This window comes from Cervus elaphus, chromosome 1 (genome assembly GCF_910594005.1).
Source record: "Cervus elaphus chromosome 1, mCerEla1.1, whole genome shotgun sequence".
NCBI lineage: Eukaryota > Metazoa > Chordata > Mammalia > Artiodactyla > Cervidae > Cervus > Cervus elaphus.
Genome location: NC_057815.1, coordinates 57949922 through 58010869, shown reverse-complemented (window position 1 = coordinate 58010869; position 60948 = coordinate 57949922). Strand labels below are relative to the sequence as shown.

Here is a 60948-nt window from a genome sequence, read left to right as displayed (position 1 = left end):
TCTAATTTTATTATTTCTTCTGTGTTTCTCAACCAGAACTATTTTGTAAAGATTTTTTTTTCATCAACTATCTAAGTACTTCACAGAATATTGGATATAGGAAAGTTAAGAGAAATACTTGTTTCTTTTTCTTTATCAGTCATTTTGAAGAATAATGAGTCATTTTCTGGCATCCTCTAAAGATGATCAACTAATATTTCTAATATCATTGTGAAGTAATGTAACATAGTACAATCTAAATAATCCTTGTAGCATATTATCCCACTAGATAATCAAGAAAATTCCAATCTGGTTTTATCCATATTTTACAAATATGGAATATAAGATTCAAATAGACTTTCCTAGACTTTCCCAAGGTTAGACAATTAGTAAATGCTGAAGTGTTGATTTCAATTCATGTCTTTTGATTCCTGGTCCTCATACTGTAATCATACTATTATGTCAACCAAGTCCATGAAAGTTTCCTTAGGTACCTTTTCTGTTTTTCTCTGGTAGACCAGGAGGATTTACCTGGTCTCCTTTCTATTTTCCTTCCTTCCTCCCTCTCTCACTTTCTTTTCTTTCTTTCTCTCTCTTCTTTCTTACTTTTTATTTCTTTTTTTGGCTTTCATTAATCACTTGTCTCCAAATTTGCACAAAATAAAGATGCATTTGCACAATTTCTCTCTTTAACCAGATTTCTATGGAAAAGAATACAATCTCCTTTCTCATTTTATGCTTGGGAGAATTTTTTTTTTATTATTCTAAACTACTCTTTCTCTGGCTTTCTCACTAACCTCCATATTTCTTGATCCTCTTCCTCTATTGCACCACCAAAGTTTGGTGTTCATAAACACTAGTACCTAGGAGAAAGCTCTCTGAGTTAGAAGCATAATGCATAAAGTCTTCATCTTGAATTTTGGAGCTAGTTGTGTCTTTTCTACTTGCAAACACAATCTCTGTCCAAGTTCCTTTCCTCTACCTTCTTCTTTCCAGTGTGTGAAATTTTGCTTTGCAGCCTTGCCTTGGGCAAATCCATATGCCATTTCCCCTTTTCTTCTCATACTTCTGACTTCCTCACTTTTGCCCAAGTTTGTTTCTCTGCTATACATCCCCTATGTCTACTACTTCTAGGAACACCCGTCCCACTCTTCCTTTCCCCAATTATCCTGAAATTCATGGACATAATTAAACCTCTCTCCTCCCTGGAATCCTCTTATTTGTATTTTAAAACTCACAGTGTGAAGAGAGGGAAGCACATCTTCCTTTTTACAGTTTCTCTCCATTAACACCTTTTATTTCCAAATCATCTCTTCCTTTTTAGATTGGATGTTTTGAATTAATAGCCTCATTGTTTTTGATTGCTCTCATTGCATTCTCTGCTTGCCCTTAATTATCTTACAATTTGTCTCACAATCTCCCTTTTTCACTTACCTTCAGGGTCAAGTGTGCTTTCTCCTGTCCAACAGGTATTAACAAGACATCTATAGAGACAGAGTCCATGACTCTCACCTAGAGATTGGATTAAAGTGACAACCCGAGAGCATATTGTAACTTCTTGTTTCTGATCCAAATTCATGATAAGAAATGTATGTGAAATAAGTGAACTAACAGCAATTCTAGAAAGCCAGAAAAGGATATTTAATGGGTCCAAATTACTAGTATTCCTAGAAAGATAAAAAGAAGATGAAACTGAGTTGAAGCAAAGTTGAAGGAGAAAACTACTGAAAAAGTTCTAGAGTGATAGAGCTTTGGAGGCAGTAGCAAAGGTGAGAAGAAGAAATCTACTGGACAATAAATAGGTCATTTTCTGAGATATCCCAATAGAAAAATTAGGCATTTTAATCTGTTTCACTCTTAACTTACTTCAAACAGGAATCTGTTTCAGTCTTTTCCCCTGGGAGGGAGAAGCAAAGGATTATTTGGGTCCAAGTAGCAAAGGTAGCATTCCAAGCATCTGGCAGCATCCAGAGAGAATAAAAACATGAAAAAATTCAGAAGTCCAGCCCCTTGGACTTCCTATCTGATAGTACCTCTTGTCTCAGAGGCACTGAGGTAGCTTCGGTAAATGTTTATGGCATCCACATAAATGCTAATAGATAATTGAAAACATAAAGTTGACCAAATAACAAGAAAGAGTTAATCATCAAGAAAAAAATAAAACAAAACCCAGTGCTATGAAAGAAAACACTAAATGTAATCATCAGAAGATCCAATGCCTAAGGGAAGGAGTTAATAAAGTAACTAGAATGAAGACTTTAAAATAAGTATAATTAATATACTCAGAGGAAAATAAGAATATATTACATGCATAAAAACAACTTGAGATGTTGGAGAAGTTTATTGTTGAAGTAAAAAAAACAAACAAACCCTCAACAGATGAGTTAAACAAAATGGACATAGGGAGGGAGGACTCTATTAGTGAGATGAAAAACTATACTGAAGAATATTCCCAAGATGTAGCACAAAAGGTCAAAGAGGTGAAGAATAAAAGAAAAGGTAAAAGCTGTGGAAGACAGATCAAGAAGCTTCAACATTTATCTACTGGGAGTCACAGAAGACAGAGTGAAAATGGAGAAGTGAGAGATGAGAAGTAATACATAATGATGTAACTAAAGAAAACATTTCAGTGCTGCCAGACAAGAGTCTGCAGTGAGAAAGATCTCCTTCAGTACCAAGTATGAGGAGTGACACAGAAGTGCTATCTTCAAAACTGTGTGATTAAAAATAGAAAACACCCTGAAAGTTTCCAAAAGTAGCAATGTCTGTCTCCAGAAGGACAAAATATTGATATCAGACTTTTCATCAGCAATGTAGGAGGCAAGAAGATAGGAAGCAACTCTAAGTTGTGAGGTGGGGAATTCCTATCTATACAAAATTCTATATTTTAAAACTATATGATTCAAGCAAGAGGGAATCTAAAGACATTTTCATATCATGGAAACACGCCAACATTTTTATTTCTCACAAGCCATATATTTCTGGATGAAGAGAGAGAGAGAAACTAAGGAGACACAAAAACACAAGAAGATGGAATGAGCAAACAAAATTATACAAACAAAATAATTCCAGACATTGGTAGACAATGTAAACAAAGCGTTAAAATTTGAGATGTGAAAGAACAGAAATAGGACGCATAAATCCTGTATCATAGACAAATTTGATGATACTAATGGTTAATTAAGAAGTGAAGGAATGTATATGCTCAGATACTGCAGATGAAAAACAAACCAACACAGATATTTTTAAAGGGTTTATAAAAACAAAAGGTGCAATTTGCATGGAAGTTAGAGTAGTGTTAAACATTTATATACCTGATAATACAGTGTCTAAATATTTAAAGCAAAATCTGATAAGAATATGAAACACTGAAAAATCGACAGTCATAATGCAAGACTTTTAGAACTTAGTAGATCAAACAACTAAAAAGTTTAATCTAATAGATTATTAATGTAAAACATTATTCTCAAATGATACAATTTTTTAAAAGTTTAATCTGGCAGTATCTATTGGAATTTAAACTGTATAAACCTTTTGACCCAGTAATTCTACGTCTTAGAATACATCCAGGTAGGAGGGGCAAAATTGTGTTTAGAAACAAACCCCATACCTGCCTGAGACACTCAGAATGCTCAAACAAACCTTGTGCACCAGGACCCAGAGACCCCACAGAGACCGAGTCAGAACTGCATTTGAGTATCTCCTGTGGAGGTACAGGTCAGCAGTGGACAACTGCAGGGGCAGGAGCTCTGGGTGCAGCAGACCTGGGTATGGCATAAGCCCTCTTGGAGGAGGTTGCCATTAACCCCACCATAGAGCCATCAGAACTTACACACAAGTGGGGAAACAGACTCTTGGAGGGCACAAACAAAAGCTTGTGCACACTAGGACCCAGGAGAAGGGAGCAGTGACCCCACAAGAGACTGACCCAGCCTTGCCTGTGAGTGTCCAGGAGCCTCTGGCACAAGAGAAGACTCTACTCATGGACATCACCAGATGGTCAATACTGAAATCAAATTGATTATTTTCTTTGCAGCCAAAGATGAAGAAGATCTATACAGTCAGCAAAAACAAGACCAGGAGCTGACTGTGGCTCAAATCATGAACTCCTTACTGCCAAATTGAGACTTAAATTGAAGAAAGTAGGGAAATCCACTGGACCATTCAGGTATGACCTAAATCAAATCCCTTATGATTATATGGTGGAATTGACAAATAGATTCAAGGGATAGATCTGACAGAGTGCCTGAAGAACTATAGGTGGAAGTTTGTGACATGGTACAAGAGGCAGTGATCAAGACCATCCCCAAGAAAAAGAAATGCAAAAAGGCAAAATGGTTGTCTGAGGAGGCCTTACAAATAGCTGTGAAAACAAGAGAAGTGAAAGGCAAAGGAGAAAAGGAAAGATATACCCATCTGAATGCAGAGTTCCAAAAATAGCAAGGAGAGATAAGAAAGCCTTCCTCAGTGATCAGTGCAAAGAAACAGAGGAAAACAATAGAAAAACAAAGAAATAGAGGAAAGACTAGCAACTCTTCAAGAAAATTAGAGATACCAAGGAACATTTCATGCAAAGACGGGCACAATAAAGGACAGAAATGGTATGGACAGAAGCAGAAGATATTAAGAAGAGGTGTCAAGAACACACAGAAGAACTGTACAAAAAAGATCTTCATGACCCAGATAATCACGATGGTGTGATCACTCACCTAGAACCAGACATCCTGGAATGTGAGGTCAAGTGGGCCTTAGGAAGCATCACTATGAACAAAGCTAGTGGAGATGATGGAATTCCAGTTGAGCTATTTCAAATCATAAAAGACGATGCTATGAAAGTGCTACGCTCAATATACCAGCAAATTTGAAAAACTCAGCAGTGGCCACGGGACTGGAAAAGGTGAGTTTTCACTCCAATTCCAAAGAAAGCCAATACCAAAGAATGTTCAAACTACCACATAATTGCACTCATCTCACATGCTAGCAAAGTAATGCTCAAAATTCTCCAAGCCAGGCTTCAGCAATACGTGAACTGTGAACTTCCAGATGTTCAAACTGGAGTTAGAAAAGGCAGAGGAACCAGAGATCAAATTGCCAACATCCATTGGATCATCGAAAAAGCAAGAGAGTTCCAGAAAAACATCTACTTTTGCTTTATTGACTACACCAAAGTCTTTGACTGTGTAGATCACAACAAACTGGAAAATTCTGAAAGAGATGGGAATACCAGACCACCTGACGTGCATCCTGAGAAATCTGTATGCAGGTCAGGAAGCAACAGTTAGAACCGGACATGGAACACCAGACTGGTTCCAAATCAGGAAAGAAATATGTCAAGGTTGTATATTGTCACCTGTTTATTTAACTTATATGCAGAGTACATCATGAGAAATGCTGGGCTGGAGGAAGCACAAGCTAGAATCAAGATTGCCGGGAGAAATATCAATAACCTCAGATATGCAGTTGGCAGGAACCAAAGAAGAACTAAAAAACCTCTTGATGAAAGTGAAAGAGGAGAACGAATAAGTTGGCTTAAAACTCAACATTCAGAAAACTAAGTCATGGCCTCTGGTCCCATCACTTCATGGCAAATAGATGAGGAAACAATGCAAACAGTGAGAGACTTTATATTTGGGGGGAGGCTCCAAAATCACTGCAGATGGTGACTGCAGCCATGAAATTAAAAGACACTTGTACCTTGGAAGAAAAGCGATGACCAACCTAGACAGCATATTAAAAAGCAGAGATATTACTTTGCCAACAGAAGTCCATTTAGTCAAACCTATGGTTTTTCCAGTAGTCATGTATGGATGTAAGAGTTGGACTATAAAGAAAGCTGAGCGCCAAAGAATTGATGCTTTTGAACTGTGGTGTTGGTGTTCAAACTGTGATTTGAACTGAGAATCCCTTGGACTGCAAGGAGATCCAACCAGTCAATCCTAAAGTCCCGAATATTCATTGCAAGGACTGATGCTGAAGCTGAAACTCCAATACTTTGGCCACCTGATGCAAAGAACTGACTCAATGGAAAAGACCCTGATGCTGGGAAATATTGAAGGTGGGAGAAGGGGATGACAGAGGATGAGATGGTTGGATGGCATCACTGACTCAATGGACGTGAATTTGAATAAGCTCTAGGAGTTTCGGATAGACCGGGAAACCTGGTGTGCCTCAGTCCATGGGATTGCAAAGAGTCTGACGCGACTGAGCTGAGCTGAATTGAGTACATCCAAGAGAACTACTGGTAGTGGTGGCTCAGATGGTAAAGAATTGCCTGCAGTGTTGGAGTCTTGGTTTCAATCCTTGGGTTGGGAAGATGCCCTGGAGAAGGGAACTGCAACCCACTTCATTACTCTTGCCTAGAGTGTCCCATGGACAGAGGAGCCTGATGGGCCACAGTCCATGGGGTCAGACACGACTGAGCGACTAAGATTTTCACTTTCATTTTCAGTGAAGCACTAACAGGTGCATTGTTAAAAAAAAATACTCATTAGATACTCTGGAATATTGTGAATCATTACAAAGAATGAAGGCAATTGATACACACTCACATGGAACTGTCTAAAATTTTTCTTTAGTAAAGAAAAGTAATTTCAAAGCACTACAAATAATAACTAACAATAGGCCACATGGAAGTCAGAAACAAGGAAGAGATTCTTGGCTTATCCAGAAAAGGAAGATTGGGATGGACATGAATATGGGCAGGGAAAGAAAGAAGTATTTTTTTTTAATTGAAGTATAGTTTCTGCACAATATCATATACAGGGGTATAATATAGTAATTCACATTTTTAAAGGTTATATTCCATTTACAGTTATAAAATATTGGCTATATTCCCTGTGTTGTGCAATATATCCTTGTAGCTTATTTTATACCTAATAGTTTTTACCTTTATTATTCCTTGACCCATGTATTGCCCCTCTCTGCTTCCCTCTCTCCACTGGTAATCACTAGTTTCTTCTTTATGGGTCTGCTTCCTTTTTACTATGGGGAATAAATATCTTTGATAATTTGATATCTATCTCAAGAATTCAGGATTTGAGGAAACACTATGATAAGTGGGAAATGCCAAGTCTGAATTAAATTGTGGGTCATTTTGACACAGAGGAAAGCATCTGACTCTTCCTGCAGTTTCCCAGGTGTACCTAAACAGGAACCACAGGACAGAGTTCAAGAAAATAGTTCTAGGTACCTTGTCACGATTGCTTCTCAGAAATGTCACAGATGATCACAGCATATCCTATGTTAATTATATTGGTCCAAATCAAGTTTGAAACCTAATTAGATCCTTGTAGTTATAATATGTATGTAAATAATGAAGAGAATAAATGAAGCCCTTGAGACCTTAATAAATATCTTAGCAAGCATAATCACGTAGGAACATGAAAACACATCTAATTTTCTCAATCTCATTAGATTTTCTCCCATTGGATTTTCAAAGGATGTTAACAAACCTGTGTATGTCTGATGCTGAGACATTTATGGTTTTTCTTGTACTCTAATGGTCCTAAATCCTGCAAAAATAAGCCCTGCTATACACAAGTGATCCCTGGAGTCTGTCTCCATCATAATACTAGACAAGCAGGTAACATTCATTCATTGTTGTTGATTTATAAATGTCCTTTTGCACTTGCAGTGGAAGCTTATATTTGCTTACTTGATGTGATTCTCATTTATGGATTATTCATTCATTGTCATCCATTGCTAGGTGTGCTAACATATACCGTTTAACACGGTACCATGTGAAGTAAGTATTATTATTATCTCAATTTTTAAAATAAGGAAATTGCATCTTAGAAAGATTTTGTAACTTTTACAAGATCACCTAGTTAGTAAGTGGCAGACTTGGATTTTATCCCTAGATCTTTTGGCTGTGAAATCTTCTCTTTTCATTGCAGCCCTGTATGTCATGCTTTCTATATCATACCAGCATTCATATCATATTTTGAATTCATCTGAGTTTTTCATGTACATATTTTCTTACACAAATATAAGATTTATTCTAGATTTGTGTCTTTTGGGCCCCTGACACAATCCTGAGACTAATTAATGAAACCAGAGGTTTAGCCTGTGTCCTTAGTCACTCATTCACGTCCAACTCTTTGTGACCTGTCAGACTAACCTGCCAGGCTCCTCTGTCCAAGCAATAATACTGGGGTGGGTTGCTTTTGCCTACTCTAGGGGATCTTCCAGACCCAGGGATCAAACCTGAGTCCCCTGTGTCTCCTACATTACAGGTGGATTCTTTACCCATTGAGCCATAAGGGAAGCCCAGAGATATAGCTGCTGCTGCTAAGTCGCTTCAGTCGTGTCAGACTCTGTGCGACCCCATAGACGGCAGTCCACCAGGCTCCCCCGTCCCTGGGATTCTCCAGGCAAGAACACTGGAGTGGGTTGCCATTTCCTTCTCCAATGCAGGAAAGTGAAAAGTGAAAGTGAAGTCGCTCAGTCGTTTCCGACTCTTAGCGACCCCATGGACTGCAGCCCACCAGGCTCCTCCGTCCATGGGATTTTCCAGGCAAGAGTACTGGAATGGGGTGCCATTGCCTTCTCCGAGAGATAAAGCATTCTTACATTATTATTATGAAGTTAATTTATATAAATATTTGATCAAATGCATTGATTTTAATCATCGCTTCATAGAGTATGAGGTTTTCATAGCTGACTAAGAATTAGGTAAAAATAAAGTACTGGTAGTTATTTATCTGTGTATTTAATGAAAGATTTCAATGTTGAGGTGTTTTTTTTTTTAAAGTAGCAAATGTTCCAATTGGCAATTCAGGAGTCTACACATGGTCAACTCTGTTCCTTTCAAAATTGATGACATTTCTTGTCCCCCAAGTAGCAGGTTTTGGTATTTGATAGCAGTGCTTCTGAAGTACTATTTGATATTTAATAGTACTTGCTGATTTTTTTCATTGTTTTGTATTTGCTTTTTCAAGTGGTCTGGCTTGTTTCTTACTGGGATGCTGGAACAACCTCAAAACTATAGGTAGCTGCAGCTTAATTGAGCTTCTTCTCTTTTTAAAAAATTCTTATATTGGCATTGTCTTCACATTTCTCTTGACCCAACAACAAATTACTCTTTAACACATCAAATATTTCCCTAATCTGCCCACTGTTCTCATTCCTTGTTACTGGCACCCAAGCCAGCATTATACTGCACTTGTATTACTATTGATAAAACATTCTAGCAAGGTTTTCTGCTAATTCTCTACTCCTCTACAGTTTAGCCCCCCTAGATTTGATGGAATTATCTTATTATTAAGTAAATTAGAGTATGACTTCCTGTTTAAAACTTTTTATTGTTCCCATTGCACTTAGAATGTTCAAACTTCATCTTCATTTGTCTCATTTATGCTTTACTTTAAATGTTCCCTCTACACAGAGGTTTCTCCTGTTATTTTATTTTTATTATTTATTTACTTTTGACCAAATCAGGTCTTATTTGTGGTGTGTGATCTTTTGTTGCAGTGTATGGGCTCTTTGCTGTGGCACGGGGCTCTTTAGTTGAGGTGTGCGGGCTCAGTCGTTGTGGCGTTTGAGCTTAGTTGCCCTGCAACATATAGGATCTTAGTTCCCCAACCAGAGATGGAACTGGAGTCCCCTGAATTGGAAGGTGGATTCTCAGCCACTGGACAACCTGGGAAGTCCCTTGACCAATTTAAAATAAGCCAAAAATTCATTATCAAATCACCATATTTTAATTCTCTGCATAGCACTTCAGTTCAATTCAGTTCAGTCGCTCAGTTGCGTCCGACTCTTTGTGACCCCATGAATCACAGCACGCCAGGCCTCCCTGTCCATCATCAACTCCTGGAGCTGACTCAAACTCGTGTCCAGACAGTCGGTGATGCCATCCAGCCATCTCATCCTCTGTCATCTCCTCTCATCCTGCCCCCAGTCCCTCCCAGCATCAGGGTCTTTTCCAATGAGTCAACTCTTCTCATGAGGTGGCCAAAGTATTGGAGTTTCAGCTTCAGCATCAGTTCTTCAAATGAACAACCAGGACTTATCTCCTTTAGGATGGACTGGTTGGATCTCCTTGCCATCCAAGGGGCTCTCAAGAGTCTTCTCCAACACCACAGTTCAAAAGCATCAATTCTTTGGAACTCAGCTTTCTTCACAGTCCAACTCTCACATCCATACATGACCACTGGAAAAACCATAGCCTTGACCAGATGGACCTTTGTTGGCAAAGTAATGTCTCTGCTTTTTAATATGCTGCCTAGGTTGGTCATAACTTTCCTTCCAAGGAGTAAGCGTCTTAATTTCATGGCTGCAGTCACCATCTGCAGTGATTTTGGAGCCCCCAAAAATCCAGTCAGACACTGTTTCCCCATCTATTTCCTATAAAGTGATGGGACCAGATACCATGATGTTAGTTTTCTGAGTGTTGAGCTTTAAGCCAACTTTTTCACTCTCCTCTTTCACTTTCATCAAGAGGCTTTTTAGTTCCTCTTCACTTTCTGCCATAAGGGTGGTGTCACCTGCATATCTGAGGTTATTGATATTTCTCCCAGCAATCTTGATTCCAGCTTGTGCTTCTTTCAGCCCAGCGTTTCTCATGATGTACTCTGCATACAAGTTAAATAAGCAGGGTGACAAGATACAGCCTTGACATACTCCTTTTCCTATTTGGAACCAGTCTGTTTTTCCATGGCCAGTTCTAACTGTTGCTTCCTGACCTGCATACAGGTTTCTCAAGAGGCAGGTCAGGTGGTCTGGTATGTCCATCTCTTTCAGAATTTTCCAGTTATTGTGATCCACAGAGTCAAAGGCTTCAGCACAGTCAATAAAGCTGAAATAGATGTTTTTCTAGAACTCTCTTGCTTTTTCTATGATTCAGTGGATGTTGGCAATTTGATTTCTGGTTCCTCTGTGTTTTCTAAAACCAGCTTGAACATCTGGAGGTTCACAGTTCACGTATTGCTGAAGCCTGGCTTAGAATATTTTGAGCATTACTTTACTAGCATGTGAGATGAGTGCAATTATGCGGTAGTTTGAGCATTCTTTGGCATTGCCTTTCTTAGGGATTGGAATGAAAACTGGCCTTTTCCAGTCCTGTGGCCACTGCTGAGTTTTCCAAATTTGCTGGCATATTGAGTGCAGCACTTTCATAGCATCATCTTTCAGGATTTGAAATAGCTCAACTGGCATTCCATCATCTCCATTAGCTTTGTAGTGATGTTTTCTAAGGCCCACTTGACTTCACATTCCAGGATGTCTAGCTTTAGCTGAGTGATCACACCATTGTGATTATCTGGGTAGTGAAGATCTTTTTTGTACAGTTCTTCTGTGTATTCTTGCCACCTCTTCTTAATATCTTCTGCTTCTGTTAGGTCCATACCATTTGTGTCCTTTATCGAGCTCATCTTTGCATGAAATGTTCCCTTGGTATTTCTAATTTTCTTGAGAATATTTCCCATTCTGTTGTTTTCCTCTATTTCTTTGCATTGATCGCTGAGGAAGGCTTTCTTATCTCTCCTTGCTATCCTTTGGAATTCTACATTCAAATGGGAATATCTTTCCTTTTCTTATTTGCGTTTCGCTTCTCTTCTTTTCATAGCTATTTGTAAGGCCTCCTCAGACAGCCATTTTCCTTTTTTGCATTTCTTTTCCATGGCGATGGTCTTGACCCTTGTCTCCTGTACAATGTTATGAACCTCTATCCATAGTTCATCAGGCACTTTGTCTATTAGATCTAGTCCCTTAAATCTATTTCTCCCTTCCACTATATAATCATAAGGGATTTGATTTAGGTCATACCTGAATGGTCTAGTGGTTTTCCCTACTATCTTCAGTTTAAGTCTGAATTTGACAATAAGGAGTTCATGATCTGAGCCACAGTCAGCTCCCAGTCTTGTTTTTGCTGACTGTATAGAGTTTCTTCTTGATTCAGAAGAGAAACAGGGCATTTCCTTTCATCATGTATTGGCATGTACTGTTCATAGTCTCACCTGTGAGTGGGCTGAGAGTGGCCAATGTGACCAAGAAACAGATATTGTTTAAACAATATTACATTAGTTATATTATAATTGTAATAAAAATATGGATATTGTTAAATACTAGCAAAGTGATTGTGTTTCACCTCTGGTTCTCATCAAATTTCCAAACATCATTGCTTTGATCAAATGATCCAAATGTGAGTGCTCACTGTGTTCCGATCTGAGCCATTGATCTTTTGTGAGTATCTTTGGACTTAAGATAATGTACATCAATATTCTCAAATCATGCATAATGTAAATACATTTGGGAATATTTTGTAAAGTATAAGCATTAGGCTAAATTGAGATCAATGTTCTGATTTTTTTGATAGGTTGGCTGGCAAAGTAATTACATAAATTATGAGATCATTCCATTTAATTTAATATCCACTGGTTTTCATTTCAAAAGGCATCATTCCAAGTAAGATGGAGATTGGAAACCACACAATGGTAACAGAATTCATTCTTTTGGGGTTAACAGAGCATCCTACACTTTGCTCCGTCTTCTTTGTGGTTTTTCTAGGAATCTATGTTGCTACCATATTGGGCAATCTCAGCATAATCACATTAATTCAGAGAAGCCCTCAACTTCACACCCCAATGTATCTATTCCTCAGCCATCTGGCCTTTGTGGACATTGGTTACTCCTCATCAGTCACACCTATTATGATTGTGAGCTTCCTAGAAGTAAGAACTACCATCCCAGTTGCTGGCTGTATAGCTCAGCTTGGATCTGATGTTATCTTTGGAACAGCTGAGTGCTTCCTGTTGGCTGCCATGGCCTATGATCGCTACGTGGCCATCTGTTCCCCACTTCTATACTCTACACACATGTCTCCCAGGGTCTGCATCATCTTACTGATTGCTTCCTACCTGGGAGGATGTGTGAATGCTTCGTCATTTATTGGATGTTTACTGAGCCTGACTTTCTGTGGACCAAATAAAATCAACCATTTCTTCTGTGACCTCCCACCACTAGTGAAGCTCTCTTGTTCCCATGTTTATGTTGCTGAAATATCTCCTGCCATCTCAGCTGGGTCAATCATTGTAATCACACTGTTTACCATAATTGTTTCATATCTATACATCCTCCACTCAATCCTGAAGATGCACTCTACAGAGGGAAGGTCCAAGGCCTTCTCTACTTGCACTTCCCACCTCACAGCAGTCACTTTGTTTTATGGGACAGTCACATTTGTTTATGTCATACCAAAGTCAAGCTACTCACCTGACCATATTAAAGTGGTATCTGTCTTCTACACAGTGGTGATCCCCATGTTGAACCCTCTGATCTACAGTCTGAGGAACAAAGAGGTGAAAGAGGCCATGAGAAAACTGATGACTAGAATGCATCAGTCATTTTGAAACAAATGCAACATGAATCCAGAAATGGCAAAAAAATAATTTCAAGAACTTTTGATGGGGTCTTCCATGGTGATTCAGTGGCTAAGACTCTACACTCCCAATGCAGGAGGACCTGGTTAGGGAATGACCCCACATGCTGCATCTTAGAGTTCACATGCTGCAACCAAAGATCCTGCATGCCGCCAACTAATGACACTGCATGCTGCAATTAAGATCAAAGATCCCGTGTGCTGCAATTAAGACCCAGCCAAATAAATAAATAAATATTAAAAAACATATGTGATAAGTATTTATGTTGTCCATTAGTCTTATCATTTTATGTGAAAACCTATCTTAAACATAAAATGCCCAAACACTGATTAATGCCAACTTTACTTATAATTTTCTAGAGTCACAGAGTACAGCATTTTCATGAAAATCAGCTAGGTTCAAATGAAATGTGTATATTTCAGGATGAGGATATCTAGAGAATATGTTTTTACTTCTTCTCTTCTCTGTTCATTATTTATAGAGTCTGATTAGAGGATGTTCCTTTTTCTTCTGTTAAATTATACAGTTTAAAAAGTCATCTTATAAATTAACATCTCAAAAGACATCATGTACTCAACTAGGAATGCAACTGATGGTGGTGTTGACAGTGCAGGTTACTTTCTATGGAAGACTTGGTTTCTTTTATACAGGGTTATCATTTTCTTTGGGAATAGTGATGCTGAAAGTCTTGAAAAGCTTCATTCCCATCTAATCTAAGCCAGACCAAAAGAATTTGTTCTACACTTTCATCACCAGAAGACTCAATCAGATAATAAAGAAATCCTGAAGGTTTAGCCTTTGAGAGTTCCCTTAAGTTTTTCCTACTTCTCAAAGGTTGGTTCGCAAAGCTTGTTTTGCAAAGTTTGGCTTGAACCTTTGCAGACAAGCCTTTGAATATTAGGAAAAACTACTGGGGACTAATGGGCAGGAATGAGGGTTAAGGCATAGTGGAGCTTTCTTTTAGCAAGCTAGTTGGCATTTTCCGAGCATAAAATTATAGATTAAGACCCTCGGCTGATGCAGACATAGAATATACCTGCCATCCCTCTTTGTAATATGTCTCAAGAAGGTGTTTATTGACACTGCTTCTGTTACCATTTTTACATTTGGGTTTCTTCTAAATTTCTATTTGTCCAAACAATTTATACTGTCATCAAGAATTGGCTAATGCCTTTTCTTCCCTTCAAAGTGTCTCTGTAAGGCAGATGAGACTATGCACTTGTCCTTAGGTGTGAAATTTGCTCACCTATATGGATGTAATTTCATCAAGGCTTTCTTGAATCCTCTGCTCCTAGTTCATCAAATACATAAATATGATCTTCATTTCTTCGAGGTTTTTCTTGTTACCATATGATCAAATGTTTTTCATATCCTTGTACGTTCTAATTCAGATATGAAAGTACCACTTTGACTTATGAATATTAAAGCAATCTAGAATTGCTGAAATAAGCACAACTTTGGTTGAACTTTTATTCATCTTATTATCATTGGCTTTGATATCCTAATATTTGGTTTAGGATGTTTGCATCTCTTTTCATGAGAGAAATTGGCATATCATTTTCCATTCTTGAAGTGAAATTTATAAGTGGAGATATCAAAATATAAAAATGATTTGGAAAGGGTTTCTTTGTTGTCTTTTCTCAGAAGAACTTTTTATAGGATCAGTGATATTTATACCTATAATATTTGTAAGACATCAATGGTGAAGCCATTTGGGCTTTCCATTTCTATAGAAAAATTTTTACTATAAGACTCATTTTCATTAATGAATAAAGAAATATCTAGTTCCTCAATTTATTTCTTTGTCATTTTTGATAACATATTCTTCAAAATAATTTTCCAATTTCTTTATATTTCAAAATTATGTTTTATTTTTATATTCCATAAGATATGTAATGTTCTGTTTTCATTTCAATATTGTATTTTCTATATATATTATTAATAAATCTTGCTAGTGTTTTATCAATTTTATCAGCATTTTCAAAGGATAAAATTTTGATTCATGCTTTTTTGCACTGTACATTAATTTTCTATTTCATAATTTATATTTAACTTTTACTACTTTCTTCTTTATTTCTTTGGGTTTGTGTAATTTAAAGTTTTTTATTTAAATTCTTGAGAAGCCTTGAGAAAGACACTTTGATAACAGTTTTCCACCTTTTCTGCAATATACCATGTAAAAAATCAAGAAATTCACTTTAGTGGCTCTGCTAACATCAAAGAAGACTTTAAAAAGACTTTTGTCTCTAGAAACAAAGAAGGTCATTACACAGTGATAAAAAGATAAATTCAACAGGAAAATATAACAACTGTAAATATATTTGCACTCAACAGGGGCTTCCCTGGTGGCTCAGGTGGTAAAAGAGTCTGCCTGCAATGCGGGAGACCCAGGTTTGATCCCTGGGTCAGGAAGATCCCCTGGAGAAAGGAATGGCTACCCACTGCAGTATGCTTGTGTGGAGAATTCCAAGGACAGAGGAGACTGGCAGGCTATAGTCCATGGGGTCACAAAGAGCCAGACATGACTAAGCAACTAACTCTTTCACTTTTTATGCACTCAATATCAAAACACCTAAATGAAACAAATATTGATAAACCTGAAAGGATAAATTGACAATACAATCATAGTATTTTTAAATACTCCAGTTTCAATAGATAATGGATAGAACACCTGGACAGAAAATTAGTAAAGAAATAACAGATTTGAACATTATAGACCAAAGAGGGGCTTCCTTGGTGGCTCAGTCAGTAAAGAATCCACCTACAATTCAGGAGACCTCTTGCAATTCAGGAGACCTGGGTTCATCCCTGGGTCAGGAAGATCCCCTGGAGAAGGAAATGACAACCCACTCCAATATTCTTGGCTGGGAAATCCCATGGACAGAGGAGCCTGGCAGGCAACAGTCCAAGGGGTCCAAAGAGTCAGACATGACTTAGCAACTAAACCAATCAACAAAACAGACCAAGTGAGCCTAACAGACATACACAGGACTTTTCACCCAATGGCAGAAGGAAACACATTCTTCTCAAGCACACACTTCAGGACTGACCACTTATGAGACCACAAAATAGTTCTTAACAAAATTAAAAAAAACTGAAATTGTACTAGCTATATATAAGTATCTTTTCCAACCACAATGGAATGAAACTTGAAATCAATGACATCGAGAAAAGGAAAAAACTCACAAATACTTGGAAGCTAAATAACACACTCTTGAGCAAGCACTGAGTCAGAGAATATCAAAGGAAAATGTATAAAAATCTTGAGATAAATGAAGAGGGAAATGCAACTAATAAAACATATGATATGCAGCTAATGTAGTACCAAAAGGGAAGTTTATAGTGATAAATGTCTATATTTAAAAGGAAAAAAATTTAAAATAAAGAACTGAATTTTATATCTCAAGGGGCTAGAAAAAGAGAAAAAAACCCAGCATTAGCAGAAGGAAGGAAATAGTAAAGATTACACCAGAAACAAATCAAATAGAAAATAGAAAAATAATTTTAAAAATCTATAAAGTTAAGTTTGAATTTTAAAAAATAAGCCAAATAGACAAATCTATAGCTAGACTAAGGAAAAGAGAGGGCTCAATAAATAAAATCATAAGTGAAAGAAGAAACATTAAATGATGCCTCCGAAATAAAAAATATCATAAGGGATTATATAAATGTGTGCGAACAAATTGGATAACCTAGAAACATGCATAAATCCTAGAAGCAAACAACTATTAAGATTGAATCAAGAATAAATAGAAAGTTAAAACAGAATTATCATATGATTCAACAATACCACTTCTGGATATATATCTGAAGGAAGTGAAAACATTATCTCAAAGGAGATACATGTGTTCCCATGCTACTGCAGCCTTATTCACCATATCCAAGATATAGAAATAACCTAAAGTGTCCATCAACATAAATGGATAAAGAAAATGTAATATATACACTACAGTGCACACATCCAGTGTAAGACAATTGACAATTGTATTGGTCTATACAAAAGAATCAACTCAAAATGGGTTAAAGACTTAAATGTAAGACCTAAAACTGTAAGAATAAAACCCCTAGAAGAAAACATAGGGGAAAAAAGATTCATGTCATTGGCTTTGGCAGTGATTTCTTTAATACCAAATGGAAAGCACAGGCAATAAAAATAAAAATGGACACATGAGACTGCATCAAACCAAAAAGCTTCTGCACAGCATGGAAATAACAGAGTGAAAAGCCAACTATAGAATAGGAGAAAGCATCTGCAAACTATACATCTGGTAAGGAGTTGATTTCCAAAATATGTAAGGAATTATTACAACTCTACAGCATAAAAACTAATAACTCAATTTAAAAATGGGCTAAAGACTTGAGTAGACTTCTCCAAAGAATACATAGAGGTAGCTACCAGGTATATGAAAAGGTCACTAATCATCAAATAAATACAAATCAAAACCAGAATGAGATATCATCTCACAAATATCAGGATAGCTGTTACAAAGTAAAACAAAACCAAGACAAGAAGTATCGGCAAGGATATGGAGGAGGAGGAAACTCTTGTGCAATTTTGTGGGAAATGAAAAATGATGCAGTTGGTATGGTAAACAGTGGGAAGGTCCCTCAAATAATTAAAAATAGAACTACCATATAATCTACTAATCCCACCTCTAGATTTTTACCTAAAACAAAACTGAAATCCGTATCTCAAAGAGATATTAGCACTCTCGTGTTCACTGGGCACTATTAACAGCAGCCAAAAATATGGAAGCAATGTGAATATCCATCAACAGAGAAATAGATAAAGAAATTTTGGTAGACATGGAATAATAATAGACATGGAATAATAATGGAATATTATTGTGTTAAAAAGAAAGACATTCTGTAGTATGTGATAACATAGATGAACCTGGAGAACATTATGCTAAGTGAAATAAGCCAGTCATAGGACGGGACTGCATGATTCTAATTTATAAGGTTTCTAAAGGAGTCAAGTTCACAGAAGCTGCAACAAGATGGAAGGATGGTTCTCAGGGGCTGAGGTTCAAGTGAAATGAGGAGACATAAACCAATAGACATAAAGTTTCAGTTAAGCAACATGAGTAAGTTGTAGAGATCCACTGTAAAATATTGTACCTGTACAATATTATACTGTATACTTTAAAACCTATTAAGAGAATAAGTCTCATGCTAACTGTTCTTATCACTATAAAATGAACCTTAAAAATAGATTATTTATTCACTCATTCATTCATTCATTTAGTACTGCTATATACCATGTACTGTGTAATATTCTAAAACTAAAGTGTTGACCAAGGTAGATAGGACCCCTTCCTCATGGAAGTTGTAGGACAGTAGGTAAAAAAGACATTGTGCAATTATTCACTCCAGTACCTATATAATTAAAAGTGTGCAAGTGCAAAACATATTTCAGAAATCTATGAAATTTCTTGCCAGGAGAATATGACTTAGTCTAAGGTATCAGGAGAGGTTTCAGTAGTGAAATAAATTTATTTAAACCTGAGATCTAAGGTGACTAGAAGTTAGTCTTTCACTGGAAGGGGTTGAGTGATGGATACAATTATAAAATGGTTTGTAGTTGGCTAAAGATAGAGATGTGGGAGTATTTATCTTTAGGTCATAGCACAGTGTATGATGCACAGAAAGACTTTTTAAAAAAATTGTTGAACACTAAATTAATAAATATCTATATACTGCCACCTATATTCCCAAATCAAATCCAAGATGGTGGAGTAGAAGGATACACACTCATCTTCTCCTGGGAGAACTCCAAAATTGCAATGAACTGCTGAACAACTATTGACAGGAGAATGTTGAAACCCACCAAAAAAAGATACCCCATGACCAAGGGCAAAGAAGAAGCTGCAGCAAGATGGTAGGAGGGGGGTTTAAAATGAAACCTCATAGCCACCAGAGATCCTTGGAGGGTACAAACAAAACCATGTGCACATCAGGGTCAAGGGAAAGGAGCAGTGACCCCTAAAGAGACTGAACCAGACCTGCTTTTGAGTGTTTTAGGGTCTCCTGCAGAGGCATGACTGAGCAATAGCCTGCTGCAGAGACAGAGGCTCCAGCAATAGCAGTCCTGGGAGATGTAGTGTGTAGCATAAGTCCTTTTAAAGGAGGTGGCCATTAGTTCTACCATAGAGCCGCTGGGTGGGCGACTGACAAACTGAAGAACAATCATACCAAAGAAGTTCTCACACTGCTGCTAAAGTTCTAGGCCACACAAGAGTCTTCCCAATCTGGGAATCTGGTAAAGGAACTGAGTATAGCCAGGGAATTTGACTTTGATGGTCAGCAGGATTGATTACAGAACTTCTACTGGACTGGAGAAACACAGACTCTTGGAGGACACAAAACCTTGTGTGCACCAGGACCCAGGAGAAAGGAGCAGTGACCCCACAAGAGACTGAGCCAGACTTGCCTGTGTGTGCTTGGGAGTCTGTGGCGGAGGCATGAGTCAACAGTGGCCTGCCGCAGGGTCAGGGGCACTGACTACACCAGTCTTGGGAGGCCCGGCCTGCTGGCATAAGTCCTTTTTGAGTAGGTCACCATTACCACCAATTCCCCTACCAAAGTTTGGCCTCAGGCCAATCTACAGGCAGGGAACACAGCCCCACCCATCAGCAGAAAATTGGATTAAAGACTTAGTGAGAATGGCCTTGCCCACCAGAACAAGACCCAGTTTTCCCCACAGCCAGTTCCTCCCATCAGGAAGTTTGCACAAACCTCTTATTCTAATCCATCAGAGGGAAGACACAATGAAAACCACAATCACAGAAAACTAACCAAACTGATCACATGGACCACAACCTTGCCTAACTCAATGAAACTATGAGCCATGCCATGTAGAGCCACCCAAAATGGACAGGTCATGATGGAGAGTTCTGACAAAATGTGCTCCACTGGAGAAGGGAATGGCAAACCACTTAAGCATGCTGCTGAACAGTATGAAAGGACAAAAAGATATGACACTGAAAGATGATGTTTCCAGGTCAGTACGTGTCCAATATGCTACAGGAAAAGAGGAGAAAAATAGCTGCAGAAGGAAAGAAGAGGCTGAGACAAAGCAGAAATATGCCCAGTTGGGAATGGGTCTGGTGGTAAAAGTAAAGTCTGATGCTGTAAAGAACAACAATGCATAGGAACCTGGAGTATTAGGTCCATGAATCAAGGTAAATTGGAAGTGGTCAAACAGGAGACGGCCAGAGTGAACATTGACATTGTAGCAATCAATGAACTAAACTGGACAGGAATGGAGTAGCCCTCACAGTCAACAAGAGTCTGAAATGCAGTACTTAGGTGCAATCTCAAAAACAACAGAATGATCTCTGTTTGTTTCCAAGGCAAACTATTCCATATCATAGTGATCCAAGTCTATGGCCCAATCACCAATGTTGAAGAAGTTGAAGTTGAATGGTTATATGAAGACCCACAAGACCTTCTAGACTAACATCCAAAAAGATGTCCTTTTCATCATAGGGGACTAGAATGCAAAAGTAGGAAGTGAAGAGATATCTGGAGTAACAGGCAAGTTTGGCCTTGGAGTAAAAAATGAAGCAGGACAAAGCCTAGCAAAGTTTGCCAAGAGAACACACTGGTCATAGCAAACACCCTCTTCCAACAACACAAGAGACACACATGGACATCACCAGATGGTCAATACTGAAATCAGATTGAATATATTCTTTGCAGCAAAGATGGAGAAGCTCTATACTGTCAGAAAAAAGACCAGGAGCTGACTGTAGCTCAGATCATGAACTCCTTATTGCCAAGTTCAGTCTTAAATTGAAGAATGTAGGGAAAACCACTAGACCATTCAGGTATGACCTAAATCAAATCCCTTATGATTATGCAGTGAAAGTGACAAATAGATTCAAGGGATTAGATCTGATAGCCAGAGTGCCTAAAGGCCTATGAACAGAGGTTCATAACTTTGTATAGGAAGTGGTGATCAAAACCATTCCCAAGAAAAAGAAATGCAAAAAGGCAAAATGGTTGTCTGAGGAGGCCTTAACAATAGCTGAAAAAAGAAGAGAAGGCAAAGGGAAAAAGGAACGATATAGCCATCTGAATGCAGATTCCAGAAAATAGCAAGGAGAGACAAGAAAGCTTTCCTCAGTGATCAATGCAAAGAAATAGAGGAAAACAACAGAATGGGTGAGAATAGAGATCTCTTCAAGAAAATTAGAGATATCAAGGAATATTTCATGCAAAGATGGGCACAATAAAGGACAGAAATGGTATGGACCTAACAGAAGCAGAAGACATTAAGAAGAGGTGATAAGAATACACAGAAGGACTATACAAAAAATATCTTCATGACCCAGATAACCATGATGGTGAGATCACTCACCTAGAGCCAGACGTCCTGGAATGCAAAGTGAAGTGGGCCTTAGGAAGCTTCACTATGAACAAAGCTAGTGGAGGTGATGAAACACTGGTTGAGCTATTTCAAATCCTAAAAGATGATGTTGTGAAAGTGCTGCACTCAATATGCCAGCAAATTTGGAAAACTCAACAATGGCCATAGGGCTGGAAAAGGTCAGTTTTCATTCCAATCCCAAAGAAGTTCAATGCCAAAGAATGTTCAAACTACTGAACAATTGCACTCATTTCACTTCCTAGCAAAGTAATGCTCAAAATTCTCCAAGCCAGACTTCAACAGTATGTGAACTGAGAACTTCCAGATGTTCAAACTGGCTTTAGAAAAGGCAGAGAAACCAGAGATCAAATTGCCAACATCCACTGGGTCATCGAAAAAGCTAGAGAATTCCAGAAAAACATCTACTTCTGTTTCATTGACTATGCGAAAACCTTTGACTGTGTTCAGTTCATTCGCTCAGTCGTGTCCGACTCTTTGCAACCCCAGGAACTGCAGCACGCCAGGCCTCACTGTCCATCACCAACTCCCAGAGTTTGCTCAAACTCCTGTCCATCGAGTCAGTGATGCCATTCAGCCATCTCATCCTCTGTCATCCCCTTCTCCTCCTGCCCCCAGTCCCTCCCAGCATCAGGGTCTTTTCCAATGAGTCAACTCTGCATGAGGTGGCCAAAGTATTGGAGTTTCAGCTTCAGCATCAGTCCTTCCAATGAACACCCAGTAGATCACAGCAAACTGTGGAAAATTCTTCAAGAGATTGGACTACCAGACTACCATATCTGCCTCCTGAGAAATCTATGCAGGCTGAGAGGCAACAGTTAGAACTGGACACGGAACAACAGGCTGATTCAAAATTGGGAAAGGAGTATGTCAAGGCTGTATATTGTCACCCTGCTTATTTAACTTATATGCAGAGTACATCATGTGAAATGTCAGGCTAGATGAATCACTAGCTGGAATCAAGATTGCCGGGAGAAATATCAATAACCTCAGATATGCAGATGACACCACCATTATGGCAGAAAGGAAAGTGGAATTAAAAAGTCTCTTGATGAGGGTGAAAGAGGAGAGTGAAAAAACTGGCTTAAAACTCAACATTCAAAAAACTAAGATCATGGCATCCAGTTCCATCACCACATGGCAAATAGATGGCGAAACAATGGAAACAGTGACAGATTTTATTTTCTTGGGCTCCAGAATCACTGCAGATGATGACTGCAGCCATGAAATTAAAAGATGCTCCTTGGAAAAAAAGCTATGACCAACCTAGACAGCATTAAAAAAAAGACACATTACTCCAACAAAGGTCCATATCATCAAATTTATGGTTTTTCCAGTAGTCATATACAGATGTGAGAGCTAGACAATAAAAAGGCTGAATGCTAAGGAATTGGTGCCTTTGAACTCTGGTGCTGGAGAAGATTCTTGAGATTCAGTTGGTCAGCAAGGAGATCAAACCAGTCAATCCTAAAACAAATCAACCCTGAATATTCACTGAAAGGGCTTAAGCTAAAGCTGAAGCTCCAGTACTTTGGCCACCTGGTGTGAACAGCTGACTCATTGGAAAATACTCTGATGCTGGGAAAGATTAAAGGCAGAAGGAGAAGGGGATGACAGAGGATGAGATGGTTGGATGGCATCACCAACTCAATGGACATGAGTTTGAGCAAACTCCAGGAGATGGTGAAGGACATGGAAGCCTGGTGTGCTGCAGTCCATGGGGTTGCAAAGAGCAGGACATGACTGAGTGACTGAACAAGAACAACAATATCCCCAACACTGCATCATTAAAGAGGGATACAAAAATAATTAGCCATAGACATTGCATTGTCACTTTAGGGACAGAGTAAGGTTTTAAACTATAATGGATATTAATCAAGTGATATGAACAAAATATTAGGAGAAGGGCAGGGGTGAAGGGAATTTAATTCTTCCAGATGTCATCCAGAAGGTTTTTGTATCTCTTTTCAGCCACAGTTGGGCTTTCTTAATGCCTAATGGAGGTATGTCTTTCTAAGACAGATGGAACCTTGCAGTATGTCCATTTCTCAACTTGTTGGAGTAGAGGTGGAGTAGAGCCTCCTTGTGTGGATTATCAGGATTACCTTTGTTCTGAAGGTTATTGATCTATAGGTTCCTTTAAGCCCAAAGTCAAAGGAACCTGATCTTCAAGCTAGAGAATGTTCAGCTATATGGCCATGATCTAAGAACACAACTAGAATCAACTGTGGCCATGTATACCGGACAACCTGCTAGTCAATGTGGCAGCTGTGATAAGAAAATGTGTCAGAGTGATGAGAAAAATGTTAGTGTGAACTTCATTGTTCTATTAGAAAGCACACGTATTGGTAGGTCAATGGGGAGAGAGAAGACTTTGCATGTGAGCAATGTCTACTGCCATAGGGTTGCACAGAGTCGGACACAACTGAAGCAACTCAGTATGCATGAATGCATTGGAAAAGGAAATCACAACCCATTCCAGTATTCATGCCTGAAGAATCCCAAGGACAGAGGAGCCTGGTAGGCTGCTGTCTGTGGGGTCACAAAGACTCGAACATGACTGAAGCGACTTAGCAGCAGCAGCAGCAATGTCTACTGCCAATAAGCCTGGTGTGTATCTCAAGTGCCCTAGTATAAACCTATGATACATATGGAAAGCTCATACGATTTTTAAAAATGTGTGTCACCGCCAGTCAGAATGGCTGCTATCCAAAAGTCTACAAGCAATAAAAGCTGGAGAGGGTGTGGAGAAAAGGGAACCCTCTTACACTGTTGGTGGGAATGCAAACTAGTACAGCCACTACGGAAAACAGTGTGGAGATTCCTTAAGAAACTGGAAATAGAACTGCCATATGACCCAGCAATCCCACTCCTGGGCATACACACTGAGGAAACCAGATCTGAAAGAGATATGTGTACCCCAATGTTCATCACAGCACTGTTTATAATAGCCAGGACATGGAAGCAACCTAGATGCCCATCAGCAAATGAATGGATAAGAAAGCTGTGGTACATATACACAATGGAATATTACTCAGCCATTAAAAAGAATTTGTTTGAATCAGTTCTAATGAGATGGATGAAACTGGAGCCCATTATACAGAGTGAAGTAAGCCAGAAAGAAAAACACCAATCAGTATACTAATGCATATATATGGAATTTAGAAAGATGGTAACAATACCCCTATATGCAAGACAGAAAAAGAGACACAGATGTATAGAACAGACTTTTGGACTCTATGGGAGAAGGCGAGGGTGGGATGATCTGAGAGAACAGCATTGAAACATGTATATTATCAAGTGTGAAACAGATCGCCAGTCCAGGTTGGATGCATGAGACAAGTGCTCGGGGCTGGTGCACTGGGATGACCCAGAGGGATGGGATGGGATGGGGAGAGAGGTGGGAGGGGGGTTCAGGATGGGGAACACATGTAAATCATGGCAGATTCATGTCAATGTATGGCAAAAACCACTACAATATTGTAAAGTAATTAGCCTCCAACTAATAAAAATAGTGGGGAAAAAATAAAATAAAAATGTGTGTCACTTTTTATGTTGATAACAATACTTCAATTCCATTAGATGTATGTTTGTAAACTATATTGTACTAACAAACCCAAATTATCTCTAAATACAGGTGATATGAAAACCTGGACCACTGAATATAGCTGCATTTCAGAACCACAAATTGTCACAACATTATTAGTCATGTTGATCTAATAATCAACTTCAAGGATAGTAAAATGTTATGTTTTTCAATTTAATGAAATAAAAATTTTCATTTTTTCCATTTAACCAAAAAATAAATAGAACCTGAAGTTATTGAGAAAATATTTTATTCATACATTTTTATGTAATTATGTTTACACATTATTTCTCTGTCCCAGTAGATGTATACCTATAATTTCTCTATCCCAATGGATTCTCAAAGTAGATTTCCAAAACAAATAATTAATTAGTAATTACAGGTGACATAGATGATTTGGGCCTTATCCCAAATGACACCAACCTCACTTAAATATCCTTGCTATACAGCAACAAATCCTTGAACACTAGTGTTGTGGTGGATATATCACTAGTGCGTACTTGTTCTTTTGTAAGAACACAGAAATATTTGATTCTCTTCTATGTATCAGAAATTACAAGTTATTTATTTCAGGCCAATTATTAGTAACTGAGCATTCATTTGTTGTATAAACAGTGCTATGTGTAATCACCAATATCATGTGGTTTAACCTAAGAATCTCATGAGGTATGTATTATTTTCTCATTTTCACAGGTAAGGAAACAGAAGAGCAAACATTTCTTATAACTTGCCTATGATTTAATAGATAGAGGAAGAGCTAGAAACTAATCCTAGGCCTGCATGGCTCCAGAGTCCATGGTGTTCTGCATGTCACTGTGCCTTCCACACTGGCACTCATATTTAACTTTCAAAACTTTTGTGTCTTTCATACATCTATTTTCTTTAAACATATACAATTCATTTCAGGTTTAGGTGTTTGTCTACTTAAATGGCCAGAATTTGATCATTCATTTACATAATCCTTCCCTGGCAGTTCAGACAGTCAAGAATCTGCCTGCAATGTGGGAGACCCAGATTTGCCTCCTGGATTGGGAAGATCCCCTGGAGAAGGGAATGGCTACCCACTCCAGTATTCTTGTCTAGAAAATTCCATGGACAGAGGAGCCTGGCGGGCTATAGTTAATGGAGTGGCAGAGTCAGACACAACTGAGCAATCAACACTTCACGTGTACATAATCTTGGTACTACTCTTACTGTAGGATGCCATTGTCATGATCCACACGTAAGACTGAGTAAAATGTGTGTGGTTGCTGATTGTATGTATATATGTTTTCTTATTTTTGTTCAATTGTTAAGTAGTCTGACTCTTTGCGACCCTATGGACCACAGCATGCCAGGTTTCCCTGTCCTTCACTATCTCCCAGAATTTGCTCAAACTCAAGTCCATTAAGTTGGTGCTGCCATCCAACCATCTCATCCTCTGTTACGCCCTTCTCCTCCTGCCTTCAATCTTTCCCAGCATCATGGTCTTTTCCAATGAGCCAGCTCTTTACATCAGGTGGGCAAAATATTGAAGCTGGAGCTTCAGCATCAGTCCTTCCAATGAATATTCAGGGTTGATTTACTTTAAGATTGACTGGTTTGATCTCCTTTCAGTCCAAGGGACTCTCAGTCTTCTCCAGCACCACAGTTTGAAAGCATCCATTCTTTGGCTCTCAGCCTTCTTTATGGTCCAACTCTCACACCCATAGATGACTACTGGAAAAACCATAGCTTTGACTATATGGACCTTTGTCAGCAAATTTATGTCTCTGCTTTTTAATACACTGTCTAGGTTTATCATAGCTTATATGTTTTCTTAATCCTTAAGATAGAGGTTCTTTAAAAAACAAATTATTAATAAGAATATGTTTATCATTAAATTAGAGGAGTCACGGAAATGACTGAAGGGATTTAGTACATTCTCACCTGCCCTTGAGTTGTGTGATCTGTTTTGAAGTAAGGGAGCAATATTATGAAGTGCTAATCTTTCAGTCCAGTTTCCTAGCTTTCTTCACTTTGTCTCTGCCTCCCTAACTACCCATTCCTCTCATCCTCATTTTATGCCCCTGCTTCTTTGTAGTTGCTTAATAGAACTGAAGAAACCAAAACATAACTAACCCAAGTTCCCAAATCTTCCAGTTTTCTTGCATTTAATCCTTGCCCATAAAAATATCTAGACTCTTCGTATTGCTTCATACAATCCCATAAGTATAAAAAGGTATGGTATAGAAGTTAAGCCCTGGAAGATTTTGAAAAACATCCAGGAGGTTTTGCTCACAACAGTAAAAGTTCTACTTCCATTTTTCATCTTGAACATGGACACCTTTTAGCTCTTGCTATCAAATATTTTTTTTTTTTATTCCAGGAAAAAGATCAAGGAAGAAAGAGATGTCAAAGTTAACATCACATTTTTTGGCCTGATCAGTTGGATAAATGGAGATAGCATTTATTAAGACAGAGATTACTGACTAGAGGCATATTTGGGATGGGGCTGGAATATCAAGAGCTGCTCTTTCTATGAACATTCATGTTATTTACAGTTCATGTTATTGCAATCAATATTGCTATAAACATTCCTTTGCATATCTCCCTTGCACACAGGTAAGACTTATTCCTTGGTATACACATAGGAATAAAATAGCTGACTCCTAAGGTAACTGGGGCTTCAATTTTAATATTTTCATGGAAACTGAAAAGAAAGCTTATGTGCACAAAGTATTCTGTAAATAAGGCAAGTTTACCATTTGAAATATGTATAAGATTATATTTAGGTTATGCTTAGGTATGCATATAAAATGTGAGGTCATTCCAGTTAATTTAATCTCCTCTGGTTCTGATTTCAATAGGCACTGTTAAATGAATAGATGGAGGCTGCAAACCGTACAACAGTGACAGAGTTCATTATTTTGGGATTAACGGATAATGTGACACTATGTGCCATCTTCTTTGTGATTTTTCTAGGAGTTTATGTAGTTACCATAGTGGGAAACATCAGCATAATCATCTTAATCCGAAGTAGCCCACAGCTTCACATGCCTATGTACCTTTTCCTTAGCCATTTGGCCTTTGTGGACATTGGGTATTCCACATCAGTTACACCAATCATGCTGATGAGTTTCTTAAAAGAGAGAACTGCCATCCCAATCACTGGTTGTATAGTCCAGCTTGCCTCTGATGTTGCCTTTGGGACTACAGAGTGCTTCTTGCTGGCCACCATGGCCTATGATCGCTATGTGGCCATTTGTTCTCCCCTGCTCTACTCCACCCAGATGTCCCCAGTGGTCTGCTTCCTCCTGTTGGGGGCCTCCTACTTGGGTGGTTGCATGAATGCTTCATCATTTACTGGCTGTTTGATGAATCTCTCCTTCTGTGGACCAAATAAAATCAATCATTTTTTCTGTGACCTCTTCCCACTCTTGAAGCTTTCTTGTGGCCATGTTTATATTGCTGAGATATCCCCAGCCATTTCATCAGCATCAGTCCTCATAAGCACACTGTTTACCATAATTGTGTCCTACAGCTACATCCTCCACTCAATCCTGAAGATGCGCTCCACTGAGGGGAGGAAGAAGGCCTTTTCGACCTGCACCTCCCACCTCACTGCAGTCACTTTGTTTTATGGGACAGTTTTATTTGTTTATGTGATGCCCAAGTCGAGCTACTCAGCTGATCAGGTCAAAGTGGCATCTGTAATCTACACGGTGGTGGTCCCCATGTTGAACCCACTCATCTACAGTCTGAGGAACAAGGAGGTGAAAGAGGCTATGAGAAAACTAGTGGCTAGAATACACTGGTTTTTCTGAATTAAATCAGATATAAGTCTATAGATAACAAACTATTCATTTGGGGGATTTTTTGCTGGATATTTTGATTGATATTTCTCACGACTGAGTGACTAACATACATACACCTACATACATCACTAACTTTATTGCTTTTATAGTGATAAGCTTCAGTAAATATAAAAGACCAATGTTTCCATGTATAAAGTTAAGTGTATCACTAAAATGGGTGTCTGTTTGGTTAAAACTAAATATGGATTCTTCAAGTTGAGAACACCTTTGAAAAATAATTTCTATTTAAAATCCCACTTGCCATTTACAGAATCCTATTTAAATGGAGAGATGCCTCAACGATCAAATTTAATTATATACCATCTTGTAAAATAACATTCAGGAAAGAAACTTCTCATCAACAGCATATAATAGACAATAATGTTGACAACTCATCAGTTCAGGGTACACCCTTAAAGGTACTGCTCTGCCTTGGTAAAGGAATAATTCAACTTTTGGAAACATTGATGTTAGTGTCTCAGAAAAGCTTTTGTTTATTTTTACTTTACTTGAGCCAGAGCAAAGATCATGAATCCTCTGTTTGACAATTAAGAAATCTAACCCAGATAGCACAGAAGAAATTCTGTATAAATTTCAGCTGACTCCTCTCACAGCTAGTCTTAGCAGATGGCTACTAGAGTAAGATTTTGGACATTGACATTTCTATGGAGTGGGATACTGGGTTGTTGGGACTTTTCTTTTAACAACAGTTGATAGATCAGTTCAGTTCAGTTTAGTTCAGTCGCTCAGTCGTGTCTGACTCTTTGCAAACCCCATGAATCGCAGCACGCCAGGCTTCCCTGTCCATCACAAACTCCCGGAGTTTACTCAAACTCATGCCCATCCAGTCGGTGATGCCATCCAGCCATCTCATCCTTTGTCGTCCCCTTCTCCTCCTGCCCCCAATCCCTCCCTGCATCAGGGTCTTTTCCAATGAGTCAACTCTTCTCATGAGGTGGCCTAGGAGATATGAAATCATGGTTTAGGCAAAGAATATCTGCCACCTATTGTGTACCATTACTTAAGGAGTTGTCCATTGTCACTACTTCCATTGCCTTTTTCAAAAGTGCTTATGATCTAGTTTGGTTATGGCAGCTGCCTCTGAACCAATTCCCTTCCTCCTATACTCCTTTCACGATGACTTATGATTAATATTTTAGCTAATATATTTTATTTATAGCATATTAGTAATGTCATACAAATTCTGTGTGACAGTGTCCCTATTTCCAAACACAACCTTCCTTGGAGGATCAATGAACTTCTTCACTGGCCTATTCTCCAAGACTCTCAAACTCAGTGTTCCCTCACTGACTTCTTCCCAAAACTGTTTCTTCTCCTCTGTTCCTTCCTCAATAAATGACAAATCTTTCTGAATTTTAGTACTCCAACAAATTTGGGGTGATCCTCACTGCATACCCATCAAAATGGCCAGCTCCCCCTCCATTTCTTTCCTTCTACGCATCACACATTGACCTCTTCCTATCTAAGTCTCTTTGGGTAGACCCTTAAACACTTCCTGATAGATTTTGATAAGCCCATGCAGAGATTGCTTCCTTCATTTTTCTACTCTAAGGGAATTCAAACCCTGCAGTCATCCAGATGTAGGGAGTGAGATGTGGCACTGCTCCAGTCTTTATTGGAGAGGATATACATTGATTCTCATCTTCTCCTCCTCAATTCTAAATCAGCTAAGGAAATGACAAAAAGAGAAGATATATGGGAGAGCAAAATATTACCTGTATGGATGAAAGAGTTATATTAGGGAATGGGGTACATATGTGTGAACACATATATTTTTGGGCCCTGATTCCCAGAATTTGACCCTCTTTCCTTCTCTGTCACTGGCAGTAATGGAAACAGATCTCCCCAATGAGTTTAGGCCTTTACCCACCAGCTTATGGCGTGACCAAGAGCAGCCAAGAACACTAAAGCCAGGCTCCGTCTCAAGAGAAAGGGTGAAGATGGAGGGCTGAGATGGTTATGGGTTGAACTGTGTCCCTCCAAAATTCATATGTTGAATTCTAGCCACCAGTACCTCAGAATATAACCTTGACTGGAAACAGGGTTCTTTCAGATGTAATTAAGACAAAGTCATATTGGAGCAGGCTGGGCTTCTAATCCAATATGATTGGTATCCTTTTTAAAAGAACAATTTGGACACAGACAACAAACAGAAAGAACATCATGTGGCGATAAAGGCAGAAATATGGGTATGCTTCTACAAGTTAAGAAACTTCAGAGATTGCCAGCAAACCACCAGAAGCTAAGCATGAAGCATAGAGCAGATCCCCCAGTGCTTGGAAGAAATCAACTCTGCTGACATAGTCATCTTGGACTTCTAGCTTCCAGAATTGTGAGACAATATGTTTCTGTTGCTTAGTCAGTTCAGTTGCTCAGTTGTGTCCGACTCTGTGACCCCATGGACTGCAACTCTCCATGCTTCCCTGTTCATCACAACTTCCAGAGTTTACTCAAACTCATGTCCATCAAGTCAGTGATGTCATCCAACCTTCTCTTCCCACCTTCAATCTTTCCCAGCGTCAGGGTCTTTTCTAATGAGTCAGTTCTTTGCATCAGGTGGCCAAAGTATTGGAGCTTCAGCATCAGTCCTTCCAATGAATATTCAGGACTGATTTCCTTTAGGATGGACTGGTTGGATCTCCTTGCAGTCCAAGGGACTCTCAAGAGTCTGCTCCAACACCACAGTTCAAAAGCATCAGCTTTTCAGTGAACAGTTTTCTTTATAGTCCAACTCTCACATCCCTACATGGCCACTGGAAAAACCATAGCTTTGACTAGATGGACCTTTGTTAGCAAAGTAATGTCTCTGCTTTTTAATATGCTGTCTATGTTGGTCATAACTTTTCTTCCAAGGTGCAGGCATCTTTCAATTTCATGGCCACAGTCACCATCTGCAGTGATTTTGGAGCCCCCCAAAATAAACTCTCTGTTTCCACTGTTTCTCCATCTATTTGCCATGAAGTGATGGGACCAGATGCTATGATCTTAGTTTTCTTTGTTGAGATGTAAGCCAACTTTTTCACTCTGCTCTTTCACTTTCATCAAGATGCTCTTTAATTCTTCACTTTCTGCCATAAGGGTGATGTCATCTGCATAACTGAGGTTATTGATATTTCTCCCGGCAATCTTGATTCCAGCATGTGTTTCATCCAGTCCAGCGTTTCACATGATGTACTCTGCATATAAGTTAAACAAGCAGGGTGACAATACACAGCCTTGACATACTCGTTTCCCAATTTGGAACCAGTCTGTTGGTCCATGTCCAGTTCTAATTGTTGCTTCCTGACCTGCACATAGATTTCTCAGGAGCCATTTCTCAAGGTGGTATGGTATTCCCATCTCTTGAAGAATTTTCCAGAGTTTGTCATGATCCACACAGTCAAAGTCTTTGGCATAGTCAATAAGGCAGAAACAGATGTTTTTTTGGAACTCTTGCTTTTTCGATGATCCAATGGACGTTGGCAATTTGATCTCTGGTTCCTTTGCCTTTTCTAAAACCAGCTTGAACACCTGGAAGTTCATGGTTCATGTACTGTTGAAGCCTGGCTTGGAGAATTTTGAGTATTACTTTACTAGTGTGTGAGCTGAGTGCAATTGTGCGGTAGTTTGAACATTCTTTGGCATTTCCTTTCTTAGGGATTGGAATGAAAACTGATCTTTTCTGGTCCTTGTGGCCACTGCTGAGTTCTCCAAATTTGCTGGCATATTGAGTGCAGTACTTTCACAGCATCATCTTTCAGGATTTGAAATAGCTCAACTGGAATTCCATCACCTCCACTAGCTTTGTTTGTAGTGAAGCTTCCTAAGGCCCACTTGATTTTGTATTCCAGGATCTCTGGCTCTAGGTGAGTGATCACACCATCATGATTATCTGGGTCATGAAGATCTTTTTTGTATAGTTCTGTGTATTCTTGCCACCTCTTCTTAATATCTTATGCTTCTGTTTGGTCCATACCATTTCTGTCCTTTATTGAGCCCATCTTTGCATGAAATGTTCCCTTGGTATCTCTAATTTTCTTGAGGAGATCTCTAGTCTTTCCCATTCTATTGTTTTCCTCTATTTCTTTGCACTGATCACTAAGGAAGGCTTTATTATCTCTCCTTCCTATTCTTTGGAACTCTGCATTCAAATGGGCGATTCAAATGGGTGTATCTTTTCTTTTCTCCTTTGCATTTTGGTTCTCTTCTTTTCACAGCTATTTGTAAGGCCTCCTCAGACAGCCATTTTGCTTTTTTGCATTTCTTTTTCTTGGGGATGGTCTTGACCCCTGTCTCCTGTACAATGTCACAAACCTCCATCCATAGTTCATCAGGCACTCTATCAGATCTAGTCCCTTAAATCTATGTCTCATTTCTACTGTATAACTGTAAGGGATTTGATTTAGGTCATACCTGAATGGTCTCGTGGTTTTCCCAACTTTCTTCAAATAAGTCTCAATTTGGCAATAAGGAATTCATGATCTGAGACACAGTCAGCTCCAAGTCTTGTTTTTGCTGACTGTATAGATCTTCTCCATCTTTGGCTGCAAAGAATATAATCAATCTGATTTTGGTATTGACATCTGGTAATGTCTATGTGTAGAGTCATATCTTGTGATGTTGGAAGTGGGTGTTTGCCATGACCCGTCCGTTCTCTTGGCAAAACCTTATTAGCCTTTACCCTGTTTCATTCCGTACTCCAAGGCCAAATTTTCCTGTTACTCCAGGTGTTTCTTGAGTTCCTACTTTTGCATTCCAGTCCTCTATAATGACAAGGACATCTTTTGGGGGTGTTAGTTCTAGAAGGTCTTATAGGTCTTCATAGAACCATTCAACTTCAGCTTCTTCAGCATTACTGGTTGGGGCATAGACTTGGATTACCATGATGTTGAATTGTTTGCCTTGGAAATGAACAGAGATCATTCTGTCATTTTTGAGATTGCATCCAAGTACTGCATTTCGGACTCTTTGTTGAGTATGATGGCTACTCCATTTCTTCTAAGGAACTGCAGTTCTTCTCTGAAGGACTCCATTTCTACTTAACACCATACACAAAGATAAACCCTAAATGGATTAAAGATCTAAATTTAAGACCCAAAATTATAAAACTCTTAAAGAAAAACATAGGCATAACAGTCTATGACATAAATCACAGAAGATCCTCTATGACTTGTCTATAAAGATGGTACTGATAAGATGGTACTGATGAACCTACTTGCAGGGCAATAATGGAGACACAGACATAGAGAACAGATTTATGGGCATGGTGGAGGAGGGAGGAAGGAGAGGGTGGGATGTATGGTGAGAATAACATGTAAACGTATACATAGCCATACGTAAAAATAGATAGCCAATGGGAATTTGCTATATGTCTCAGAGAACTCAAACTGAGGCTCTGTAACAACCTAGAGGGTTAGGATGGGGAGGGAGATGGGGGGTAGGTTCAAAAGGGAGAGAACATAGGTATACCTATGGCTGATTCATGCTGATGTTTTGCAGAAACCAACACAATATTGTAAAGCAATTATCCTTCAGTTAAAAATAGATAAGTTTTTAATTTTTTTTTCCTAACCAGCCCTTTATTTTTTATTTTTTTCTTTTATTTTTTTCATTTATTTTTATTAGTTGGAGGCTAATTACTTTACAATATTGCAGTGGTCCTTGCCACACAGACACGAATCAGCCATGGACCCACATGTGTTCCCCATCCCAATACCCCCTCCCACCTCCCTTCCCATCTGACCCCTCTGGGTCTTCCCAGTGCACCAGCCCTGAGCACTTGTCTCATGCATCCAACCTGGGCTGGTGATCTGTTTCACCCTTGATAGTGTACTTGTTTCAATGCTATTCTCTCAGAACATCCCACCCTCGCCTTCTCCCACAGAGTCCAAAAGTCTGTTCTGTACATCTGTGTCTCTTTCTGTTTTGCATATAGGGTTATCATTACCATCTTTTTAAATTCCATATATATGCATTAGTATACTGTATTGGTGGGTTTTTTTATGGCTTACTTCACTCTGTATAATGGACTCCAGTTTCATCCATCTCATTAGAACTGATTCAAATGAATTCTTTTTAATGGCTGAGTAATATTCCATTGTGTATATGTACCACAGCTTCCTTATCCATTTGTCTGCTGATGGGCATCTAGGTTGCTTCCATGTCCTGGCTATTATAAACAGTGCCACGATGAACATTGGGGTGCACGTGTCTCCTTCAGATCTGGTTTCCTCGGTGTGTATGCCCAGGAGTGGGATTGCTGGGTCATATGGCAGTTAGATAAGTTTTTTTAAAAAGAAGAAAAAAACAAAACACTTTAGAGGTTCTAGATGAGCTAATCTTCTTCCATAATGTATTCAATTTTATTTTGGCAGGAAAATAAAGCACTAGATTGATCCCTTTCAGGAAATGAAGAAATAATGCCCAAATGGGTCATTCAAATAAATAAAGGACTGATGTCTCCATGTACAGTATAATTCCTAAAGGTGCATCTTAATAGAAACTGGTGGTGTTTACAATGTAGGTTGGGTGTTGTGCTTTGCTGGGGATGATCTAACTCTGGTTTGACCTTGTTCCTAGGATGTAGCAATTACTCCTAAGGTGTAGTATTTCAGGACTTCCAAAATTATACAGTGCTATGGGGAACAACAGACTGGTTCCCAATAGGAAAAGGAGTACATCAAGGCTGTATATTGTCACCCTGCTTATTTAACATATATGCAGAGTACATCATGAGAAACGCTGGGCTGGAAGAAGCACAAGCTGGAATCAAGATTGCCGAGAGTAATATCAATAACCTCAGATATGCTGATGACATCAACCTTATGGCAGAAAGTGAAGATGAACTAAAAAGCCTCTTGATGAAATTGAAAGAAGAGGGTGAAAAAGTTGGCTTAAAGCTTAACATTCAGAAAACTAAGATCATGGCATCTGGTCCCATCACTTCATGGGAAATAGATGGGGAGACAGTGGAAACTGACAGACTTTAATTCTTTGGGCTCCCAAATGGCTGCAGATGGTGATTGCAGCCATGAAATTAAAAAACCCTTACTCCTTGGAAGGAAAGTTATGACCAACCTAGATAGCATATTAAAAAGCAGATACATTACTTTGCCAACAAAGGTCCATCTGGTCAAGGCTATGGTTTTTCCAGTGGTCATGTATGGATGTGAGAGTTGGACTGTGAAGAAAGCTGAGCGCCGAAAAATTGATGCTTTTGAACTATGGTGTTGGAGAAGACTCTTGAAGGTCCCATGGACTGCAAGGAGATCCAGCCAGTCCATCCTAAAGGAGATCAGTCCTGGGTGTTCACTGGAAGGACTGATGCTAAAGCTGAAACTCCAATACTTTGGCCACCTCATGTGAAGAGTTGACTCATTGGAAAAGACCCTGATCCTGGAGGGATTGGGGGCAGGAGGAGAAGGGGACAACAGAGGATGAGATGGTTGGATGGCATCACCGACTCAATGGACATGGGTTTAAGTAAACTCTGGGAGTTGGTGATGGACAGGGAGGCCTGGCTTGCTGCAATTCATGGGGTCACAAAGAGTCAGATACAACTGAGTGACTGAACTGAACTGATGGGTCCCCTCTACCTTAAACAGCCTATCTACCAAACTCTATCAAACCAATGCTGCAAAATGCCCAAATCTCTGCTAAGATCTTCAAGCTCTCATAAGCTGATTTCCACTTGGTGTTTGATATCTCACCAACCCATGTGCAACTTTTAAGTAGTCAAATTCCATAATGAGAAATTATACATAGGATTTCAGGCTCACTGCCCTGTAATTTTTGTTTTTCCTTGTCCTCTCCAGTATCTTGGCCTCACAAGTATCAGGCATCTTTGACCTCAAAGTTCTGTGTACACCCTACCTCACTACCAAAAGCTCCAGGTTGTATCTTTTTTCTCTGTCTCTACTTTACATAACATCATTTGGCAAATGCATTTATTTGTGAGGCTCAAGAAAAGCTTTACTGGTGAAATGACATTTAAACTGAGACATGAAGGGAAGAAAGGAATTAACTGGTCACTGAGAGTTGGAAATGCAGTTGCAGAAACTGGTGGGTGGGTAAAAGTAGTAATGTGGGAGGTTGAATTAATTATCCTTAACTCAAAGTACAGTGTCTGGTACAGAGCAAGCATTTAACAAGTATCTGTTGGTTAAACATTAATTCTAATCAATGAATTATTTATTTAGTGTTTCTTTTATTCCTAGCACTAGCTCATGAACTGAGGAAACAAAAGTTGAGTATGTTATGTATCACAATAATCAAAGAAATGTTTCTTAAAAACACAATGGTTTCCATTCAAATGGTATGATATAAAGTGCTAGTTGCCATGTTCTTTTTCACCTCTAAAACAATTTTAAGACTTTTAAAATAAAAATTGTATATGTTTAAACTGTTAAGCCTGATGTCTTGACATACATATACATAGTGAATTGCTAAATACAACCAAGCTAACAACTTGATGGACATGAGTTTGAGTAAGCTCTGGGAGTTGGTGATGGACAAGGAAGCCAGGCATGCCATGATCCATGGGATCGCAAAGTTGGACACAACTGAGCGACTGAACTGAACTGAACATATTCTTCTCCTCACATCTCCTTATCTTTTTTAGGTGTGATAAGAGTAAACTGACTCTTAGAAAATTTCCAGTATAAAATACAGTGTTGTGAACTATAGTTATAATACTGTACATTCAATCTCTAGAATTTATTCATGTTCCATGACCGTAACTTTGTACCCTTTGACCAACATCTTCCCATTCCCCCTACCTCCCCAACCCTGGGAGGGTATTCTATTCTATTCTGTACTACTATGAATTTAACTTCCTTTGTCTCCAGATACATCCATGTTGTCACAAGTGGCAACATTTCCTTATTTTTTTAATGACTGAATAACATTTCATTGTGTGTATATGCCATATCTATTGATCTGATCATGTGATTTTAGCTTTCATTCTGTTTCTGTGATATATTATATTGATTTTTCATATGTTAAACCAAACTTGCACCCCAGGGATAAATTCAATTTGGTCAAAATTTGGGGACTTAAAATAATTAATGAAATAAAAAGTTTAGATAATTATATGAGGAGTTAGAGATTTTTCACACTAGCAGGGAGATTTGTGAAAATGGAATGATGAAGTTTGTGAAATGGCTGGTCAGAGAACCTCTAGCCAAACTTTAATTCAATGTTGAGCAAAGAATGAGAACAACAGACCCAATAGTCTCTGACACCACCTACAATCAATGAAACTGTGATGTGAATCCCAACTGTAAGCCATTGGGAGCTCTTTTCACCAGTACTCACTCATACACAACTCCTGCTTTGTCTCTTCAAAATTCTCTTTCCTTGCTAAGCTTTCTCCTATAAGTTTAACTTTGATTCTGAAATCTTCTTTCTATTTCACCTATAAACTTCTCAGAAAGTACATGATCTACCTCTCCATCTAAACCAAATCTAGCTATCCAAGGAGGGGACTTCTTAGCTCTACTGAAGAGAAGTTGCTCACTTCCCAATTCTACAGACACCTGCACACAATGTTGACATTCTCCTAGCCCCTCACCACATTGCTAAATCATTTACCAGCAATCTTCATGACATAATGTTTCACTTATTGACACCAATACTATCCAGCAATGAAACAATACACAAGTTTTTCCTCACAGTCCTTTCTTAACCACCCAGTTTCTTCTTATTTATTAAGGACTTTGCCACCAGCCCCTTGATTCTTTCTCCCATCTCAGTCCCTCAGTCCAGCTACAACATTGGGAATGTCACTCAGCATATGGATGTGCTATTAGACAATCTGGCCTCAGATGCCTAGCCCTCCCTTTAGCCTCTCCCTTATTACAAGTGGCCTCAGATTCAATTATTTACAGCACCTTCCACCCCTATGGTTTGCGTAAATTCAAAGCTATTTATCTTTGTCTATGCTCTAACTCAGCATTTCTATTATTTGTTTTTTGAGGACTTGTGGAAGTCCATTATGATATCATCTAGCATACTCCTTTGTTGGGGTTGAAAAGAATAGCTCTTTGACAGGTATCTGTATTATTCCTGGAATTTGACATGCTAAAAGTGCATATTAGTTTTGAAGTAACTTTCATCACTTTATTTTTTCAAAAATTCATCCATTCTCACCTAGTTTCCTTATTTCTTTGAATAGAGTTAAACAAATGTTTTCTTTCTTTTTTTTCCTTTTATTTTTTAGTTTTTTAAAATTAATTTTCTCTGGGCATATACCCAGAGAAAACCATAATACAAAAGGACACATGCACCCCGATGTTCATTACAGCACGATTTACAGTAGCCAAGACATGGAAGCAATCTGAATATCCAACAACAGAGGAATAAAAAAGAAGATGTGGTATACATACATAATAGAATATTAGTTATAAAAAGGAACAAAATTGGGTCATTGGTAAGGACACGGATAGACCTAGAGACTGTCATCGGAGAAGACAATGGCACCCCACTCAAGTACTCTTGCCTGGAAAATCCCATGGATGGAGGAGCCTGGTAGGCTGCAGTCCATGTGGTCGGGAAGAGTCAGACGTGACTGAGCAACTTCACTTTCACTTTTCATTTTTATGCATTGGAGAAGGAAATGGCAACCCACTCCAGTGTTCTAGCCTGGAGAATCCCAGGGATGGGGTGGCACAGAGTCAGACACGACTGAAGTGAGCAGCAGTAGAGACTGCCATACAGAGTTGAAGTAAGTCAGAAAAAGAAAAACAAATATCGTACATTAACACACATATGTAGAATCTAGAAAAAAAAATTGGTATAGACAATCTTATCTACAAAACAGAAATAGACAGACAGAGAGAACAAATGTATGGATACCAAGGGGGAAAAGCTGATGGGGTGAATTGGGAGACTGGGACTGACATATATATACTACTGATACATAGAAAATAGGTAACCAATGAGAACCTACTGTACTTGGTGCTCTGTGGTGACCTAAATGGGAAAGAAATCTAAAAGAAAGGGAGATATTTGTATATGTATAGCTGTTTTACTTTGCTATCCAGTGGAAACTAACAATATTGTGAAGTGACTGTACTTCAAACTTTTCATTTTTATTGAAGTACAGTTGTTTTACAAATTTGTGTTAGTTTCTACTGTACAGGTGATGAATCAGCCTACATATACATATATCTTCTCCCTTTTGGGGTATTAAAGTGTTTTAAAATTTCTCTGTATTGTGATCTTTCACTCATTTCAACACTAAATTTTTGTGCTTGTTTTTTTTTCTTTTTTTGATTATGTAAATTACTGATCTTTCTCTTTCCTCTCTTTCTCTCTTGCTCTCTCTCTCCCCCTCTTTCATTCTCTCTTATCCTTTTTAATATAATTTTCTTCCTTCTCCAAAGAAACCAAAATTATGAAAAATACAGTATTCCCAAATCATCTACACCTGAATAAAAAAAGAAAATACAATATTCTAAAACATTTTGATACACTTACTACATACATATGTGCTTGTGTATATGCATATATCTGGGCTTCTATGATGGCTCAGATGATAAAGACTTCACCTGCATTGCAGAAGATCTGGCTTTGACCCCCGGACCAGGAAGATACCTTGGAGAATGGAATGACTACCCACTCCATTATTCTTGCCTAGAGAATCCCATGGACAGAGGAGCCTGGTGGGCTACAGTCCATGGTTTTGTAAAGAGTTGAGAGGGTAACAGGCAGGAAGGCCAGGGGTCTCCAAATGGAGGAAATAGGCTGCAAGTGTCAGACATTTTTATCTCTCTTAAGGGGCAGGAGGAAACAAACTAGTGATATTTTTTTCCTTCTCTATACAAATGTAAAAGGAGGTTTCTCTTAAAATACTGTGTTGCCATAATGACACCTGGTTTCACCTGAAGTTAACTATTCTCAAACCTTGAGTTAACCAATGCATTTTTCTTATGGAAATGTTTGTCTTAAGCTATGCTAATGTACTATGCATTTACCCCAGACTCTGTCTTCAAGTCGGTTCCACCTAATGGCTCAGAACCTACTTAACAAACCAGTATGTTATACTCAGATATTGTTCCCCTAATCTATGTAAACGAAACTATTTGTTTGGTACTCTGCTCTTCTACAAGATTCAAGTCAATCATTTTATGGCCTGGGATGAGTCGTCTGGTGCCAAGATTATCCCAAAATGCATCTTATGGGTGAGGGGCCTGGTGCCATTCTGAGTTTTAAGACACTCCTTTCTTTCATTAACAGACTGCTAGTGACTATATAACACCCAACTGAAGACTAGCCGGGGTTTACTCTTTCTGCCCCCTTCTGATGCCTATGTCAGAAGCTTTCTCTATCTCCTTTATACTTTAATAAAACTTTATTACATAAAGGCTCTGAGTGATCCAGCCTCGTCTCTGGCCCCGGATTGAATTCTTCTCCGGAGGCCAAGAATCCCGGCGTCTTTTCATTCAGCAACAACCTTTCCAAGTCAGACCAACTGAGCGACTAAGCACACACATATATGCACACACATGCATATATATGTATATGTATGTATGTATGTAATAAAAATTTTAAATATTTTGTTTAAAAATATTTTAAAACTACGTCTAGTTTTATGGCAGAAAAGGAGTAAGACCAGAGCATATTAGTCATTAGAATACATTTTAATTGCTCTGTATAACAAAGTGATGATTTGCATTGGAAGTACTCCAACTGAAGGTGAAAGGAGAAGAGGGCGGCAGAGGATGAGATGGTTAGACAGCATTATCGACTCAATAGACATGAATTTGAACCAACTCTGGGAGACAGTGAGGACAGAGGATCCTGGTGTGCCACAGTCCATGGAGTCACAAAGAATTAGACACAACTTATCGACTGAACAAAAAGAACTTCACTTTCTCTACTTTTATTTATCAACGCTTGCACTATAAAATTTTTAGAAGTGTTCAGGGCTCTTTTATTTACTATCTAAGGGGAAAACCTACATATATTGTCTAGTACTTTCTTTAGGGCTATTTGCATTGCTTTGTTTTTTAGACTGTAAACAATGGGATTAAGCAGAGGTGTCAGCACTGTATATGTCACAGCCATCAGCATATCTTCATGGAAAGAGTCACTGTTCTTGGGCCTCAAATAGACAAAGCCAGCAAATCCATAGTGTATGCATACCACAATGAGGTGGGAGGAGCAAGTTGAGAAGGCCTTATACCTCCCCTTAGCAGAAGGCATCTTCATAACTATGGACCCAATGAAGACATAGGAAATCATAATTAAAATAAAGCTGCCCACCAACACAAAGACAGTGAAGGCAAGAAGAACCATTTTCTGAAAAATGGTGTAATCACAGGCAAGGGAGACTACAGGTGTAATGTCACAAAAAAAATGTTGGATGATGCTAGAGTCACAAAAAGACAAGTTGAATACTATGAGGACAATGCACAGTGACACCACAACCCCAGTAATGCAAGAAGCCATCATCAGTTGAAAGCAGATCTTATGGGTCATAAGGATGGAGTAGTGCAGTGGGTTGTGAATAGCAGTGTAACGGTCATAGGACATGGCGGCCAAGATGAAGCAGTTGTTGGTTCCTAAGCCAAAGAAGAAAAACATCTGTGTGGCACACTCAGGAATAGAAATGGACTTACTGTCTGATAGCAAGTCCACCAACATGCGAGGGATGATTACCACAGTGGTACAGGTTTCTGAAAAGGAGAGGCCACAGAGGAAAAAGTACATGGGAGTGTGAAGGTTGTGACTGAGCTTGACAGCCACCATTACGGATGTGTTTGCAGCTAGGATGGTCACATGGGAGAAGAAAATCATCAGAAAAAGGAGATCCTGCAGGTCTGAGAAACTGGAAAATCCCCACAGAAGGAATGTGCTCACTGTAAAATGATTGCCCATTCTCTTGGTGTATGTAGCAACTCTCCTCCAAAGGTATAGAGGTTCTTGGGGCTAAGACTCTGATAAGTCTGCTGAAAGTACTGATGTGCTGATGCCTTTAATCATAGACACTGACGAGACAACTCTTAACAAAAAAGCCTGAGGAAAGGAAGTTAAATGTAGTTGGCTTAATTCTACATCAGGACTCAGAGTGATGACAAAAAAGATTCTCATAGGGGAGTATATATAAATTCCATAGAGTAGGCCCAAATATACATTCTAGGAGCTCCCTAATTTCTCACCTCTTTCCAGCTTCTACAATCAGAATCTTCAGGAATGAGAGAAATATGGAAAATGTTTATTTTCTCACTTACAAGAGTATGAGGAGTAAAGGATATAAAATGTTTTGTGTGTGGTCTAATCATAACTTGGCATAGAGAAGTACTTAACAATGTTGACTGAATCAATATTAAAGAGATGTAAGGAAAAACTTTTGAATAGCTTCCAAACACTCTTGGGAAACAATTCTGTCCTTAGAGGTGCTCCACAGGAGGCAGTGGCTGCTTGGCTGACCATTATGTCAGTGAATGGACTTAAGAATGAGTGGACTTTCAGACTTAACGCCAGTTTGAAATGTATACTAATTTTCTGTACATAACTATGAGCTGAAGCAGAGGTGTTCAATAATTGTCTGTCATTCAGGCAGATCATGGAGGCAAAATGGTTATGGAGACTATTCTAATCCTGGACGGCTCATCTGGTTCATGATGTTCTGATCAATTCTTGAGCTTTCAGGAAAACTTCCAGCATAAAGCTAACTGGTATACTGGTGGACAGGGCTTCTTTGCAGCATAGCTCTTGTAAGAACTCAACTACCTCAGGTTGTTTCCATCAGTTGTTAAAATATCTACTCTGTGTTTGAGATGACAGCATGAAAGTAACATACAGATGTTCCAAATAATACGGAGCTTGGTTTCAGGCACTGTTGTTAGGGAATGAAAGAAAAACAGTGAGAAGACATCGGTGTGGAGTTGTAGATTGGAGACAGACTGGTAGAAACACACTGGAAAGTATTTTTGCAGGATCCACAAAGCTTGAAGAAAACAGAAAATATACCATTATCTGCAAAGTTTGTGTGTTGTTTAAGTACTGAATTACTGGGCAAAAAATATACAAGGCAATGATGTAGGTAACCAGTATTTACTCATTTTTCAAATACACTGGAAAAAATTCTGTGTGTTTTTCTCATTAGATTTCTCCCAACAATTATGTGTGGCAGTATTTCAATCCTGATGTTACAAAAATTGAAACCAAGGTATGGGTTGCTTAATTGACTATCTAAAGTTCAACACATTGATTTCAAAAATATTTAGTTATTGTATACAATGTATTAGTCAATTCTTTGTATGGGAAATATAATATAGGATAAGACACATATGACCTTTCCTATCTCAGATAGAGAAAAATGCCATGAAGAGAATTAAAGGAAAGTGATATGGAAGTGAGGGACTGGGTGGCTACATTGGACTATAGAGTCAGGAAAGCCCTTTCTGTGGAACTGATATTTTGTGATTAGAATGTGGTAAGCATGCTCCATATAAGATCTAGGGGCAAAACATGATACATGCAGGAAACAGCTACTGCAAGGATCCCATGGTGAGAATGAGCCTGACATGCTTAAAAAATATCTAGATAGCCAATGTATCCAGAGGGGCTTCCCTGGTGACTCAGACGGTAAAGAAACTGCCTGCAATGCAGAAAACCTGGGTTCAGCCCCTAGGTCTGGAAGATCCCCTGGAGAAGGGAATGGCAACCCACTCCAGTATTTCTGCCTGGAGAATTCCATGGACAGAGGAGACTGGTGAGCTATCGTCCATGGGGTTGCAAAGAGCGACTGAGTGACTAACACACCCACACCCACCCTGGTACACCTGGAGAATTCCAGGCAGGCTACAGTCCATGGGGTCACAAAGAGTCAGGCGTGATTGAGTGACTAACATTTTCTAATGTACCCAGAACACCTCTCTCACATAACCTCTTAAATACCTTACAGGATAAATAGTAGTATTGTGTCCATGCTTGAGATAAGGGAACTATAGTCTAGAGAGTTAACTGTGAAGGTGATAAAGTTTGCTAAAGGAGGAGGTGGTGTTTATTCCCAGACAGAGTTACTTGGGTGTAGATTTTCTTAACTAGTAGGTTAAAAAGTGTTCCTGCAAATGCCAGTGTCCTCACATGGCATTCAAGGTTTACCTGTCCATCTCATCTTCTGCCACTAAATTCCTCTATGTGAAAAGCATCCCATTGTCCCCCAAGCATGGAGTGCCCCTTGGTGGCTCCTACTGTATACACAGATACACATTGTTTCTCTAATTGCAATGTTCTCCCTCTGCGATTCTTAAACCACAGTCTTTGTTCCAAACTCAGCTTAAATGTCACATCCTTAAATATAAATTGGTGCAACCATGTGGAAAACGTATAGAAGTTTCTCAAAAAACTAAAAATAGAACTGCCATATGACCCAACAACTCCACTCCTAGGTATATACTCCAAAAAAACAAAAATGCTAATTTGAAAAGACATACGCATCCCAGTGTTCATAGCAGCACCATTTACAATAGCCAAGATATGGAAGCAACCTAAACGTCCATGAACAGATGAATGGATAAAGAAAATGTGGTATATGTATACACACACACACACACACACACACACAATGGAATACTATTCAGTCATAAAAAAGAATGAAATAATGTCATTCACAGCAACGTGGATGGACCTTCAGAATATTATGTGCTAAGTGAAGTAAGTGAGAAAGAGAAAGATAGAGGACTTCCTTGATGATGCAATGAACAAGAATCACCTGCCAATACAGGAAGCACGGGTTTGATCCCTGGGCAGGGAAGATTCCACGTGCCTCAGAGCAACTAAGCCCACGTGCCACAACTACTGAGCCTGTGCGCTAGAGCTTGTGCACTGCAACTGCTGAGCCCATGTACCACGACTACTTAAGCCTGCACACTTGAGGGCTTGTGAACCACAACTCATGAGCCCCTGTGCCACAGCTACTGAAGCCATGCACCCTGGAGCCAGCAATCACAACTACGGAGCCCTGGGCTCTACAGGAGAAGCCACTGCATTGAGAAACCACAACTAGAGGGTAGCTCCACTCTCCACAACTAGAGAAATCCTGCGTACAGCAGCAAAGACCCAGTGCAGCCATAAATGAAGCATGTCCAAAAAAAGAGATGAATATCATATGATACCACTTACAGGTAGAATTTTTTAAAAGACACAGATGAACTATTTACAAAAAAGAAATAGACTCACAGATATAGGCACAGAAAACAAACTTATGGTAACCAAAAAGGGAGGAATAAATTAGGAGTTTGGGATTAACAGATACACACTATTATACATAAAAATAGATAAACACAAAGACCTACTGTATAGCACAGAGAATTATATTCAATATCTTGCAGTAACCCATAATGGGAAAGAATCTGAAGCTGTACGCCTGAAACTAACTCAATATTGTAAATAAACTATAGTTTAATTTTTAAAAAGACAAGCAAAATAATAGGGAACTAGAAATAAAATTAGTTAAAATAAATAAATGCAAGACTCAGCAAATTAAAAAAAGTGCATACAAAACTATTTAATACATGCCCGTTAATGAATAAAGTGTATTTCATATTCTACCTTGGCCCCATCCCCCCAAATCCCTCTAAATTCTAGGAATGGTTTGCTTGGGAGAAAGCAAAATGGATTATTGCTTTCTGACCTGGACAATATACTTCACTTTCTGTGGCATCAAATAAGACACAGTTGCCATAACTGCTCCTGGTGGCATTAGTGGTAAAGAACCCACCTGCCAATGCCGGAGACATAGAGTAGCAGGTTTGATTCCTGGGTCGGGAAGATCCCCTGGAGGAGGGCATGGCAACCCACTCCAGTTTTCTTGCCTGGAGAATCCCATGGACAGAGGAGCCTGGTGGGCCACAGTCCATTAGGTCGCAGAGTCTGACACAACTGAAGCAACTTAGCACACACACACGCATGCTCCTATAGTAGGGAGTGTATCAGAATCACTAAAGGAGCCTTCTTGAAAGTTATATGACCTCACTCACATCCATCCCAAGTTTCTGTTAGGTTTTCCCAAGAAGAGAAAAAAAAAAAAAAACTAGAAAAAAGTTGCCATGTCTACGGTTTCATAAACTACCACTGTGACTCTGTTACTTCCTTTTCCCATTTATACTCATAAAACCTATTTTTCTAATAACACTCAAGGGAGCTAGTGATTGAAAACATATCAATATGACAATATTCCGATTACTTCTGGTCACTCTCCAAGGGACAGAATTTGAGAGAGTTCTTTTCTGGCCCAGCATTTTGTTATAAATTCATCCTCCTTGGGCTAGACCACTTCTATCGACTAAAGGGGACATAATCGATTTATTTACCTGAAAAACCAATTTCCCAGTTTGGCCATTACCCATCCTTGCAGAGAGATCTAGCAGATTTAGTAAGCCTAATTTCTTTGAGATTGCAGTGAGACTTGCAGAAATTTTAAGGTTCTTTCTTAAGTCACCTTTCAGACTCTCTTGTTTCATCACCACATCAAAATCCTGGACAACGGGCCCTGTAAACCAATATAAATCCCAAGAGTTACATCAAAACCATGGCCAGCGTAGGGGCTACTGGAACCACTATGTCACTCGTCATTCCCTTCCAGGCTGAACAAGAGGAATTTTCTGGCAGTTCCACTTAATTTCTGTTCATGGGGTAGCATTTAAAGCTGGAGAAACAGTAAATATTTACCACCAAGTCTTTAGAAAAATGCATTTAACTTTCTTCCAACTCAACTAAAATGAAAATCAACTTTGAGTCAATTTTTCTATAATTTTCAGGAAAGATACCAATATTTTAAATGAGAAGATCAAGGAGTATGCTTTACTGAGTAATAGATATGAGTGTTGATAGCAAATTTAACAAAATTTACACAATTCAAGTTTCACGATGCTTATGCTTTTTCTAGTTATAAATGACTTTTGTAGATGGATGAAAATTTATTTCCTTACTTCTTTCAATGAGCCTATATATTAGACCCACCAAAGGAATGCTTGTTGTGTTACATAAATCACAACTACTTAATTATGAAACCAAATGGCCACACTGAGTAGTCAAAGGAAAAATGGAGATGGGGGAGGAAAACACAAAAAATTCAATTGCCAATGGTTTACAGTAAAATTTACAATTAAATAATGGAAATGACATAGGGATTTTATTCATGTTTTTCTTTACTCTTTTCTGTTTAACTGTATTGATAGAATGAAATCACTTAATTAGCCTTGAGATTAGATCTAGAATTATACAGGAGTGTGTTTTTGTAAATGGATAGTTGATAGAGGAGAGTTAGAAAGGCCTGTGATCAAATACAACCTCTGCTTCTATTACTTACAAAAGTGCATAGTTCAAAATCCCTAATGAACATTTCTCTCCTCTGTAAATGTCCTTATACATACCTCCTTGCACAGTGACAATGTTGTGCATATAGACCTATCAGATGATAAGTACCCAGTTCCTGCTAGTTCATTTATTAAAAAACATCACATGCAGGTCAGCAATACTGACCTATTCACACGCAGCCTTGTAATGTGGTACCTACTCCTCTGGTGATTTAGCTGTGTGAAGTCAGTCTTTCTCCACACACTTCACTTTGGTCTGAGGTTTGCAATTTGTTTTCAGTTTGCAGCTTTCTAACCTTCTCTCATTGGTGTTGTCCATGTGGAATAGCAGAATAGCAGTATTTATCTCTAGTCCAATTTGACTCTTATTATTTTCAGTATCTTCTATTAACACATACATCTACTTGTTTATTATTAGTGGATCGAGCACAATGTTTATGGAAAATAAAAATATAAAATAAAATCCTACCTCAATGCCAAAGAGGAATCACTGCCAATCTGTTAGAAAGAAGAAAACATTAAGTTGGATGAGGAAGTCACGGCTCATTCACATTTGTCTACAGATTTTTTTCTAATGTCATTTGGGGTAAATTTTTAGGCCACTTTGCCCTTTGAATGTCTGTGATGCATTAAGTCTATACCTGAAATTACAAAGTGTCTTATAATAATACTGTGGAGTCTTCTCTATTCCTCATGGCTGGAGCTAAGTTTCACACACATTCTAATAAAAATTCTATGGTCACCTGAGACCATTGCCCCTTGACACTACTTGGGAGTTTCTTCCTTTCCATTAAATACCAGGAAGATTGTTCTCTGTGGACCCAGAACTCATTGTGACATTCACAAAACATTGTTTTTATTCTGAGGTAGCATCTTGATTATTCAATAAAGTTTGTTCTTATTTGTTTGAAAAAAAATAAAGTAATCGAAATTCAACTTCTTCAAATATATTTTGGAATGTGGATGATTATATCATATTTTTTGAAAAAGTCCTACTTAATACCAAGTCCCACAGGTATTCTGTCCTATATACAAGGCTAGGGAGAGGCCAATCATATAGGGCACTGCCTAGAGAATCAGTTAGAAGAAAGACGGAAAAGAAAAAGAACACATAGAATGATTCTGATGACAGCATTCTCATGAAGTAAATCTTCTATAGAAGGCCTTGCTGAAGAGGAAACTCCATTGTAATTGAAATCTCCATTTACTGCAGTGCCACTCAAAATTTTTTCCAGTACTTCATGAAATTTTGAAGACATAAAGTCATTCTGAAACAATTATACCTCTATATCTGTATATGCACTACCTAGAGAGTTTGTAGTACCTACTGTTGTAGAAGAAAATGTCGCAGGGAAGAGCCAATTCTGACCCCATGATGGATCTGTCTCACTGACTTTGACCTTTGTTTTTTGCTGTTTTTGTTACTATAATCATACATAATGGTCTACTTCAGGGAATCCTGCTCTTCCACCTGATTGATTTTTAATTATAATTAAAAAAATTTTTTTAATTGGAGGAAAATTTCTTTAAAGTGTTGTGATGGTTTCTGCCATACAACAACGCAAATTAGCCATAATTATCTCCCTCTTGAGCCTCTTTCCCCTCCTGCTACTCCACTCCTCTAAGTCATCACAGAACGCCTGGCTGGACTCCCTGTGTTATGCAGTAACATATCACCAGCTATCTATTTTACACATGTAGTATATATAGGTTTATGCTACTTTCTCCATTCGTCCCACTCTCTCCTTCCCCCACTGGGTCCATAAGACTGTTCTCTATAGTTGCCTCTCCATTCCTTCCCAGCAAATAGGCTCATCAGTTCTATTTTTGTAGATTCCATATACATGTGTTAATATGGAATACTTGTTTTTCTCTTTCTGACTTACTTCACTCTATAAAACAGGTTCTAGGTTCATCCACCTCACTAGAAATGACTCAGATTTGTTCCTTTTTTTTAACGGCTGAGCATTAGAGAAAAACATAGGCAGTACATTCTTTAACATAAGTCACAGCAAGATCCTCTTTGCGTGATTGTTAAACTAAAAGTGCTTTTGTTGTTTGGCTCACAGGGAGATAATCTGACCCTGCCCACCTGTGAATGGCTATAAGAATCAGTTCAGTTCAGTTCAGTTGCTTAGTCGCTTCCGACTCTTTGCGACACCATGGACTGCAACACACCAGGCCTCCCTGTCCATCACCAACTCCCGGAGCTTGCTCAAACTCATGTCCATTGAGTCGGTGATGCCATCCAACCATCTCATCCTCTGTCGTCCTCTTCTCCTCCCATCTTCAATCTTTCCTAGCATCAGGGTCTTTTCAAATGAGTCAGTTCTTTGCATCAGGTGGCCAAAGTATTGGAATTTCAGGTTCAGGATCAGTCCTTCCAATGAATATTCAGGACTGATTTCCTTTAGGATGGACTGGTTGGATCTCCTTGCAGTCCAAGGGACTCTCAAGAGTCCTCTCCAGCACCACAGTTCAAAAGCATGAATTCTGCAGCACTCAGCCTTATAGTCCAACTCTCACATCCATACATGACTACTGGAAAATCATAGCTTTGACTAGATTAAAAGAATAAAGAGATTAATACATCCCCTCCCTAAGATTGGCTATTCCAGGAGATATTTGCAAGATAATGGCCTTTTTACTTTACTTTCTCAACTCTTCCTACTCTCTCTGGCTCTAGACCCCCTACAAGATGGTTATTTTGAGAAAAACCTGACATCTAGACCACTCCCCAACAAGATGGTTATTTTGAGACATTAGTCTGCCATCTTCTTGGTCAGCCAGCTTACCAAATAAAGTCACATTCCTTGCCTCAACACCTTGTCTCTTTATTGACATGTCATACAGACTTATTGGCCTGTCATGCAGTGAGCATAGTGAGCTTGAACTCGGTAATAAGCATACCACAAAACTTAGTGGACTTAACTAAATTCATGTAGACATGGCTCAACAGGGATAATAGAAACATTGGCTATGTTGATCATTATCAGATCTGGCTGCTTATGCTGGCTGTTGTCTGAGATCTTAAATGTGGATTCAGCCTTTCTGCATGTGCATGGTAATGGATTCTGTAGGTGAGCATTTCATGAGAGCCAAGTAGACGCCATACCACCTTTTATTCTCTATTCCACTTGCACTGCACTCTTTTCATTCAGATATCTTTGAGGTACTATGTAGTTTTAGGACATTTAAATAGATTCCAACTCTTGATGGGACAGTGACAAAGTTCTGGAAGGGCATCTCAAACTGGAATTACTGCTATCTTTATTTTGGAAAACACATTATGCCATCCATTAATATTTTATTGTCTTTGGTTTGTCTCATCTTCTTGTACTTTATCCATCTATTAGTTCATCTGATTTTATAACACATGTCAAAGGAAATTACAGGTATCAGTACATTTCCTCATAAGTACTGTTTTACTCATTTCAATAACTAGAGTTCAATACTTTTTACAAGTTATGTTTTATGCAATTTTACAGAAGTTTACATAAAGTGAAATATGCTAATCTTAAGTATATAATCAATATATATTGGTGAATACATTAATCTGTGTAACTCAAACACCTCTCATCATATAGAACACTACATTAGCCCAGGAAATTTCCCCATACCCCTCTCAGTTAGTCAGAGATCCCCCATATAGAGGTATTCATTATTCTGATGATTTTTTTTCACCCAGGCTTAGTTTTGCAGGTTCTAGAATTTCATACAAATGGAATCATACAGTATGCCCTGTTGTTTTGTAAGGCTTCACAGGTTGCTTTTTTCCCCCAGTATATACAAAGGCAACTGATTTTTTTTTTTTCATATTTGGTGGTATTTATTGGTTCGCTCTCCAAAACGGAACAATAAAATTGACAAAACTGTCACATAGTCATCAGAAACCAGCCACCAATCTCAGCCAAGCTCTCCTGATGTCTCTATATAACTAATTAGTACTCAACAGCTGATGGCTAAAGGGAAGGACCACTTTCACATGGAAGGAAGGACAAGCGAAGACAAGACCACTAGTGTCTATGAGGCATGGAAGACAGCTGATTTTTGTATGTTGATTTTATATCCTGAAACTTTACTAAATTAATTTATTAATTCTAATAAATTTTTTGTGGGGTCTCTAGTATTTTCCACATATAAGGTCATGCCACCCGAAAATAGAGACAATTTTACATTTCCTTTTTCAATTTGGATGCCTTTTAATTTATGTTTTAAATTTTGTCTAATTTCTCTTGATAGAACTTAAAGGATTATAAGTTGAATGGGATTGGTATGAATAGGCATCCTTGACTTTTTTCCGATGTTAGAGGAAAAACTTTCAGTTTTTCACTGGTGAGTATGATTTTAGCTGTGGGCTTGTCACGTGTAACCTTTTATTATGTTGAGGTACGTTGCCTCCGTACATAATTTGTTGAGAGTTTTAGATCATGAAAGGATGTTGAATTTCATTGAATGCTTTTTCTGCATCTATTGAGATGATACAATTTTTATCCTGCATTCTATTAATATAGTGTATCACATTATCAATCAATAAAATGAAAAGGCAACCTATAGAGTGGGAGAAATACTTGCTAACCATATATCTGATAATGTACCAAACATATAAGGAAATCATAAATCAGTGGACTTCCCTGATGGCTCAGTTGGTAAGGAATCTGCCTGTAATGTGGGAGACCTGGGTTTGATCCCTGGATTGGGAAGAATCCCTGGAGAAGGGCATGGCAACCCACTACAGTATTCTTGCCTGGAGAATCCTCATGGACAGAGGAACCTGGCGGGCTATAGTCCATGGGGTCACAAAAAGTCAGACATGACTGAGCAACTAAGCACATAAACAGTAGAAAAATAAAATTAAATAACTTGATTAAAAGGTCATTAAAGGAATGAATAGGCATTTCTCCACAGAAGATATACAAATAGCCAACAGCATTATGAAAAGGTGCTTAATATCATTAATCATCAGGAAAATGCAAAGTAAAACCATAATGAGATACAACCTCACTCCATGTATGGTCAGGGTACTGAAGATAGCTGTTATCTTGTTCTCTGTACATCCTCTGTTGGATCAATGTCTGCCTCACCTACACCCTACTCATAAGACTGACCTTCCTGTGTACTTGCCCCAGGCTAAGGTTACTACTTAATATTTGATGTTTAGTATTACTTGACCTTAAACAGCAAAGTAAACTTATAATCAATATTTAGCTTTAAGATAATTCATTATTTGTACTTTCAATAACTACCAGTTGAAAGTGCACAAAAATCTGATAAAAAGAAATGATTAGTTCAGAATTGACAGAAACCTTAAAGATTACTTGTTTTTATTTGAAATAAATTGTTTCATACTCACTTGAGAATGTAATAATGACCTCTGGTGCTTTTGAATTCACATGTGAATCTCTGAAATCTTCAGAGACTTATCCCTAAAGACAAGCAATAATAAAAGATAGGATGGCTGCTATATAACAATGACTCTGAATTTATTGCTATAAATGAACAAATTCTTATCTCAAGAGGTAAGGATTTGCTTTGTGAAGTGATCTGTTGTACTGAGTTTCATTTACCGTTTGAGAATATTTTACCCTAAAGTTGTATCTGTACTCACAAGCTTGGGCAGAGGTAATCCAGCACTCAGCTAGCAATTAACATTAGCTGAATTAACCAAAGTTTCTACAGTCTAGTGCATATAAACAGGTATAATTCAAGGTACTAGGATTCATCATTTTCCACCCATAAGATCAGAAGCTCACATGGTCTTTTGACACTATCTACACTTGACATTCAGTCATTAAACTAATAGATTCACTAGCTTTGAGATGCTTTGCAGATTTACTGTTTGTAACTATCTTGTGGAAAGACTTCCTTTGTTTATTGCTCTGTAGACTTTAACTGACAGGCAACCAGAGACTTTGGACAATATCAACAATATGAATCCAGAAAATCTGGAGATGATTTTCAACCTGGCCACTCACAATGAAGCTGGGTAAACTTCTTTTCAGGCTGTAATTGTATTCGGCTGTATATCGTGTTGAAACTAACATCATTTTGTTTCACAGTACTCCGTGGGCAAAGGAACCTGGTGGGCTACAGTCTACGGGGCTGCAAAGAGTTGGACATGGCTGAGTGACTGAGCACAACAAAGATCTCGTCCATAACTTCAATTTGAAATTTCTATTTCTTCTATTGTATTTCTCCTTTCAAAAACATGGTCTTGTTTTTTTGATAGAAAATGCAAACATTGTGACTAACCAGGCACCTTGTTTATATGTTAGCTGTCAGAAAGTGGAAAGGTAATTTGTTATCCATTCTTATCCAAGAGATATGACTTCATCTTAAGTGTTGTTTAATTTCATTTAGAGTGTAGTTTCTAAAGGAATGTACTGGTTTCAAACTACCTAAGCTCCACATCTTGATTCTGCCACTTGCTGTATAAACTTAGGTAAGTTTCTTAGCATTATCAAAGTCAGTTTCTTCTTCTAAAAATAAGAGTACTTAATATTATTTCATGGAAATTAAAAATAGAACTTAATATATAAAACTCTTAATATTGTGCCCATCATTTATTAAGCATTTCATAAGTATTAGCTATTGAGTCCCCTTAACATAATCCTATGTGTCTTTGTACATTTTAATCTTTGTTATACTGATCATTCCTTTTTGCTCTTCTCATAAATCTTAATTTTTTAAATCTTTAGCTTTAAAGTCTCTTTAAGTACATTTTATCAATATATAATATAGAGGGAAAGAATCTACATTATCTGAAGCAGGTTTTTTTTAGTGCCTTTGCTAAAAACAATTTTTAAAATATAGAAGACACACATGTATAAAGTGTAGAATCTAAAGTTAAAAAATCCAAGCTTAGCTTGAATAATTTATGTGCTTATAATAACTTCTATATGTATTCATGAAAACAGAATCATTGAACTTACAATTTCTTAATGCAGTGTATCATCATAGGTTCATTTTGGTAGCAGCTACCTTATCTCATGGATTCCCTGGGGCAGAGGAATGATACTAAAATGACAGGGTTCATTTTACTGGGCTTAACAAATGATCCAGTCCTTCGAATCATCCTCTTCATGATCATCCTCTTTATCTACCTGGTGACCATATGTGGGAATCTCGGCACAAATATTCTTATCAGAATCTCATCTCAGCTCCATCATCCTATGTATTTTCTCCTGAGCCACTTAGCCATTGTTGACGTGGGCTATTCATCTTCTGTTACACCCAATTTGCTTGTAAACTTCCTGGTGGAGAAAAATACTATCTCCTACCCTGGCTGTGCCATCCAGCTGGGTTCAGCTGTTTTCTTCGGGTCAACTGAATGCATCCTTCTGGCTGCCATGGCATATGATCGTTTCATAGCAATCTGCAGCCCACTGCTTTATTCCACCAAAATGTCCACACAAGTCTGTGTCCAGTTACTCATAGTGGCTTACATAGGTGGTTTTTTCAATGCCTCCTCCTTTATTATTTCCTTCTATCTTTTACACTTCTGTGGACCACATCGAGTCAATCATTTTTACTGTGATTTTGCTCCTTTGGTTGAACTCTCCTGTTCTGACATCAGTATCCCTGCAGTTGTCCCCTCATTTACATCTGGCTCCATCATCGTGGTCACAGTGATTGTCATAGCTGTATCCTACATCTACATCCTCATCACCATCCTCAGGATGCACTCCACCGAGGGGCGCCACAAGGCCTTCTCCACCTGCACGTCCCACCTCACAGCAGTCACTCTGTTCTATGGGACCATCACGTTCATTTACGTGATGCCCAAGTCCAGCTACTCAACTGACCAGAACAAGGTGGTGTCTGTGTTCTACATGGTGGTGATCCCCATGTTGAACCCCCTCATCTACAGCCTCAGGAACAATGAGATTAAGGGGGCTCTGAAGAGAGAGCTTGCCAGAAAAATATTTTCTTAGTGAAGTCTGTTGTTTTGTAGGACTTGATATAATAAAATACCATAAATATAATAATAAAAAGAAATTGAGTAGTTGTACTCTAAATATAATGGTCCATATGTAATTAGCCAATGTGGAGCTTCTTGGTGAAGGTAGACGGTGGATTTTCTGGAACCAAATTATTAACCAGAGGCTAATAGTAAGTTATCTTTAATAAAGCAAAATTGAAGTTATCATAACAAACATATTTGTTCCTATGTAAAAAACACTTGATCTGCTAAAAATTCTTTCAAAATTGTATTTACACCTTTTCAAAAGGCATTCTCTGCTGTAAGTTAGGGGTTTTGTACTTTCAAACCTTTCAGACTGTGTCCATCTTCAACAGCAGCTTACCCTGAAATAAGCATGATAATTTCAGTTATTACTAAATACATTCTGTGGGGAGATGACCAAGTAGAACCAGACAGTAAAACTGCTGGAGACTTTCTCCTTGCAAGAAGTTTGTCTCCTAGCAGTGGGATTTTTGGACCCATAAATTCTGGTCTGTGTTCTTGATCTCTGGTGCCAGCTTAGTTATAGAGGACCCATTAAAGAATAGGATGAGATGCCCCTGTCCAAACCAACTGTGAATTCTTCAGGTCAAAACAGGTGACTTCTCTGTATAAGATAAGCAGGGCTTCTGGATTCCTAGGGAGTAAGTAGGCAAACTCTTTAATTCCTAGGGAGTGTTCATAGTCAGATGCACATCCTACTAAGAAAGCTTGAGCGAATTAGACTATGTTTCCCCTGTGAAATTTATCTGTATATACTGATGACTACCATATTTATTTCTCTTTCCCTGTCTTCTATTTAATGCTTCAGAGAGAAATATTTTTGTTTGTTGACTCTCAAGCACAAATTATCTGAAATTAAACTAATTATATCCTTATACCTCCAACTTGCTCCCCTCCAATGTTCCATACCTCAATAAGGAGCACCATCATTCAATCAACATATTGATTGATTCAGAAACCTGAATTGATTTCTTTTTTTCACCTTCAAACACCTACATTTAACTGTCCAGTCTTTATATTCTGAGTCCTAGATTTTTCTATTTCTCTTTACTTTCACTGTCAGCAGTTCTATTTCCAGCAATCAATTTATATATTTTACAATAATACTCCTGAGATAGCTAATTTTATATGTTAATTTGAGTGACCAGTTGTTTGGTCAAACACCAGTCCAGATGTTGCCATGAAGGCATTTGTATATATGGTTAATATTTATATCAGTAGACTTGAGTAAAGTAGATTATCCTCCATTATGTGGATGTCCCTTGTTTAATCAGTTGAAGGCCTTAAGAGGGAAAAAACTGAGCTCTCTTGGAAAAGAGGGATTCTGTTTTCAGTCTGCCTTTGGCTTCAAGACTATGCCTTCAACTCTTACCAGAATTTCCAGTCTGTTGGACTGCCTGTTGATTCTGGAATTGACAGTTCCCACAATCATGTAAGCTAACTCTTTAAAATAAATCATTTTTATCTATCTACCTATCTATCATCTATCTACTAAAGGCAAAAAAAAAAAAACTTGAATGTGGCCCATTTTATTTTTCTTTCTTATTACTCTTCTCTCACTCCTCAAACACTCAAACCCTAGAAATAAATAAATTGGTCTTTTAAGTCTTTAAGCAAGTCCATATTCTTTTCTGCCTCAGAACCCTCTCGTATGCAGTAACTCTACTTGAGAGAATTTTTTCCCCTCATCAGAGTAATACCCACTTAAACCATAGGTACCAGCCTAAGTGGTTTTTCTCATCCTTTTTGGAAATCTTGAGACTTCAGACCAAATAAGTACACCTATTATCTCCCCATATAAACCTGCATATTTTCTTCAGAATGCTCAGTGCACTTGCAGTTATAGATTAAGTATATCTTATCTCCCAAATATTGGAAGTTGTACATAGACATTCCAATGCCTTTCTCCTTTCCCCATGCATCTAATTTCCACACTATTCTTGGAACATAGCAAACATAAATGCACATTCCAAATGAAAAAATAAAAATGAACAGATGGTTGAATAAAGCTTTTGCAACCACTGGCTATGTTGCCTTTTAATCTGTTGAATGTCAGCCTGATTCAAGTGACTGAATGCTTGTGTCTGATCCAGTTAAAACTCTGACAGGTTTTTACACAACCCCTTGCTCACCACAATCCTGTCACTGCCTTGACAACTCATTTTGGCAACTAGAATTCCAGGCTAGTTTAGTGAAATTTTTGTAGCTAACCTCTGCTGAATGATGTCTCCCTATGGTAGGAGCGTTAGAAAATGTAGAAGTCAAATGTTAGCAATAGTAGCAGTGGCAAGAGTATTAGCAAAGGAACTAACAGTATGAGACTATTTACTACCTTCCAGTTACTGCTCCCAGTGATTTACAAGCATTGACCCAATTAATCTTCAGAATAGCAAACTTTTTTCCCCAGTGTGTACTTTACAGAAGATGTTACTGATGCATATAAAGATTAAGCAAAAGCCCAAGGTCATGAATATCCTCTTATTAATCTGATTTCTCTTAAAGTATATACTCTCTCTGGAGGGGCAGAATGAGGGGCTCTTTGAGAATATTTCACCATTAGAGGACTCTCATTTGACTCTGACACATTTCATTCTAGCCAACTCTCTGTTCAAAGTAAGTGTGCAAACTTCTGTAGCTGGATATGTTAAGCTAACTAGTATTAGACCAAATTTGACACAAAATAAGAAGGTATATATGGCTGCACCATGCAGCATGTGGGACCTTAGTCCCCTGCCCAGGGATTGAACACATGCTCTCTGCACTGGAAGCATAGAGTCTTAACCACTAGACTGTTAGGAAAGTCCCAGAAAGTGGATAAATATTGATAAATGTTTGAAGGCATAGACTTCTGGTTCCGTTGAAGACGAAGCTCTATTCCCCTTAGGTCCTCCCTCTTATTGCTAAAAATTTCCTGGATGCAACTCAACAAACAAGCATAGGGAGACTCTAAAAAGGACAAAGAAGAAGGAAGACTCTAGGACTTTGAGACTTGAGGAACAACACGGTTTGAGTCCCCGTGTTTCCCGTATTGCTTCTGTATACCCTGGAGAGGGCGCTGCCTCCCCAAACTGCCAAGAGACACAGACGAAAGAAGCTCCAAGAAAATCCTATTCCTTTTAGTTAGAGAACAAGGAGAAGAGTGGTCTTAAGAGAACAGAAAACTTTCTGGTAATATGTGCCCACTCTAGATAAACACTGATGGAAAAATCATACCTGCCTCCCTACCCTCAGTGTTGGGGGGGCCAAGAAGGGAACTCGCCTTTATCCTACCCACTGTCTGATTCCTTGCCAGGGCATGGTCAGTGGGGCACAGGGGAGAAATGAGCCTCCCCTGTCATTTGGCAGCAATGAGACTTAGGGAGGGAGTGTGAGGTGGGGCTAATGGTCCTCTGCTCACCTATATCCAATCCTACTTGTAAGTGGGAACCCAGTGAGGGGATGGGCTTCTATCCTGCTGCAACTACAAAGCAGTGTGAACCAGCTCTCCACTTCCCTGGGGTCAATAGGGCTCAACAAGCTGCTGGCCTTACTTAGATAGTCAGCATCAGATCACTCCTGAGGAAAAGACAGCAGGGCAGTGGGAGGAGCTGAGCCTTCACCTCACTCAGACGCAAGGAGGCAGGGGAAGCCAGCACTCCATTTTTGCCAGAGCTGTGTCAGTAGTGCTCAGCAGGAAGCTGAACCCACACACACACCCCTAGTAGTTGCAGTGACACCTTAACAGGGGGACTTCCTCCTAAAAAGGATTGAATATGATCCAGAGTCTCATAATACAATATCCTAAATGTTTATGATAAAATAAAAAAAAATCCTTGTTATATCAGATGTTTAATTTCTGAATACAGGATATACTAAGTCACTGATTATGTCAAAAACAGTGAATAGCTACACACTACTTGTGGGAGGAAATTCAAGCACCCCAACAGGATATTTGATGCTCATCACAAACAGATCCCTAGACATTGCTCCTGGCTCTGTTTCCACCACAGACAATAACCCTCTTTCTCCAAACACATGGTGATCCTTCATGCAGCTGTGCCTTTGCAAGTGGTGTTTCCTCTGTAGCCCCTCCTCTTACTCTATTAGACTTTTACTCAGTTTTCAGGCCCTAGCTTGAATGACTTGATTCCTCATCCTCTCTTGTCACCCACATTTTCTAGATTTCAGAATTCTAACTAAATTGTCTCTTGCATTCTATTCTGTCATGTATTTGGATTTTTGCCACTGCCTCTTCCAGACCTGTCCTTCACATCTTACCACTTTTTCTATATCAAATTTACAATCAAGCTACATCTTTTCATTTTCAACATGCTTTAGCTAGCCTTTGCTTATACACTAGATAATTCTAATAGCTTCTAAAACTCATTGCATGCCTCAATTATACCATCTCATATATCCTCATGGCTATCCTAAGAGATAAGTGCTATTTTTCAAAGAGCAAATTTAATCAGACAAGTAAGAAAATGCAGAAACAAAAGAGTCAAGGAGGACAAAATAATAATA

The 60948-nt window shown here is 38.6% G+C and overlaps 4 protein-coding genes across 4 annotated transcripts; 3 read left to right on the top strand and 1 right to left on the bottom strand.

The window, feature by feature from the left end:
* The first annotated feature begins 12389 nt into the window (after positions 1–12389).
* On the top strand, positions 12390–13328 carry LOC122693630 (olfactory receptor 481-like). Its single transcript, XM_043901241.1, has one exon. The coding sequence runs from the start codon at positions 12390–12392 to the stop codon at positions 13326–13328; it is 939 nt and encodes a 312-aa protein (XP_043757176.1).
* A 14854-nt stretch (positions 13329–28182) lies between these two features.
* On the top strand, positions 28183–29121 carry LOC122693578 (olfactory receptor 481). The gene has a single exon (XM_043901151.1). It carries the CDS (start codon positions 28183–28185, stop codon positions 29119–29121), a length of 939 nt encoding a protein of 312 aa, XP_043757086.1.
* Positions 29122–38328: 9207 nt separating this feature from the next.
* LOC122701822 (olfactory receptor 10K1-like) lies at positions 38329–43032 on the bottom strand. The gene is made up of 3 exons (XM_043915170.1): positions 42110–43032; positions 39477–39487; positions 38329–38396 (listed from the first exon to the last, which is right to left on the bottom strand). The coding sequence occupies exons 1-3, from the start codon at positions 43030–43032 to the stop codon at positions 38329–38331; spliced, it is 1002 nt and encodes a 333-aa protein (XP_043771105.1).
* A 12436-nt stretch (positions 43033–55468) lies between these two features.
* On the top strand, positions 55469–56413 carry LOC122693516 (olfactory receptor 502-like). The gene has a single exon (XM_043901031.1). It carries the CDS (start codon positions 55469–55471, stop codon positions 56411–56413), a length of 945 nt encoding a protein of 314 aa, XP_043756966.1.
* Positions 56414–60948: the final 4535 nt, after the last annotated feature.

Bases quoted from the DNA above. Each gene is read 5' to 3' on its own strand.
- LOC122693516 (XM_043901031.1), top strand. From the start codon at position 55,469: ATGGATTCCCTGGGGCAGAGGAATGATACTAAAATGACAGGGTTCATT.
- LOC122693578 (XM_043901151.1), top strand. From the start codon at position 28,183: ATGGAGGCTGCAAACCGTACAACAGTGACAGAGTTCATTATTTTGGGA.
- LOC122701822 (XM_043915170.1), bottom strand. From the start codon at position 43,032: ATGGGCAATCATTTTACAGTGAGCACATTCCTTCTGTGGGGATTTTCC.
- LOC122693630 (XM_043901241.1), top strand. From the start codon at position 12,390: ATGGAGATTGGAAACCACACAATGGTAACAGAATTCATTCTTTTGGGG.